At 39.4% G+C, this 72089-nt stretch overlaps 1 protein-coding gene across 1 annotated transcript; it reads left to right on the top strand.

Moving 5' to 3' along the window:
* The first annotated feature begins 17170 nt into the window (after window positions 1-17170).
* TRIM36 (tripartite motif containing 36) lies at window positions 17171-51471 on the top strand. The gene is made up of 10 exons (XM_068534137.1): window positions 17171-17263; window positions 19359-19593; window positions 26997-27322; window positions 28869-29015; window positions 32970-33065; window positions 42101-42354; window positions 42589-42713; window positions 46064-46354; window positions 49272-49569; window positions 51022-51471. The coding sequence occupies exons 1-10, from the start codon at window positions 17237-17239 to the stop codon at window positions 51374-51376; spliced, it is 2154 nt and encodes a 717-aa protein (XP_068390238.1). The 5' UTR covers window positions 17171-17236; the 3' UTR covers window positions 51377-51471.
* Window positions 51472-72089: the final 20618 nt, after the last annotated feature.

The following is a 72089-nucleotide window of genomic DNA, read 5'->3' as shown; positions in this document are numbered from 1 at the left end:
GTTGGGTCTTTGTGTCTGTGCGAGGGCTTTCTCCAGTTGCGGCAAGCGGGGGCCACTCTTCATCGCGGTGCGCGGGCCTCTCACCATCGCGGCCTCTCTTGTTGCGGAGCACAGGCTCCAGACGCGCAGGCTCAGCAGTTGTGGCTCACGGGCCTAGTTGCTCCGCGGCGTGTGGGATCCTCCCAGACCAGGGCTCGAACCCGTGTCCCCCGCATTGGCAGGCAGACTCTCAACCGCTGCGCCACCAGGGAAGCCCTCATTTCTTGTTTTTTTCCCAGGGGTTTTCTCTTGCTCTTTCAATTGGGACAAACTCCTTTGTCTTCTCATTTTGTTTGACTTTCTTTGTCACTCTGAAATTGGGTGAAACAGTCACCTGTTGTGGTCTTGAAGTAGTGTCCTTATGTGGGAGCATCCTCACTCAGTCTGTGTGTGCCCAGTGGCTTTGGTGGGGGGAGCTGAATCTCACGTGATCACGAGTCACATCTTTCTCCAGGGTGTGCCGGTAGCTATCACCGTGGTAGGAGGTGGGGCTTGAGATGGAGAGGCTAGGGCTGGAGCCAGGTGTGAGCTAGGTCTTCCCGACTTTTCTGTGACCATCATCACCCTATCAGGGTTGGGGTTGGTCCCAAGTTACTGGAGCAGAAGTCTTGAGGATTGGGTCTGAGCCGGTTCTGTTCCCTTTAAGTGTGTGCTCTCGCCCCTCCCAGCACCAGTACCCTCACCCCAGAGGGAAGCAGTGCTGGAGCAAGAAGGGCTAGTGTGGGCACTTGGCATGAGTCTGTGGCCTGTCGCAGTCCAGCTGGGGTCAGAGACCCAGACTGCTTCTGATGTGCTGCCTATGTAAGCACCAGTAATGGCTGCCCCTGCCCTGCTCAGACGTCACATCAGCCACATTTTTGTCTCACTGCTGAGCTCTCTCCTCGGGCCTTGGCACACCTTGCCCTAGTGTAGATCTGTGTCATGATGCAAGTGGCTGGAGCTATCACTCATCTCAGGCTGGGGTACATGCAGGGGCAGTGGTATGCCGTCTCAATCCACTGTCTCTGCCCTGCTTCAAGAGCAAGCAAGTGTTTGCGCACTCCTCACAAGTGGAGTCCAGGCTTCCCACAGCCCTCCTGTTAGTGCTACCGGCCCTCCAACCAGGCAAGGGGGCTTGTCTTCCCTGTGTTGGACCCCAGGGCCAAGGTGCCCAATATGTGGCTTGAACCACTCACTCCCAGGGCAGTTCTCCACCTGTGTAATCCCCTTTTTCCTCTGAGACCTCTCCCAGGAGCACAGGTCCCAATCTGACTCTTTCTCTTCCCTTTCTGCCTGATACTGTGTGTAGCTTTCTTACAGGCTTGGTTGTACAGCAGTCCTTCTGCCAGTCTCCAGTTAGTTTTCAGTGAGAATTGTTCCACATGTAGTTGTATTTTTGATGTGTTTGTGGGGGAAGGTGAGTTCCACATCCTCCTACTCTGCCATCTCAGTCTCCTCCCTTTCATCACTGATTTGAAATATCACCTTTATTACTTAGTAAGTAAACAGAAATCATGTAAAATCTAATCATAACTTTTAATCTAGATTTTCTATTCTGTGTTATTGATCTACTTGTCTATTCTTATACCAGTCGTTCTAATTATGATGGCTTCATTTTTGTATTTGCTACAGCATTGTACTTTTATAAATTGTCTTGGCCAATCTTGTGCATTTCTCTCTTTAAAAAAAAAATTTTTTTATTTATTTATTTTGGCTGCACCGGGTCTTAGTTGTGGCATGTTTAGTTGTGGCATGCGGACTTCTTTGTTGCGGCATGCAAACTCTTAGTTGCAGCATGCATGTGGGATCTAGTTCCCTGACCACAGATCAAACCCGGGCCCCCTACATTGGGAGTACAGAGTCTTACCCACTGGTCTTTTGAATTAATTTTAGAATTAACTTGACATGTTCCTAGAAAATCCTGAAAGTAATTTTATTGTGATTATTTTGGATTTACAGATTAATTAAAAGACTGAAGAAACATTGCTAACACATTGTCTTACAAATATACTAAAGGAGGTCTTCAGAATGAAAGGAAATGGCTACAGATAGCAGGAAATGATAGGTACCAGAAATGATAAACTGTGAATAAATAAATTGTGTACATATATTTTTTTCCTCTTCTCTTAATTTCTTTAAAAACACAGCAATCTTGTGTTAGATTGTGTAAAGCAGTAATTATAAGAATGTATTCTTGGGTTTATAACATACATAGGTGTTATACATACATAATATGTATGGCAGTGGAGGGAGGAGGATTGGAACTGTATTGTTAAGTTGCTGTATTTTACTGGTATTAAGTCAGTATTAACCTAAAGTAGATTGTGCTCAGTTAATATTTATATCATAATTCCTAGAGTAACTATTAAGAAGTAGTAATTTTGTTAAAATCAACAGAAGAATGAAATAGGTTCACTAAAAAAAATTTAACACCAAAGAATACAGTAGAGGAGGAACAAAGGAAGAACAAAGACCTAAGACATGGAAAACCAGCTTTACCTAGCTGATTCATGGAATGCTCCACCCAACAGAAGAATACACATGCCTTTTAAGCATACATGGAATATTACCCAAAACAGATAATATTTTAGGAAACAATCAGTAAACTACAACTCAAGAGCCAGACACCTAATTTTTTAAAACCATTTTTAAGTGTGCAGTTCAGTGGCATTATTTACATTCGTAATGTTGTGCAGCCATCACCATTAACTATACCCCAAATTTTTCATCATCCACAACATAGTCTCTGTACCCATTAAACAGTAACTCCCCATTCCCCTCTCCCTCCGGTCTGTCTAATCTACTTTCTGTCCCTATGAATTTGCCTATCCTAGACATTTTATATAAGGAAAATTACATAGTATTTGTCCTTCTGTGTCTAGCTTATTTCACTTAGCCTAATGTTTTCAAGGTCTATCCATATTGTACCATATATCAGAAGTTCATTCCATATTATAGACAAAAAATATTCCATTATATGTATATACTACATTTTGTTTATCCAATCATGTGTTGATCAACACTTGGGTTGTTTATATCTTTTGTTGATTGTGAAAAATGCAGCAATGAACACTTGTGTACAAACAAGTATCTCTTTGAGTCCCTGCTTTCAGTTCTTTTGAGTATCTACCTAGAAGTGGAATTGCTGGTAGTTTTATGTTTAACTTCTTGAGGTACCACTAAACTGTTTCCCACTGCATCATTTTATATTCCCATCAGCTATGTACAAGGCTTCCAATTTCTCCACATCAACACGAACACTTATTTTCCATTTCTTTTCAATTATAAGCATCCCAGTAGGTATGAAGTGGTATTGGGTTGCATTTCCCTAATGACTAATGATGGTTGAGCACCTTTTCATGTGCTTATTCAGTTGCCTATTTTTGTAAATAAATGTTTATTGGAACATAGCCTCACCCACTTGTTTATCTGTTGTTGACTGTGCTTTCATCAGAAAGACTGTATTGCTGCAAGTGTTAAATGTTTAACTAATATCTCACCCAGTAAGAGAAGGTTTGCTAACTCCCATGTTAGCCCATAAAAAAGCCTCAATATATTTTAAAAACATTGAAATACTTTTTTAAAATGGTCTTTGTTTAAAACTGAATTAGATTAGAAATCAACAGGAAAAAATATGGGAAATCTAAATTATTTAGAAATTTGGAATAATTTGGAAATTAAACAACATATTTCTAGATAGCCTGTCACAAGGAAAATTAGAAAATATTTCTCAATGAATAAAAACAAACCCACAATGTATCAACATTTATGGAATGTAGCTAAACCAATATTTAATGGTTAAAGATGGACTGTTTCTCTGCTACTATTGGGAATGAGGCAAGGATGTCAACTCCTGTCACTTTTATTCAGTATTATAATGGAGGTTCTAACTAGAGCTATAAGGCAAGAAAAATAAAGACATACAGACTGGAAAGGAAAAAGTAAAACTTTCTTTAATTACGGATTAATGAATTTTACAACACTGCAAGATACAGTTTATTATGCAATTATTAGTTGCATTTCTGTGTACAAGCAATAAACAGCTCAAAAATGAAATTAAGAAATCAAGTTCATTCACAACAATAAGATACTTAGCAATGCATTTAACAAAAGCAGTGCAATATATCTGAACACTATAGAGCACAGCTAAGAGAAATTAGAGAAAATCTCAATAAATGGAGAGATATTCCAATGTTTTAGAACTGGATTATGAGATGATTGCATAGCTCCATAATTTAATAAAAATTACTAAACTGTACACTTACAGTTGGTGAATTTTACGGTATGTAAATCATACCTCAATAAAGCTGTTAAAAAATTCGGTTTGTTAAATGACCTTTCTAGGTATAGGTGCTAGGATGCATTTGTGTCAGAAAGCTACATTTTATGTTTCCACTTTTGAAATAAAGACTGTTGAAGTAAATATGAGGGTCTATTAAAACCAGGATATTTTTATATTACTAATTCCAGTCTCTAACTCTTAAACTGCTAAACATTCATCATCATAGATTTCAACTTCTAAATTTGTACAATTATTTATTTGTGTCCACAGCTAAGAAAAACTTGGAATGTGTATTTTTTGTGTTATTTGTTAAAACTATTGTGTTGTTTACTATAAGGAAGGGAAAATAGGGTGTCACGGATGAAAATGAAGCCAAAAGCTGTGGCTCTCTATAGGTTAGAGTTATTTCAGTTATCCGCATGGCAATTAAGCAGTTATATTGAAAAGTTTTCTCCATTAGATGGAAACTGACAATTAGATTTCCCACAGCGAGGGACTCTTTAATATTGCTAGACTTCTCAGTGTGAAAAATTCACACATCACGTAATCCCTCTATTAAATATCTTTCTTTTAGGTGGGGAAGTTCCCTGTGAAGCAGCATCTGTCATGCTACTTTTATTATTTTTGAGAAATGTGAATTAACTTTTTTCTTAATTTTGGTTCCTATGGGGAATGAAGTTAGATATTAATCTGTATGATATTAATCTTATTTTGTTCTTAGAAGTAAGAGAAATAATAAAGCAAATTTTGTTTGGCGCCTACTGACTGATCCTGTGTCTTTGAAGTCTGTACAGAGAATTTCAAGGGAAATGTTAATGCAGTCTTCATTTTGTATGCCTGTCATCTTTGAAAGGTTCTTAATGCTCCTTAGTGCTGTTCACTCAGTGACTAAATAAAGAGTGGTAAGTACCACCAGGCATCTGAGTAAATGCTCAGTGTCCAACTTGTGGGCACCTATCTGGACTCTCATGGGCAGTTCCACTTCTTGCCACTACAGCAGCTGATTCTAAGACCCTTGCCCCCAGCCCCATCTTGGCCTTGGGTGGGAATCCAGGCAACTGTTAAGCATATTTTGCCTGGAGTATTTCCTAATAGCAAGTGATCGGGTGGACAGATCTTTTGTAACAGCAACTTATTCAGGGAAAAGAGGAACAGCTAGTGCTGCCAGATGGTAAAGGGATCCTTAGATTGGAGACATTAGCATTAAGAGCAGGAAGAGGTTAGACCATTTAGTTCAAAACCAGAAGAGGAACACCATTTAGTTCAAAACCAGTCATTTTACAGAAGAGAAAATTGAAACTCAGCAAACTGGGACTTCCCTGGCAGTCTAGTGGTTAAGACTCCACGCTTCCACTGCAGGGGGCACGGGTTCAATCCCTGGTCAGGGAACTAAGATCCCACGTGCCGCGTGGTGCAGCCAAAAGTGTGAAAAAAAAAGAAGAAAGAAACTCAGGAAACTGAATGGACTTACCCCAGGGGTAGCAGAAACCGACAGTTTCCTGCTCAATATCTCTTTCTTCTTCTTCCTCACTAATAAATCCTTGATTTTGTTTAGAGTGGCAATGTTCCCAGAGTAAAATAATCACCTTCCCAGCCTTCCTTGTAACTATGGGTGGACATATGTCCTTGTTCTCACACGGGAGATGTAAGTGGAGGTCACTGGATGGGGTTTTGGGGGAAAGCTTTTTAAGGGGAAACATTTGGCTTTTTTTGTTCCTTTGTCTCTCCCTTCTTCCTGCTTGTCATGCCTGACATAAGACTAGTTTGGTTCTAACATCGTGATTTTTATTATGTGCCCAAATTCTTTCTGGGTGTGAAAAACTTTCTCTTTTAAAGCAATACCTCTTTCTGGCAATCTGTCAAGTATTGCTAATATTGGGGAGGAATGCATTCATGGATGCTACAGACCTTACTTGAATTCTGTTTAGTTTTCCTTATGGAAGCAAAGGGCATACACAGGGTTCTGCAGAACTTGAGAAGGACAAGAAGCTTCTAAACAAGAAGCATTATGATTTTGTCTTATCTCCTACTGAGCCCAACTGTGAACACCCAACACATTAACTTTTGCTGCTTGCTCTAAGAGGCGATCGGCACCAACTCAGAGAGAAAAGTTAACACACTGAAGAAGGAGCAAAGTTCTAGTGGAAGAAGAGTCAAGGAGCAACATTATTGGAGCTTTATGTGCAGGAAAAAAAAGAAAGAAATCATTATATACTTTTGGATTTCTGGACCAGAGAAGAGAAATCAGAAAATGACCAAAAGAAAAGGCAAACAAGAAAAACCCCTAAGGAAAATGGTTTCATTCTTGCAGTAAATCTTATAGTTGTGTCTAATCTAATCATAGCTGGCATTTCTTTTCTTTTCTTCTTTCTTTCTTTCTTTTTTTTTTTTTTTTCAAGAAAAGCTCATGCCCTTATCACTTTCCTCCTTTTCAAGAAAGATAAGAGGCTGCCTATAGTGGAGGAATAGAGTAGTCCTGACTTTGTTCCGCCAAGTTTTCTTCTCAAGAGAAGCAAAGATAGTCAGGTATGAGTGAAGCAGGGAGAAGACTAAGAGGCCGTTTCAGCTGCAGGCTCCTAGGGGAGCTGCTATTTTAAAAAAAAGTATAAAACGTGAGAAACATGCACTGAATGTTTAACTCAATCAATGAAATAAATAATTGGAAAGTGAGTTAGTCAGTAACTAGGGGTGAGAATGTCCAGGAATCTTGCTGGCAGGAATCCTTTTTTTTTTTTTTCAAATTAAAGGAAAGTTGAGTATCAAGAGGATATAGAGATACAATCGACCTTACACACTTAGAGTGTTTAAAATACAATCCTGGTGTTTGTTCTCGTCTCAGAAGCGCTGGCTTGGTCTTTGTTACCTATTGGATTTCAGGAAGGCTGACTTGAGATGCGGCGTTGCCGCTTCCTGGGCCCTCACTTATTTTTTTTTCCGGCGCTGTCAGCCAGATCCTTTGTTGTGCCTGCTCTGCATTCATTCTTTCTGCCCTCGCACCTCCAGACAGTGGGATGAGGATTTTTCCTGGTCCTTTTTGCGCTGAGAGCTCCAGACAGCCACCGTCTCAGCCATCGCATAAAGGACGGCTTTAACTATCCAGTGGGTGTCCGGGCTGGGGCGGCGCCACGCCGGGAGCAGACAAGCTTTTGTGTAGGTGTTTGTCTCCGCAGCCGTCCGACCCCCGGCAGGAGGCGCGGGCCGCGACCCCCGAGGAGGCGGGGCCTCCGCGCCCTGCTCCGCCCGGTGAGGATTTCACGGTCGTCACCGCCTCCGCCGCCCTCGTTTGTTCCGTTACGTCGCCCTGCCCGGAGCTAAGAACGCCAGACGTGGCTGCCCAGGAGCCCTCTATGGCCTTCATCCCACCCAACCCCTTTTTTGCTTTTCCCCCCCGCTTTCTCATTTTTCCTCGTTAACAGCATACAGGCGGGGCGCTTGGCAAAACTCAGACTAAAAACAGCAAGAGAGAGAAAAAGAACGTATTCGATGCACCTGCCTGGTTACTCCCGAGTTTGCGAAGGGTCGTAACCATGTCTGAGTCGGGGGAGATAAGTGAATTTGGCTACATCATGGAATTGCTAGCCAGAGGCAAGGTAAGTGCCAGGGCGCGCGGAGCCGCGGCCTGGGCCCCCACTCCAGGCACTACACGGCCTGTGGCTGTAGGCGTCCCGGGCCCTTGAAGCCTCCGGGGAGGGCGGGGCTGCAGTCCCAGGTCCGCGCTCTCAGCCAGGGCGCCCCAGCAGCTGCAGAACGCAAAGTAGACGCCTTCTTTTTTTTTTTTTTTTTTTAATTGCGCGGCATTTCTGAAATGAGCCAAAAGGCACTTGGCCCGCTGGGCGACCGCGGGGGCTCTCGGGACGGCGAGGGTCAAGATCTCAGCCTTCGAAGATGGGGAGGAGGGCCGGGCATTGGCCAGGGGGCTCTCCTTGACGCCCCCAGGGCTCCTAAGCGTGGTGACATCGAGCGGTTGACCTCGCCCGTCCAGGCGCGGAGCGCGGAGGGAGGGTCGGTGAATAGGCGAGGAGGGTGGGATCGGGTTCAGCAAGCAGTCCGACCTTGTGGCGGATAAATAGGAGCAGAACCCCCGTTCGCCAAGCCTTGGCATTATCAGCACTCCTTCCAGGTCCTTGGCCGTTGTCCCAGGTCGGGAACATTTCAAACATCCTTCCTTTGGTGGGGAGGAGATGCTAAGGCACCGGATTTCAGCCAGGCACCTGTCCCGGAGCCCTTTAGAAACCCAGGCTGGCGCTGTCGGTGGCGCGTGGTGACCGCGCCCTCGGCCGGGCCAGGTGGCGCCGCGCCTAAGCTGAAAGCCTTGCGGGGAGGCGGGCCTCCGCGCTGCATCAGAGAAAGTGCCTGGAGAGGCACCTAATTGGTTTACAGGCGGGAAGTGTCGGGAAATGCGAAGACTGCGCGGTGCGCGGCCTGCCGGGATTCGCCTGTGGCTAGAAGGCGAGAAACGGCGTCCGCGTTTGTTTTCTGCACCTGGAGTTTCGAGAAAAGGTTGTGGCACAGACGAGAAAAGGAGGCCCTGCGCAAGGTCATCAGAAAGGAGAAGGATGATCTGTAGCTCTGGTGCGAGCACCTGAAACACCAGTCTCATACCTCACTAACCCCAACTCCGTGGATGCTTCAGGCCAGACAGTCCCGCGGCTCCCGGGGCTGGGGAGCCGGTTAACGCCCTCCCAGACGGAAGCGTCCCGGGCGAACTGTGAGCCTCCCTGAATTCTCTCTCCTGTTCTGCAAACACGGAATACACTCATCCGAAACAGAATACTTATGAACATTTCGAAGGTAGAGGCTGTGCTTCGGGCCATCCCTATCATTTACACCCCGGACCAGAAGTACAAATGGAGGACTCTGGTTCTACTTTTCTTCGAATCCTGGGGCTCCATCCTAAAATTCGAGGGGCCTCCTGCACATGCATAGGGACATCCTGACCAGTATCTCCAAGCTCCTTGTCGCCCCAAACAGCTTCCCCTCGGCCACGAGCACCTTCCCCCTCCCCGCCCCGTCTGGGATGCGTACTACAGCCCTCTCTACCCTCTGGAGGACCGACCCTGGGGAAAGAAGTCCAGAAGGAAGTGCTGGCTCTGAGCGAGGAGGCTTGCCGCCAGAGGGCCAGAAACTGGCCCTCTAAAGCACACAGCCAGGACCCTGGTTGCCTAGGAACTCGGGGGGGGGGGGGCGGGGAGAAGGAAAGAGGATGCCTTTTGTTGATTGCAAAATAAATGTACCACTCTTGATGGGATCGGGAATAGGATGATGGAGAGGTGAGTTTAGGCCCGTGGTGCTCAGACATTCTTCAGAGAAAGCCAGAATTGTATTAGTTGCCTAATACTTTCCTTCAATAGCAGGCAACACTTGATATACGGAGAGAATAGTTTTGAGGTGGGACCCAGGGATCTGCAAGTTGACATCCCACGTGATTATGAAGCAGGCAGGTGAACTTCTCATGAATACTAAATGGGCGAGTAGGGCAGAATCACTAGTGAACCCTTAAAACTTCTTATAATAAAGTCAGGTGAACAAAAACCTCTCAGAATTAGCATTGTGTTTCACAATATGCTCACTGTAATGAAAAAACAAAACCCAAGTAACCTTCTGGCTTCATCCACTGAGTTTCTCTGCCTCGCTCTCCATTAGGTGGACCCTCTTCACTAGGTTTCAGTAATGGGCCTGCAGCAAAAGCAGGAGCAGGAGCTCAGCTGACTTCCAAAGTTAGAGAGGCAGGTATCCCTGTGAAATGTCTTGAGTTGGAAAGTAGGCTCTCACAGTGAGATCTTAGGATAGTTCCTCCCTCTGCCTTTTATTTGGCGGGGTGGGGCGTGAGGGGTCAGGAGTAGCCTCCTAACCATTACAACTCAAGCTTATTCTCTGCCCACTTTCCTCACAGCTCCGCCTCCTAACTCTATTTAAAACCCTGCTTATATATGTGATCATACAGGATTTGAACACAGAATACCTCGCTGAGTATTAGCCATGGACTAGCGGACCTTTGACTTGCTTTATTTTCCTCTGAGAAGTTAGGTTCCACTTTGTAGCTCAAGTTGGTAAGGTAAAGAATAATGTGAAACTGATCTAATTGCACCAAGCTCATGGAGTTAAAAAAAAAAAAGAGCAGAGGCTCTTGTCTTCCTAACCCCCTGCCCTTTCCTTCCCTTCCTTCAAAGTTGAGGGGTTGACCATCATCATAATTTCCTTCACTTGTCTCTGACGGCTTTAAAATTTTACAATGTTTAATACATGCTCATTGCAAAATATTCAAACTTTACAGAAAATTTTACAGAGTAAAAGGTGGAACTTCACTTCCACCTCCAATCTACTGCATTTCCCAGTGGCAGCAGTTTGCTGTGTGTCTATTTCAGATTAAATTAGCTTACTGCTGTGTTCTTGAATGTGGGAGGTGAGCCTTTCATCTTAGAGTAATATAAAACCCACATGACAAAGTTGATCATCTAGTTTTACTCTACTGTGATGATTACTTTAATATTTAAAGTACACAGTGATCTCTACCATTGTGGTCTTTCTGTTCATCAAACAATACCCTATGAGTATGGTTAATACCTATGATAATTCTCAAGAGGTTTAAAAATCAATGTAAATGGACTTGCTTATATTTCACTATCACAGAAATACAGAAATTTGTACCATTTCTGGAAGCTGCTTTCTGAGGTTTTGTTTTTTGTTTTGTTTTGTTTTGGTTTGTTTTGGTTTTTCTTTTGTAACTCATCTCTTTGGGCTAAAAGAGAGCTTTCCAACTCTGTGATCAATATCTAGGATTACACAAAGCAGTATTTTCAAACTGTTTTGGTCTCTAGAAAGATTTATCTTATTAATTTTTTATCATCTTCATACACTTCTTTTCTTCACACTGTCACACACTTTTCTAGAATCATATAATGAAGATTTGATGACAAGGAACATAGAAGAATTTAAATTCAGTATGCTTCCTTATTTAGCATTTAAACATACTTATTTTTATATATTCACAGCCAGAAAGCACTTCTTGTTTCCCACAGTTCAATAGTTACTGTTCAGGCACATCCAAGGAGTACAATAGTTTGAGCAAAATAAAGAGGCTTTGGAAAGCTTACATTTAATTTTAATAGAGAAACAGGCGATGATTCCATTACTTGGTGAATTATTACTTTTACCTTTGAATGTCTTTGAGGCACAAAAGATTCAAGAACTTTTATAAACACAAAATTTGCTTTCAAGAAGATGCTTATACTCTGAAAGAATTACGTTTAGAAAATCCTCACATCTCGACTAACGTAAAGTCTTAAACATCTCCTGGAACCAAAACAAAAATACCACCAAATGATCTGTTTCAGAAGGCTCAATAGATAGTTGCTCACACAACTGGATCTAAACTGGGTGATAATACTAATGTTGTGCCCACTGCAAAGTATCCTTTAAAATATTTTTTTATATCTTGGGATTGGGTAAAGTGTGTGTGTTGTGGGGAGGAGGAAAGGCGAAGAGAAGATTTAGATGATAGCAGGATCACTTGAATGTAGCTAATTTTATAAATATCAGAATTTTCCTCTGATGTTTTTACTACATTACTCGAAAGATAATTTTGGGGGAAAAAACTGTCTCTGAAACTCCTTTGTCAAAGAATGTTTAAATCATATTTTCTATGAAATTGAAATTGCATGTTAGACACTCCTGTGGGCCTGAGTAGGGATGCTGGAGTGAGACCCAGGTTTGAATCTTGGCTCTTGGTATCTAGCCATGTGACCTTGAGGGTATTACTTGATCTCCGGATAGAGGTGGAGAGGACTTGTGACTGTTACATGTCCCCTCTGAAGGGAATTATACCTATTTCACAGGGTTATTGCAAAGATTAAATGAATATTTTGTGCGAAGTTCCTAATACAGTTATTGGCACATAGTAGGCCTTCAATAAGTAAAGCTATTACATCTAGCTACTTTGACAACAGGGTTGGGTCTTGAGACATCTTATATGCAAACTCTGATCATTAACAATGGGAGGTAGAGATGCCAGATAAAATACAGGATGTAGAGTTAAATTTGAATTTCAGTTAAACAACAGATTTTTTAATGTAAATATATCCCATTCAATATTTGGGACATATACTAAAAAAGTTCATTATGTATCTGAAATTCAAATTTAACAGGGTGTCCTGTGTTTTTATTTGCTAAACCTAGCAACCCTAAGTGTAGGAATAAGATGCGGTCAAAGGGGACCTGCTAACAACCTCTGAATATTATCGATATTGTTCACACCCCAAGTTGGCTAAGGGACCCCTTTGCCCACCAGTTATGCAGCCAATACACTCCTGCCTTTAATGGGGAAGTGTCTGCCAGAGCAGCACTGTATCTCTCATCAACTCTCAAATTGTTGGTCTGGTGTTACCAGTTAGCAGATAAATGCCTCCTGGATTTTCTCTTAAACAAACAAAAGCTTGAAATGGATGGGAAGATAAGGCTTACAAAACATCAAAAATGAGTGTACGAAATGAGAGCATGTAATGGTGTTAAACTGAGCGGTAAGACTCTAAGTGCTAGAGGAACTCAGAGTAAAGGGAGCTGATCAATGAGAACTAGACTAGTGAGGATGGAGGCTCTAGATTTGCACCTTGAAAGATGAGCTGGAGTTGGCTCGGCAAGGGAAATCCGAACTTCCTGGCTTGCTGGACTCCTCTCCCCTGAGGTTGTTCCCACAGAAACACTTTATGACAGGTAAGCTTGGCTTGTCAGATGCTTGGGTCAATAATTGGTAAATGTCATTTGTTGTCCCTTCACCTGTAACCTCCTGATACCCAGCAGCTTAGACAGTGCATGTGCCAGTCTACTGTGAAACCCTGTGATTGACTTCATCGATTGACTTCATTGCCACCTTCTTTACTTCCCCTAAGTCCAGGGGCTCTCTTAATTGAAAACTCAGGTTGTTTCCACCAGGGGGCAAGGTTTAGAAGTATGCTGGCCATGGGACCTTGTTGCTTGTTCTGTTCAAGCTATACTAACAGAACAGTACCCTGGCTGTTTGACCTCAGACCAAACAGATTAAGAGCCAGTGGTGCCTCACGGCACTGATGCAAATATGCACCAGGGTCATTAGGACCTGACTTGGCCAGGAATTTAAGCTCTTGTTGGGTATTAGGAGTCAGTGTGGAAAAAGAGCAGGTCAGTTCAGTGAATAGTGTAGAAACTAAAGGGTATCAGGTTTATATTTTAAGTGTGAGGTAATGAACATTTATTGAACGTCTATTTTACCAGACCTGAATAGTGTGTGTGTGTGTGTGTGTGTGTGTGTGTGTGTGTGTGTGTGTTTCGGGAGTGGTGGTTGATGGCAGGTGAAGGAGGAGAAATTGACCTTTTGGACTTCATGAAGCAGATAGATTTGAGACAGCTCACACCCCTGTGATAGAAGAGCAATTACACAACACCACCAAGCACAAGATATCATAATATAGGCAGGAGTATTGAAGGTCTGTGGACTGGAGGGGGTGATAGATGTGGAAGAGGCTTCCTTGTGTTGAATTTTGACCCATGTTTTAAAAGAAACTACTGGAAAAGAAGGTGCTAGGATACTCCAAACTGGGGAGGGGCAGGCACCAAGGGATGGTATATGCAATACAAATTGGGGGAATAATGATTTAAAAAACAAAACAAAACACATCTTTCATGTCATTCCTACATAAACGCCTTCAAATGTCTACAGAGAAGAAGCATAGTAATTCTAGGCCCTCCATACTATACTAGATTCATTTTGAGTTGTTGTAAGAGGATTTGAAGGCTGTCAGAGAGAGGTACGGGGAAAGGAAAGAGAAGAATTAAAAAAACAAAAACCCAAACCACACAAGATTTTAAGTTGAGGAACTGGGAAGGCTCTTGGTATCTTTGATACCTGGGAGGCTGAGATGGATGGATGTTGAGAGAAAGTGATGAGATGCCCCAAAGCATGGCAGCCAAGGGGGGAGAAATGACTAGGCAAATGGGAGAGTGGTCATTTAGACTGGTGGTTTTCATATTTGCTATCTTCTTACCAATATTCCCCCTCCACCGTTTTGCTTTTAAAAGTATATGGGTTAAATAGTTTAAATAAATATGGATTTAAAAGTTTATGGATTAAGTTACATTAAAAAGTTTCTAGAAGTAAAACATACACATATTTTAAAGAGCAAATAATACAATACAATGTGGGTGGAAAGTGTCTTCTGCACCTGACTCCATCCCCTTACTTCTCCACAACACTGTTACCAATTTTTGTGCTCCATTTCAGACTTACTTTTATTTACTTATTTGCCTATGTAAGCAATATGCCTGCCTGTCTCACCTTTTTTTTTTCCCAAAGTGGCAACATACAGAATCCATATGGTTTTGTATTTGTTTTACACTATTTTAGAAATCCTTTCTCATCAGTGCATTCATTTTAACTGCTGCAATGCTGAAATACTTTTCATGGCATGGATGTACATTATGGATGGTTGATATTTAATTTCTATGAAGTCCCCCTGAGATCTTTGTACACGTTTTAGTGTACAATGCAAGTCTTTCAGTGGGAAAGTTATTAGAAGTGGAATTGTTTAGTTAAAGGTAGAAACACTGAAATCTTTTGATAGGTTTTACAAAATTTCCCTTCAAATAAGCTGGACCAATCTACACTGTTACAAAAAAGTTTGAAAGTGTCTACTTTCCCACATTCTTACCAAGTGTATTAACATATTTTTTGAACTTTGAGAATCAGGTGGAAAATAACTCATTGTCATTTGATTTGCATAATGGAAGGGCTTTCAAATTTATTTTCAGCCAAGTATTGTCTATACAGTTTTTTTCTTTAGTTCATGTTTATGAAACCTTCTAATCTCTTTTACTCTGTAGTTTCGTTAGTTTCGGACCAAAAGCACTATTCAAGTGTGCTGATGTGAGATTACAGCCAAAGGGGTATTGTTGAACCCAAAGACCAGAATTAAAAACAGAAACCGACTTATAATGCTTTTTAATGTTCGAGCCTTTTAAAATCTATATGGGAACATGGTGTAGGACATCATATAGGTAACTAAATTACACACGCATTTGTTATCTTCCTCAGTTCCCTTCTGATTAGGACGCTTCAGAACCCGTGGGGAGGAAGCAGCCTCAACTCCAGCATGTTCGGCCACGCAGCGGGCATTAATCTGGATCAGAACAGTCCAGTCATTATTTGGCAAGGTGTTCATCCTCTCTGCACCTCATCTGTAAATTGAGGGTATTCCATTAAAGACAATTGCTACGGTCCCTTGCTGTTCTTAATTCTACACTGCCACAGCGTTATTTAATTGTCGGCTGGAGAAGAGGCTATTACTGCTGACAGAGCTGTGGGAAGACGGCGGAACTTGCCACAGACAGAGACTTGTCCCAAATGGGAAATAAAAGTGGGAAGCGTGTCAAAACCTAAACGGGATGCCGCGCTACAGCTCTGTGGTCCCTTCGACCAGCTGCTTAGAGCTTCTGTTTTCTCAGTCTATACATAAGAGATGGAATTATTTAGCCAGCTGGGAGGGCGGTGGCGTGATCTAACAATACGGCTTCCAACAACCCCACGTTAATGTGTTTTCGGTTTGCCTTGAAATCTGGAAGAAACGCGCTTGAACCGCAGCAGGTGAATTTGACGCGGCTAGTCTCCGAGCTGGAAAAGCGGTGCCTGAACACAGGGCGGGCGCCCACCGCCTGGGTGCGTGGGTGCCGGAGCCATTAAAGACCAACCAGCTGTCCCGATTTCCCCGCACCCTCTGTGCCCGGGGGTGGGAACCGCGCGGCGCCGGCGGCGGCGGCGGCGGCGGCGGGACGCAACACCAGGCGGGGCAGGGGGCTGCCGCCTCTAATTCCCGGCCAGTACCCGGAAGAGGGACCCCTACGCTGCGGCTTGTCCCCGCGCCACTTGGCAAGAACGTGCCGTGCGTGGCAGCGCGGCGCCCTGGTGTGTAAAAGCAGAAGCAGACAACGAGTGGCTGGTGACCAGTCAGGGAATGTGAAGTTCACGCTACGAATCGGGCCGGAAGAGAAGGAGGAGAGCGGGGCGGGGACAGGGACCCTCTAGGGGAAACCCCCGGCCACGGTTGGGGTGGGGTGAGCCGGGTCTCGCCCTGGTCGCCTCCCCCGCGCGCGACTCTGTGTGCCGGGTGCGACGGCACGGGAAGGCGGCCTGGGCCAGCCCTCGCCCCGCCGCCCCGGCTAGAGTCAGGAAATGGAGCTTGTCTCTGAATGGTTAGTCCGCGCTTTAGCAAAGCGCACGGAAAGCAAAATGAAGAGCAGAGGGTCGGCGCGGAGCAGTGGCCAGGGCAGTAGTCAGGGGCAGCACCGCCGGACCGCTCCACCGCGGCCCCGCCCCGGCTCGGCCCTCGGCCTCCACCGCCCCTTCCCCGCCCTCACTTCCGACCCTCCGAGGCTTCCTACCCGGCAGGGGGCGAAGGTGGCGGCTCGGGCGGCAGTATGGAGCGGCGGGGAAGGGTCAAAGGCGGTGGCGGAGCTAGCTGGAACCCCGCCGACTGCCACACCCCCTCCCGCTGCTCCGTCGCTGGGTCTCCCACCCGCCCGCAGCCCCTCCTCCTTTGTGCGGTGGGCGCTGTTGCCCGGGCGACGGCGCCGCCCCGCCCAGGCCCCGCCCTCCGCGGCTCCCTGGCCTTGGTCTCCGCGTGGCTGCCCGCCCAGCCGCAGGCCGCAGGAGCTGCCGCTGCAGCCGGATGCGGGGCGGGATTCACGGGGCCATCGCAGGGAGCAAAGCTCGGCTCTCCGCGTCTTTGCTTTCGCCCGCCCTGGCCTCCTCGCCGCGTCGGTCCGCTGGTCGGGTCCGGCTGACCAGTTCGCCCTCCGGCTCCGAACCGAGGTTCCACGGCAGCCACAGGGACCCGCCCACCAGACCCAGCCAGGGGCCGCCCGTCTGCCTGTTTGGATCCTGCGGTTGATGACACCTGGCAGAAGGCTACCATGGAGGGGGATGGTTCAGACTCGCTGGTGAGTGTGGGAGAGGGACGGCCGCCTAACGCCTCGGTGGCGGCGCGCCGGGTCCCCTGGGTTTCTCTTTCCCCTCTGCCCTGAGCCGTGAGGGACCCTCTCCCCTCGGAGGAGCTAGGGCGGACGTGTGGTGGCCCCGCTTTCTCTTCGCCTTTCCCGCCCCGGGCAGGGTTCCGCAGCCCGGGGCACCCCCTTTCTGCCCCTCAGTGGGGACGGTCGGACTCGGGGTCACCGGGACCCGGAAGAGTGCGCCACTTCTGTGCGGTGATGGCTCACCTGAGAACCTCGGGGAGTTTGGGCGGGGCTCTTTAATGGTATTCAGATTGTAGAATTAATTCGCTTTAGGGAGTCGGGTGCCCGTCAAGGCCCGGGGCGCGTGTCCCGCGCGTGTCCCGCCTTCCTTTGTCTGGGAGCGCGGTGGCGCCGGCTCTCCAGTCCCCCTCGGACCCTCGCGGGCCTGGCCCGCAGTCGCCTCGAGCAATGGCTCCTCCCCGCTTTTGCCTGCTCTCGGGAGGCGGGCTTACTCCAGAAGCTGTCGGGGTACAAGTGTTTTTGTTTCAAGGGGTCGGATATGCAATTCTTTACAACTTGCTAGTTTCCCGTCGAACCTCATTTATTTTGAAATAGCTTAATTGGGGGAGCCAGCACATCACATTTCTCTTAATCAGATTGTTTCCTCTCAGTGAATGTAAAATGAGCACTAAATTTTTCTTTTGCGTAAGAATTGCTTTATATCCATTGTGATTAGAAAGCTTATGCACTGCTCTGTGTACAAGAAAAGTGGAAATGATTTTAGATCTTTCAGTGGGAAGTAAACCTCTCATAAAATGGGGCGTGAGAGCCTGTTTTGAACATTCAGGACAATAATTTCCTTTTGAATCAGATGTCAAATTCTTTACGAAATGAGAGAGGATATGAATATTCTGTATTCTTTGATGTGAATTGTGAGGTGTGGATATCCTCCAAATTTACTAAAACTATGACGTGATGTGGGCTTTTTTTAAACATTTGTGTGATGCATCAAGAAACGCTGCATCACAAGACCCATTGACAGTGATAAAGCCAGTTGGCTGAAGTGCTATTGTCAGGGATTATTAAAGCACTTGGTGTCGTTTTAAGGGGAATACTCGCATGCATTTTTATTTAACTAAAACAAGTGAATTAATTCAGTTTTAATTTTCTGTGTGTTTCCAGTAGTTGAAATGATTGTACGGGGTTATGAGTACTTTAAAATTATACCATCATTAAAATTGCAGGAATGCTAAATATAGATTCATAGCACCTAAAGTTTGGGATCCGTGGGGAAAAACTACACAGGCAAAGGATGGGAAAACTGGTATGAGGTCATCAGACCTTTTTAGTTGTGATGAGTCTAAATGTTTCTCACTGAAAATGTTGCAAGCCTGTAGTATCGAGAGAGCGCTTATAATGGTTCCTTCTAATCCCCTATACCCTTTTAGTATTCATAAAGTGCTTTTAAGATAACTGCTTTGATATGCAGCCTGAGAACCTCTTACCTACATTACAGTTGCAGCACATGGAAAATGGTCACATTTAATGTAGAAAGTTGCTGATAATTCAGCTTGTAAATAGATTTCAAGTAGAGTTCCATGAACATAATGGCTAACCCAGTTTTTACCAGCTCTTGTTACTTGCCAGTTACAGAGCTAATGTGCTAAATAGGAATAATCCTATTCTTAGTGCTATATACTTAATTTTTATTGCAGTAATCTACTTTCAGGATTTCATTGAATTCCTAAATCAGTTAATTAATAATGATTTGAATAACTTAATAATTATTGATGAAATATTATGGTCCCCTAATACTTTATGCTAATTTTTCTCATACTTCAGGTTTTCTCTTTTTTTTTTTCTTTAACCATTTCATGTCCCTTCACCACTAGGCATTGGATGATGAGGGGGACATAATTAATGGTATAGACTTTCATAGCCAAAACGAAACTTCAGACTTTAAAAAAATCTGTTTAATTCTTTTTTGAAAGGTAAACACATGTACTTATACAAGAGGTATAAGCATGTTAATGTATTTACACACTAAAAGGCTTTGATTCTGATTTCTTTTTCTCAACTTAAGGTTACCATTAAGAATATCGAAAGAGAGCTCATTTGCCCGGCATGCAAGGAGCTGTTTACCCACCCATTGATTCTCCCTTGTCAACATAGTATCTGTCATAAATGTGTAAAAGAACTCTTACTGATGCTTGATGATTCATTCAATGACGTGGGATCAGACAACTCCAATCAGAGCAGTCCTCGACTTCGGCTTCCTTCCCCTAGCATGGATAAAATTGACAGAATTAGCAGACCAGGTATGTGGTAGAACCTGGGGTGGTGGAGTTTGGTTATATGTTCAGTGATAATTGTGGAAGGGAAAGTATTTTCGTTGTTTTGGGGGTTAATCATTCCAGGTGAATAAGTTAAAACTATAGTTAGAAAAGAATCCCTCTCTCTTTTAAAATGAACTTTTAAAACGTCAAAATGAACTTTTATTGTCTTTTGGTATGCATTTAAAATGGATATTGGATATTGAACACGAATTTTGTATTAAACCCATTATTAACTGTGCCTGTATTTTAGGGGGTGTTCTGACCCTGTGAAGTCCTTTATATGAGGAATGAAATAATGGACTACTGAAGTACTTACTAGGGAACCATCTATGTATGGTAATAGGTAAATAAATATGCAGAATTAAGGGATGAGACTACGTAATGCCCAGTTCTAGAAGACTTTTTAGAGGAATGTTATTTGGTATCATTTTATTCCATTTTATTCTTCAACCATTTTTTAATCCAAATTTTAAAATAAGGATTTTGAACATCAGCTAAACAGTAGTGGAATTCTGTAGTAGTATGTAGAAGTAGATCTAATTAGATGTATAGCACATGTACTATACCATTATTTATTTTTTTAAAAATAAATTTGTTTATTTTTAAAAATAAATTTATTTATTTTTTAAAATAAATTTATTTATTTTTAGAAATAAATTTATTTTTTTAAAAATAAATTTATTTATTTTTTTAAAAATAAATTTATTTATTTTTGGCTGCGTCGGGTCTTCATTGCTGCGCGCAGGCTTTCTCTATTTGCAGTGAGCAGGGGCTACTCTTCATTGCAGTGCGTGGGCTTCTCATTGCGGTGGCTTCTCGTTGTGGAGCTTGGGCTCTAGGCACACGGACTTCAGTAGTTATGGTGCGCAAGCTCAGTAGTTGTGGCTCACGGGCTCTAGAGCGCTGGCTCAGTAGTTGTGGCACACAGGCTTAGTTGCTTCTGTGGCATGTGAGATCTTCCCAGACCAGGGCTCGAACCCGTGTCCCCTGCATTGGCAGGCGGATTCTTAACCACTGCGGCACCAGGGAAGTCCTATACTATTATTATATAGCCGGTGTTTAAATTTTTTCCTCTTGGGATGATGTTTCTTTCTTCTGAACATCTATTGCAGAATTAATGTAGATCAAAATTAATTTAAAATCATTGGGAACAGGGCCACTGGGAAGTTAAGGGCCAAAATCAGCAGTAAGGGTCAAGGGGAGGCAGAGGTTTGGGTAGAAATACCACAGCATCATGTTCAGCACTTCCTTCCTATGGAGGAGAGTCCTCGAGTGGCCATGAGCACCAGACTTCAGGGCTTCAGCTCTGCCCAGTTTGGGCTTTGAGGTTTTCAGTTTAATCCTTTTGTCCACTCTGTCCATTTCTCCCTCCTTAGTATAGGAGTAACTTTTTAATACTGTAGAAAAAACCCTTTTTTTTTAAGTCAGAGAAGGATCTTTTTCTCCTCATTTGCATTTTAGAGAATGTCATCTTTTTTGGTCCATGCTGGGATATGGAGTCTCCTTGAGCAATATTTGTGTCTATGTGCTCCATCAGAGACTGGATAAGAGGAGATTTATTCTAAGAGTGGTATTATGGTATTTTAAAAACATGATTTTTTAAAAAATGGTAATCACCAATTCCTTGGAGGATATTTTACACACATAAAAATTATATGTATATACAAAAAAGGGAGCATTAGGTAACTGCGGGAGTGCAGGATGTATGAGGTTGGAGAGGGTCATGCTCTTTGTGAAGTCATCACTTTTATGTTTTCATCCCTGTTAGGAAACTGGCATACTGAGGAGGGGAGGAAAGACAGTGATAGCTTGAAATCATTCTACCAGATAAAAATTCATATTCTGTTGGTAGATCCTCATTGGATAATTAGGGACCCTGGCTTGATTGACCAACAAGATTCAGTTTTTGTATATTAATATTCAGCACAGACCATTAAATAAAATTCTAGTTAAATACTAGTATTTCTACTGATCATTAGATTGAGGTCACATGTGTATTTCATGAAATTCTGTGTTTTATATAGGCTTTGAATCTTAAGATTTGGTTAGTTTTTTTGTGATCGATATAAAGTATGAATGAAATATAGATGAAAAATAGTTAACTGTTTCTGTTTTCAGGAACTTACCTAGCACAGTAGTTGGTAGATGTTTAATAAATATGTGTTGAGTGGATGTTGAATGACAAACGTTTGCTATAAGATTTGTACAGAGCATGCCATGATGGCTTATATTTATCGATGATGGCATTTTTTCCAGAACAAAAGATCAGAAATAGATTTACCGAGATGTTCCTCCCTCTTCTTTAGGAAGAACCCTGTTAAGCTGTATTATGTCCTCATGGGGGGCAAGTTAGAAAGCTTCTCTGTGGAGATCAATTATAGGAAATAAGAATATTTAACTTGGTGAAGGGATGACTGCAGAATATGATGGCTGCCTTGTGGAAGAGTAGTAGTACTCTGGGTATCTTCACAGCAAAAATTCCAGATCTGTCCAGTACACTAGCCACATATGGCTGTTGAGTGCTTGAAACACATTAGTCTGAATTGAGATGTGCACTTGTACCTCTTAGAGTGAAAAAGTGAATATAAAATATCTCTAATAATTTTATATTATATTTTAAAATGATAGTTTTTGGATATATTGTGTTAAATATGTATTACTAAAATTAATTTCACTTATTTTTACTTTTTTGTGGCTACTGGAAAATGTAAAATGACGTATGTGGCTTACACTTACACACATATTCCTTTCAAATAGCATTGCATGGGTCATTTGACAGATCTTAAAATAGAAGGATGCCTTGAAAGGAGAGTAAGATTTGTGTGTATAACACTAGCATGTTAAATTGTGTAGAAATAAAAGAGCTATATAACTGTTCACTTTTGGTCATATATATGCAAGCTTTTCTCCCATTCTGTATTACCTGTTGTCATTAAGATACAATCATTGTTAGTAATGTTTACTTACTGTGTTGATTTAGATCACTTAAGAAAACCAAAAAAAAGATGCTTGATTTTTACCTTATATATTCAACAGTTTCCAGAAGTATGATTGTTTAAAAATACAAATCTATAGGATAAAGTATAGGTCTCTTAAGTGATGCACCAACAGTGATTAATTCTGAACTGTGATAGGATAAGCTTGATGACTGTTTTACATTGGTGGCTTTATATAAATACCATGTGTACCAGGAAAAACCTTTTTTTTTACTGTTAATTCAATAATTGTATTATGTGTAGGACACAGTTACTGCTTTATCTTTTGTTAACAGGTTGTGAATCTTCTCTTTGAAATTAAATTCTAAATCCAGCTTTCTGTTCATTGTTCACAGCATCACAACGGAGATCTTTGGGGTGGAGAGGTAGAAAATGCTTTATTGCTTGTGTGGCCGCAGGCAGTATAGTGTTAGATTTAAATCAAATAACTTTATATAGATAAAGTTTTTTTTAAAAATAAACATCAGTGGTCAAGTCTTCAAAATCATGTAGAAAGTGAACAAATTTGGCTGGCATGACTTAAAGGTCAACAGGACTAAATTTCCAAGCAATTTCTGATGTTTTATAATGGAGCTCTGATTATTAGTGCTTGCATTTTGCCATGTACACACACACACACACACACACACACATATCCATCATGATGGGATATTTTTAAAGAAAATGACATCCCCTTGTTTTTTTTTAATGTTACCTTAAAAATGCTTTACATTTACTTAGTGGAACAAAGCTTACGTTAACAGCCATATTACCCTTTGGGAGGTTAAATAAGCCAGTACTTTCTTCTGTATTTAAAAATTTACTTAAAGGTATTGATAATTTTTGTAGTTAATACCATAATCTTTGCTTGTTTGTGCATATGGTGTATTTTTTGTTTTTATTTTAAGGTATTTGGGATCAGAGTTTTAACAGTCAGGTCTCACTTGTGGGTAAATAATGTACATTGCTTTTGTGTGAAAGGTGGGCCAACCCATTTTATTAAAATAATTTTTTTTTTTTTTACTCCAGTTGACCTTTAAAGTAAAATTGGCTACTTTTTTTCAGGAATGCTGGTGATACCTTAAATTTTAGTGGAGAAAATAAATACCTGAAATGTATCCCTTTTCTGGTTTCCTCACCTTCTTCTACATGCCTCGATTTTAAAATCTTACAGCCACTTCTAGAAGCCACATGTAATCCATTCTCTTACAGGCTTTAGTGAGTCCCTGAGAATTTTAAGTGTTGAAATTTAATAATTAGGAGGAAAGATAGGAACAGTTTGCTTAAAAAATTACCTTGTTACCTACTTTTGATTCAGAGGGTAGTCGAGAAAAAGTTTTTGCAGTTTGAAAATGCTAATACTCAAAGGGTAAATGTAACTCATAGGCATCAGATGGTCAGAATGTGGAAGCATTAAGGTGGAAGCATAAGGCATCAGCCCAATGCACAACACCAGGAAGCCCAACATGAGGGTCCAGCATGAGGAAAAATAGTCTACTTAACGTGTCCAGGTGGTAACAGTGGGGAAGTTGTTTGCAGCCAGGATATGGGAGAAGTTGCAGCTGGCACAGGTTTGGAACCTGTTAGGAATTGACTCTCTTTGTTTTGAAATACTTTATTATTCTCTTTGATCATTTAAACGGTAAAACATATGATGGAAAGCTGACTTTTTGGGGGGGATTTGCTATAAACGAGTTTGAAATTTTTTTGGCGTCTTCATTTTATAATTGTGTCATGGTTTATGCTTAACTAGTTTAATCTGTCTTTGAAGTTAAAGGTATGGGGGAAAGAATTGATTCTGTGAGGTGGCAGTGTTCAGATAATTAGCAACTATTATTGACCCCGCAAATGGAGTTTGACATAGAAAACTGCATTGCTTGGCCTATGTTGCTTCTTTACCTTTCTAAGACATCATTACTTTTTTCCCCCATTATATCATGCTACTGGGTAGTACTGTCCCATAGACCTTTCTATAATCATAGAAATGTTTGACCCTGCACCATACAAGATGGTAGCCACTAGCCATATGTGGCTCTTGAGAATTTTAAATGTGGGTACTACAACTAAGGAAATGAATTTTAAATTAAATTTTAATTCAATTTAAATAGCCACATTTGGCTAATGTTTACTATATTAGCAGAGTTATAGAGAAATATTGATTCTGTTATGTTTTATTCTTAGTTCTACCTTCTTGATTTTTTTCCATCCAGCTTACTTCCCAGAGTAGCCTTAGATCTGTCCTGTTTTCTCTATTGCCCTGAATATATATTCTGTTGATTGTTTTTATGAAAACAATGGTAGAAGTTAAGGCAGATGAAACAAAAGCTCTTTAGCAGATATAGTGATTTAATATTTTGTCTGATATAAGAAGTTCAGTGTGATGCTTTACACTTGTTTTTATTATAAAAACAAGTTAAAAGAGGTTTACAGAAAAGGGATAAAACTTTTTTTCTGAAATTTCTGAACATGAGGCCAAAATCTGGGTGTCACCAGTGTATAGTGTTAAAGTGTGATTTTACTGGCATAATTTACTTTTGTTTTTCCCCGTTACTTAATTGATCACAATCTTCTATTCATAAAACCAATAATTCATTTGTTTAAAAACATTGACTGTTGAGATTAGTTATCCATTTTAATTTCTATCACCTAGTTCATGTGTGGAAGCATGCAATTAAATATGAATTTCCATTTGTTTAAACTTGACCACTGTACTATATCACTTCCAGAATTATTTGGCTTGTTTTTTCACTAAACAAAATTTTCATTGGCATGTGTTTTAAAAGTAGCTCTGCTGCTTATTTTATTATGTGCCTGCTGTGCTGTGAAATATCTTGTACTGTATTGCATGTTTTTAGAATTATTACAAGAGTATATTTTATGTAGGATTTTCAAGTTTTTATGGGGCAGCTTTTTTTGTATGCTTTTTTGGGTATATTTTAAAATGTGAAGGTTAAAAATATCTTTAAATATTTTGAAAATATTTAAAATTTAAAATAGTGCAGCTGCATGTTTGTTGCATAAGTAGCTTTGGGGGCCTAATGCCACTTTGCATGGTGTAAAGTCTCTTCAAATGAATAATATCGTGGGCTGATCACTAAATTTTACCTGTAGTGATTTATGTAGTGATATGCCAGACATCTTTTAAGACAGTCTTCAGGGATGATAGTAGTGTTGCCAAGGCAATATTAATATAGCTGTTTAGAGACCTTTTCTAAATGTTGTATACTAAGTTTAACCATTCACTTTTGGTACTGGATACATAGTAGTATGAAAGAAGGCTGTAGGTTAAAAAGTTTGTGTTTATATTTAGGAAGTTATTTTGTGGGCAACCAAGGCTACATACTCAAATTTATACAGAAGAGGAGGGAACATGATAGGCATACACCTGTGTTAAACAGACCACCCCAGATTCTTGTGAACCTGTGGGTAAGGACTGTCATGCCTTGGTTTCTTGATTTGTTAAAATCAGGATAATACTGAAGAAGAGTGTGATGTTTAAGGTCATTCATTGTATTATTTTTATATTGTAAAGTTATCTGTAATTTTTTTGGTGTATCTTCTGGCTTACTGAATTAAATAATCTTAATGATTCTTTTTTTCAGGTCGTAAGAAGATATTAAATGGTTGGTTCCTCTTAAAGTCACTAGATTCTAGATCTATGAATGAGCTTTTTACTCTTTTATAGATTGCACTCAATTAACTAATGATTTTGCCTACTGAATTTTCTAGATAAAACAATACTACAGTGGGATACCCTCTCTTGCGGTGGTTCTTAACAGTTTTGTGGTCACGTATTCTTTTGAGAACCTGATAAAAGCTATGGGTTGTTTAACCAGAAAATATGTATGGATACATACATGCAAAATTTTGCATATAATTTCAAATAGTTTACCAAACTATTTGAATCTTCCTGGAGTCAGTCGATGGACCCTGGCTGGGTTAAGGACTCTTGCTCTTTTATGTATAAACTCAGTTCCTATCAATGAGCCAAGGCTGTGTTCATTTAAATGCAAGCCAAATTCCTTTGGGAATGATATATGAAATTATCTATAAATGTTAATTGTATAATTTCAAAAGATCTTGACCCTGTGTAGTATTGTATTATATGTTTTGTCCACATATCTGTTTGATTTAATGTGGTTTTTATATGGGATTTATTATAGAATAATTTCATTCCTTTTTAATTTGATCACTGTTTAATAACTTGGGCTTATCTTTTGTATGCCAAGGAAAAGCCATTTTAAAAAAAGCATTTTCAGTACATAAATTGATTTATATGGAGCCACTTTGAGTATTATGTTTCTGCAATATATTTGTAGATATGTATCTTTCCAAAACATGACTCCTTAGTTTTCATTCTATCCATTTTCCTACTGATGTAACTAAACAAGGACTTAACTAATTACACAGGCTGGAAGCGCAATTCATTGACCCCTAGGACAACTACTTTTCCTTGTCCTGGCTGTGAACATGATGTGGATCTTGGAGAACGGGGAATCAACGGTCTGTTTCGAAATTTCACTTTGGAAACTATTGTTGAAAGGTATCGTCAGGCAGCCAGGGCAGCCACAGCCATTATGTGTGACCTTTGTAAACCACCACCTCAAGAATCCACAAAAAGTTGCATGGACTGTAGTGCAAGCTACTGCAATGAATGCTTCAAAATTTATCATCCTTGGGGTACTGTAAAAGCGCAGCATGAGTATGTGGGCCCAACTACGAATTTTAGACCCAAGGTAAGTGAAGTTTCTATTAAGTTAGAGTATTAAACTTAATATGATAAGATAAATTGTAACAAGTCTAGAACCTGACAGTAAGAAGGGAAATAACTTTACAAGCTGGAACAAGGAATTAAGGCCTAGTAGTTGGAGTTATTTAGTATGTTGCTAAACATCCCCAGAGCTTAGAAGGCAATATTATGGTTCACTCTATTACAATACATTGTGATACAATACAATATATGAATGTTTGTAATGATAACTGCGTAAGAGAGGAAAGGTGATGTCAGATATACTCTCTAAGATTGAAATGGTTAAAGTTAAAAAGCTTTTGTGCTTTAATATGATAAATCCATAATTGTCTAAAAGATGTGATTGGGAAACATTCTGACATTTTTGGTTACCTAAAATTGTATTATGAATAAATAAGAGTAACTTCAGCCTAATAGTTTGAAGCTTATGATATAATGGTTATATAGTATTTGAAGTGGAATTTGCATTTCTTAAATATTCTGGGTAATTTCTATAGTAACGTACAGAAGAACTTTATGAATGAATGAAGTTATAGATGAAACAAAATAGTGAATAGTGTAATTCACTATAGTCAAATTCTAAAGCGGTGTCTCATCCTATAGAATATTTGCCTTATAATTTTGAGTTCTTGCATTCCTTGCAGAAAGCCTGACTTTATATTCTATTTTAAATGTAATGGCTTTGAGAATGTAGGAACCTGGACATGCTTAGAAATTTGAAATCTTTTCCAGTTTTTCTCCTGGAGCTACACATTGGTATTAGGACTTTTTATAATGGAATTAAAAAAAAATTTCTCTAAGTTATCAGACCAGTTGTAGTTGCTTAAAATCTAATCTTTTGGAATAATGGGCAGCTTTTTGATTTCCATTAACACACTAGTTTAAAAGAATCCTCCTTCTTTTCCAAATGAAAACAGCTATATTATGTAAAAATTCAGTGTAACTATGATGATAGTTTACAGAGTAAACAAAAAGGTAGAAACTTAAATCAGGAGAACACAGTTCTAAATTTGGTCAATGTGTGTGCAATCAATATGTAAAAGCAAACATCTGGAAGCTTATAAAGTGTTCCAAGACTCTCTTAGTAACAGATTTCTTGTGAGGATAATGAGGCTATGGGTCCTCATAAGTTATTTGTTATGATACCTTAAAAAATATTGATCATGATCATTAAGAATTTACCTAGTCATTATGATCAGTGGACCTTTCTAGCTTGTTTAAGCATTTCACTTAAGTCTTATAGGAAGTAAATTTTTCCCTTCTTATCACCAAGTTTAGAGGAAATAACACATAATTAATTGACCATTTGAACCCTCAAACTGAAAAACAGTAATTCTAATGTAGAGAATTCTCATGTAATGTACCAAATGCTTTTATTTCTTTTTACACTTTCGTTACTTTAAATGGCTTTATTTAGTGATATCATAAAGCAAATCTTTGTGTTTTGGGACTTTATCCAATTACTTGAAATCTTTTGAGTGCCATGTAAGCTATGAAGACCCTTAATCCCACTTTTATTCTTTATTCAATAGATTTTAATGTGCCCAGAACATGAAACGGAGAGAATAAATATGTACTGTGAATTATGTAGGAGGCCAGTTTGTCATCTCTGTAAGTTGGGTGGTAATCATTCCAACCACCGTGTAACCACTATGAGCAGTGCCTACAAAACCTTAAAGGTAGAACTTATTTTTAGAACTAAATTTTGATCCTTTATAACTTTAGAACTTTAACTTTTTCTGTATAAAATCATATTGTGCATATTGTGTGGTCTGTTTTACTGAAATGAGTTAATAATCTAAAGTGTTACTTAATGATCTATTAATATTAGGTTGTTAGTATTTCTGACCAGGGAACTCTTTGTCCTACTGATATCTAGTTCTGAGGAAAGAGAGGGATGAAGGACACTTCATTATGATCCATCCCTACATGAGCCCAATGCCACGACATTGAGTGTGGTTATGGGAGTGACACACTTTGAAGGGTAGTAGCTGTTTTAAGACACTTGATTCTTATTGCTGCCAATAGAATTAGTATAAACATTTTTGTTTATTCTGGTGGGTTCCAGCTAAAACTATTTACTGTCTGTTAACCTTATACATGGCCCTTTTAAAACTTTCAAATTTGATAATCTACAGCCAAGTAGGCAGTGGTATAATGCTATTTTTTTTGTTTCATTCTTTTTTCCTTTTTAAAAGGGAATCAATTCATTTATAAATCTACTACCCATTTAAATTTTTGATTCCTTTAACAATATGTGTATGCATTTTTTGACCTGTATCTATTTTGCATCTATACATACAGTTTCATATTTTGTATTTTGTATGTCTGACATGCTCAGTCCTCCCTCTACATTGAACACATGGGTTACAAGTATTGTTGTTTTATTGTCTGTCCTCATTTACTAATTCTGTTATCTGTGTCATTACTAGGTCAATTTTGACTGATTTTTCTTATCATTATGAGTTGTATTCCCCTCCTCCTTTGCAAGCCTGCCAACTTTTGATTGGCTGCCAGGTATTGTAAAGCTTACCTTGTTGGGCAGTGGATATTTTTATATTCCTAAAGATATTCTTGAGTTTTCTTCTGTTGTGTGATTAAGTTAGAACAATTTGTTCCTTTTTGGTCTTGCTGTTAAGCTTTGTTAGGACAGAGCAGCATTTTGTTCTAGGACTAATTTTATGTGATTATTGAAGTAAAGCCATTTGTTTACTCTTCCCAATGCCCTATGAATTTTGAGGGTTTTTTTTTTTTTTTTTTTTCAGTCTGGCTGGTGGGGAACAGGCACTATTTCCGGCATGTGTGAGCTCTGAAATTGTTCCTTCTAATTCTTCTGGGTGATACTTGCCCTGGCCTGTGGCAATTTCCTCACACATAAAAATTGATCAAAGCTCATATGAATAAGCAAGGAGGCTGCTTGGTAAATCTCTGGAGTTCTTTCTCTTTATGGCCACCTGTTCTTAGGTGTCATGTTTTATAAACTCTGGCCTCCCCAGACTCCCAGCTTCATCGCCTCATCTCACGGGAGATCCTGGGCCCCATTTGAGTTCTCTGCACCAGGCCTGGGAAGCCTTCTCCTGACAATAAGCTGAGAGCAATCATAGGCTCATCTTGTTTCCCATCCCTCAGGGGCACTGTTTTTTGTTTCTTGATGTCCAGTGTCTTGAGAGCTGTTTCATTTATTCTGTTAGGTTTTTTTAGTTATTTCAAGTGGGTGAGTAAATCCAGTCTCTGTTTCTCTGTTGTGCCTCACAGTGGCAATAACACTGTTTGCTAATTTTAACTTTGACACCTTTTTTGTTTGTTTCTTATTGGTTGGATATTATATAAGTTGTCCAAAATTTTTTTTTCTGTTACTTGGAATCAATATTTGACAATAGCATACACTTAAGTTATCCTTTGCCTTGTTGTTAATTTCTCCCATTTATGTTTCACACTTTTAAAAATGAGACTCCATAATGGATTTTTCGGTTTATTCACTTTTTAGTAAGAGTAAAATTATTCAGTTTTGCTGAAAGTAGCAAACAGATCTCCTTAGATCTTCCTTTTTACTTGTTTTAGATTTTAAGCCAGAGGCCTTCATGATCTAGGTGACATAATAATATCATTTTCATTTTTACTCACTTGAGTGTTGCAGGGAGAGAGCTCAAACTCTGCTGGGTGTTAGAATCACCTGGAACACTTGGTAAAACTATGGAAGCCAGGCCTGTACTACTTTAATGACCTTGGGCCTCTGTGTTCTTTATGGACACTCAGGAGACTGATGCACACCAGCATTTGAGAACCACTGCTCTAGAGGAAGCTTTGAGCAACTTTGGGGTCCTTGAGAATTTAGCCTCTGATCAGTTCCTAGAGAACTGGGGTCCTAATAGGACTAAAGGATTTAAACCTGCTTCTCACGTTAGATGAACTTCCTGGATAAAATGCCTAGTATCAGTGTCTGGTGCATATACTTTTTGGAGGATTATGAATAAATGGACCACTGATTCTTGGTTAAGACAAATCTAGTCTTAACACAGACTGCCTAAGTTTAAGGGGACTGAGAAGACTGGAGCCATCTCAGATAAAGGCTGTGGTTGGCCAGAGACTTGGTTTAAGCATCACAGCTCACTGGAACCACTTAGACCTTGGACGGTGTTTCTGAATTCTGTCCTCTATTCTTCTCTAGCCTATTTAGCACTCTTAACTTAAGCTGTTTCAGAACTAAGCCCTACTTCAGTTTAAATGGCCAAATTCCTTTCTTTGCTACTATAGCTAAAAAGAGTGCCAGCACTCATACCCCATAGGTCTGGTCCTAACATGGGCCTGACAGCGGTGGTATCGGAGGAACTATCATCTTCCTTGCAGCTTGGTGCTGAGGAAGCACCTCTCAGCCTGTGACATCATGGTTAATGTGTGGTGAGGAGGTTTCTAGTTCAGCTATTGACTATGTGATATTTGTACTCAGTGAGCTTTGGTTTCCTCATCTGTAAAATGCTGGATTAAAATGCAGGATTTTAATGTCTCTTCCTGTCCTTAACATCCTATGATTTCCTTCTTGGTCCCGTCGTGCTTTGAGTTCTCAGAAATCTTGTTCCTCTGCCTAACAGGTCTTTCCTCTGTCCCTCCAGTGAGCCATCAAGGAAACTCACTGGGTCTGATTGCTGGGTGTCCCAAAGAGTTAAAGATGGGCCATGCTGGAGACCTGTCACTTTGATTTCTGCATACGTTCTCTTACCCTGTAACATGGTCTAAGTAAAAAAAGAGGACGATGATATAAGAAGGAGACTCACTTCTTTAATTCCTAAGAGCTTTGCCCCTCTTCTTCCTAACTCTTTTCAACCCTTAGTCACCAGTTGTGAGCAAGAAATGTTCAGATCCTCCTGTCAGGGCTACAGCATGGGAAGTGTTTTCTGGATGTTCTTGTTCTTAGTCTCAGGATACATTGTCTCTTACTACTTTGTACCCCGTGGTGCGTCAGGGTATTATTGTTTGTTTTTAAATGTATTTCAGGTATATTAATGTTTTCTGGGCTACACTAGTGATCTCACCAAAATCTATGACATTATCTCTATGATAAACTATACCAGTTTCAAAATGACTACTTTATGAACAAACTATTCAATAAGCTCTTGAAGTTACCTATTTTTATAAATCTGTGTTTTCATTATTGTGTATTGTGTAATTGTTTAATGAACATCTAGGCTGGGGTGGACTATGAAGATTATTTTGGAAGGGTCTTTGTTGTTTTTCCTGTTGTGTGTGGGGTGTGTGTGTGTGAGAGTGAATTATAAAATCTGGTGGAAGACAACACTATTTGGATTGCTGCCCTTCCATTTACTTAGAAGCCTTGGGAGGAAGCATTCTGGGAGTGATGATGAGACAACAAAAATATGCCATTTGTGTATTCAGGAGTTTTTACTAATCTGAGCATCACTACCTTGTTCTTTTTTCTAACTGCTTCTAATCCCTCATGTATCTTTAGGCCTGTGTGCTCAAGGCCAGTGACTGTTTACCCTGGGTTAATAATGATAATCACCATTGTTGATTTTGCTGTCTGTTCATCATAGGCTAGAGAAGAGGGTACTGTGTTAAAAGAAATTCTGGAAGGCCTTTGTTACACTTCTATTTCTGTTTCTAATATATTCCAATAGGAAAAGCTTTCAAAAGATATTGATTACCTTATTGGCAAGGAGAGCCAGGTGAAGAGTCAGATTTCTGAACTAAACTTGTTAATGAAAGAAACGGAGGTAAGTGATAAGCTGGTTTGCATATTTTTCATTTATTCATTTAGACATTCATTTATTCATTCATAAAATCCAGAGGGTATTATTTGAGCTGGGAGTACAAAGTTGTGTTAGATTTCGCTCCTGCTTTTCTGGGACTAAGAAAACAAATGTAAAAAATAATGCTATGTGATCCGTGCTGATAGACGTTGTGAGTAAATGATATTGGAACACAGAGGAAAGAATGACATTCTTTATGTGGCAGTTAACGAGTTCTCCAAAGTAGCAATATACGGAAAATAATAGCTTTTATGATTATCTGTATCTTATAAAACTAACAGATTGCATTTGAAAAATGTACTATGTGTCGGTAGGACCAGGTTTATTTAAGTTTCCGGATACTCTGAAGTATATTCCTGTCACATATGTTCACCAAAAGACATGTATTAAGATGTTCTTAGCTGAATTATTTGTGATAGCCACAAAATGGAAAGTACTCAAATGTTCATCAACAGTGGAATATAAATAGCAGTGAAGGATGAATATCTACAACTATGTGCAACAATGTAGATAAGTCTGGCACTAATATTGAAAGGAAGATGCGAAATACAAAGGAGTACATGCTGGGTGTTTCCAAGACAGGTGAAACTAGACTGTGTTGTTCAGGATAGGAGAGGAGTTATTGAAGAGAGGGAGGATTAGTGCCTGGAAAGGTTATAAGGGTGGCTTCTGGGATACTGGTAATATTGTTCAATCTAGATGCTGGTTACATGGGTGTGGTTGCAAAGCCTCATTGATCCTTACACTTACATGTACATTTTCCTCTTTGCATATTATACTTCAGTAAAAAATTTTAAAAACTGATAGCACTTTAAAAATATAGTAAGAGAGGATAGAACTGGGTTATTTTAAAATTCCTAATAGTCTTCACTGATTTTGATCCCTATTTCTTTTCTCTATTTGAAATAAACTGAAGAGCCATTACCCTTGATCACTTTATGTTTTGTAATTAAATGTAAAAATATTCTGGCTAGTATGAGACTGTCATTTCTTACAAATTTTTTTCAAAAATGGGTTAAAATCATTGACAAATTATGTGAATTAGCACCATGTTACCAGTATTTTTGTTTTGAATTTTATTTCATTTATTTTTTTATACAGCAGATTCTTATTAGTCATCCATTTTATACACATCAGTGTATACATGTCAATCCAAATCTCCCAATTCATCACACCCCCACCCCCACCCACGGCTGCTTTCCCCCCTTTGTGTCCATACGTTTGTTCTCTACATGTGTCTCAACTTCTGCCCTACAAACAGGATCATCTGTACCATTTTTCTAGGTTAATGCATATATATATATGCGTTAATATATGATATTTGTTTTTCTCTTTCTGACTTACTTCACTCTGTATGACAGTCTCTAGATTCATCCACGTGTCTACAAATGACCCAATTTCGTTCCATTTCATGGCTGAGTAATATTCCACTGTATATATATGTACCACATCTTCTTTATCCATTCGTCTGTCGATGGGCATTTAGGTTGCTTCCATGACCTGGCTATTGTACATAGTGCTGCAGTGAACATTGGGGTGCATGTGTCTTTTTGAATTATGGTTTCCTCTGGGTATATGCCCAGTAGTGGGATTGCTGGGTCATATGGTAATTCTATTTTTAGTTTTTTAAGGAACCTCCATACCGTTCTCCATAGTGGCTGTATCAATTTACATTCCCACCAACAGTGCAAGAGGGTTCCCTTTTCTCCACACCCTCTCCAGCATTTGTTGTTTGTAGATTTTCTGATGATGCCCATTCTAACTGGTGTGAGGTGATACCTCATTGTAGTTTTGATTTGCATTTCTCTAATAATTAGTGATGTTGAGCAGCTCTTCATGTGCTTCTTGGCCATCTGTCTGTCCTCTTTGGAGAAATGTCTATTGAGGTCTTCTGCCCATTTTTTGATTGGGTTGTTTGTTTTTTTAATATTGAGCTGCATGAGCTGTTTATATACTTTGGAGATTAATCCTTTGTCTGTAGATTCGTTTGCAAATATTTTCTCCCATTCTGAGGGTTGTCTTTTCGTCTTGTTTGTAGTTTCCTTTCTTTTGCAAAAGCTTTTAAGTTTCATTAGGTCCCATTTGTTTATTTTTGTTTTTATTTCCATTACTCTAGGAGGTGGATCAAAAAAGATCTTGCTGTGATTGATGTCAAAGAGTGTTCTTCCTATGCTTTCCTCTAAGAGTTTTATAGTGTCCAGTCTTACATTTAGGTCTCTAATCCATTTTGAGTTTATTTTTCTGTATGGTGTTAGGGAGTGTTCTAATTTCATTCTTTCACATGTAGCTGTCCAGTTTTCCCAGCACCACTTATTGAAGAGACTGTCTTTTCTCCATTGTATATCCTTGCCTCCTTTGTCATAGATTAGTTGACCATAGGTGTGTGGGTTTATCTCTGGGCTTTCTATCCTGTTCCATTGATCTATATTTCTGTTTTTGTGCCAGTACCATATTGTCTTGATTACTGTAGCTTTGTGGTGTAGTCTGAAGTCAGGGAGTCTGATTCCTCTAGCTCCGTTTTTTTCCTCAAAATTGCTTTGGCTATTTGGGGTCTTCTGTGTATCCATACAAATTTTAAGATTTTTTGTTCTTGTTCTGTAAAAAATGCCATTGGTAATTTGATAGGGATTGCATTGAATCTGTAGATTGCTGTGGGTAGTATAGTCATTTTCACAATATTGATTCTTCCAATCCAAGAAAATAGTATATCTCTCCATCTGTTGGTATCTTCTTTAATTTCTTTCAACAGTGTCTTATAGTTTTCTGCATACAGATCTTATTTCTCCCTAGGTAGGTTTATTCCTAGGTATTTTATTCTTTTTGTGGCAATGGTGAATGGGAGTGTTTCCTTAATTTCTCTGTCAGATTTTTCATCATTAGTGTATAGGAATGCAAGAGATTTCTGTGCATTAATTTTGTATCCTGCACCTTTACCAAATTCATTGATTAGCTCTAGCAGTTTTCTGGTGGCATCTTTAGGATTCTCTATGTATAGTATCATGTCATCTGCTAACAGTGACAGTTTTACTTCTTCTTTTCCAATTTGTATTCCTTTTATTTCTTTTTCTTCTGATTGCCGTGACTAGGACTTCCAAAACTATGTTGAATAATAGTGGTGAGAGTGGACATCCTTGTCTCGTTCCTGATCTTAGAGGAAATGCTTTCAGTTTTTCACCATTGAGAATGATGTTTGCTGTGGGTTTGTCATATATGGCCTTTATTATGTTGAGGTGGGTTCCCTCTATGCCCACTTTCTGGAGAGTTTTTATCAGAAATGGGTGTTGAATTTTGTCAAAAGCTTTTTCTGCATCTATTGAGATGATCATATGGTTTTTCTTCTTCAATTTGTTAATATGGTGTATCACATTGATTGATTTGCATATATTGAAGAATCTTTGCATCCCTGGGATAAATCCCACTTGATCACGGTGTATGATCCTTTTAATGTGTTGTTGGATTCTGTTTGCTAGTATTTTGTTGAGGATTTTTGCATCTATATTCATCAGTGATATTTGCCTGTAATTTTCTTCTTTTGTAGTATCTTTGTCTGGTTTTGGTATCAGGGTGATGGTGGCCTCATAGAATGAGTTTGGGAGTGTTCCTTCCTCTGCAATTTTTTGGAAGAGTTTGAGAAGGATGGGTGTTAGCTCTTCTCTAAATGGTTGATAGAATTCACCTGTGAAGCCATCTGGTCCTGGACTTTTGTTTGTTGGAAGATTTTTTTTTAAATTAATTAATTTTATTTTATTATTTATTTTTGGCTGCGTTGGGTCTTCGTTACTGCATGCAGTCTTTCTCTAGTTGCGGCGAGCGGGGGCTACTCTTCGTTGCGGTGTGCAGGTTTCTCATTGCGGTGGCTTCTCTTTTTGCGGATCACGGGCTCTAGGTGTGCGTGCTTCAGTAGTTGTGGCACATGGACTCAGTAGTTGTGGCTCTCGGGCTCTGGAGTGTAGGCTCAGTAGTTGTGGCACATGGGCTTAGTTGCTCCGCGGCATGTGGGATCTTACCGGACCAGGGCTCGAACCTGTGTCCCCTGCATTGGCAGGCGGATTCTTAACCACTCTGCTGCCAAGGAAGCCCTGTTGGAAGATTTTTAATCACAGTTTCAATTTCATTGCTTGTGATTGGTCTGTTCATATTTTCTGTTTCTTCCTGGGTCAGTCTTAGAAGGTTATACCTCTCTAAGAATTTGTCCGTTTCTTCCAGGTTGTCCATTTTAATGGCGTAGAGTTGCTTGTAGTGGTCTCTTAGGATGCTTTGTATTTCTGCAGTGTCTGTTGTAACTTCTCTTTTTTCATTTCTAATTTTATTGATTTGAGTCCTCTCCCTCTTTTTCTTGATGAGTCTGGCTAATCGTTTATCAATTTTGTTTATCTTCTCAAAGAACCAGCTTTTAGTTTTATTGATCTTTGCTGTTGTTTTCTATTTCATTTATTTCTGCTCTGATCTTTATGACTTCTTCCCTTCTGCTAACTTTGGGTTTTGTTTGTTCTTCTTTCTCTAGTTCCTTTAGGTGTAAGGTTAGATTGTTTACTTGAGATTTTTCTTGTTTCTTGAGGTAGGCTTGTATAGCTATAAACTTCCCTCTTAGAACTGCTTTTGCTGCATCCCATTGGTTTTGTATCGTTGTCTTTTCATTATCATTTTTCTCTAGGTATTTTTTGATTTCCTCTTTGATTTCTCCAGTGATCTCTTGGTTATTTAGTAACATATTGTTTAGCCTCCATGTGTTTGTGTTTTTTATGTTTTTTTCCCTGTAATTGATTTCTAATCTCATAGCATTGTGGTCAGAAAAGATGCTTGATATGATTTCAGTTTTCTTAAATTTACTGAGGCTTGATTTGTGACCCAAGATGTGATCCATCCTGGAGAATGTTCCATGTGCACTTGAGAAGAAAGTGTAATCTGCTGTTTTTGGATGGAATGTCTATAAATGTCAATTAAATCTATCTAGTCTATTGTGTCATTTAAAGCTTGTGTTTCCTTATTAATTTTCTGTCTGGATGATCTGTCCATTGGTATAAGTGAGGTGTTAACGTCCCCCACTGTTACTGTGTTACTGTCGACTTCTTCTTTTATAGCTGTTAGCAGTTGCCTTATGTATTGAGGTGCTCCTGTGATGGGTTCATATATATTTATAATTGTTATATCTTCTTCTTGGATTGATCCCTTGATCATTATGTAGTATCCTTCTTTGTCTCTTGTAATAGTCTTTATTTTAAAGTCTATTTTATCTGAGATGAGTATTGCTACTCCAGCTTTCTTTTGATTTCCATTTGCATGGAATATCTTTTTCCATCCCCTCACTTTCAGTCTGAATGTGTCCCTAGGTCTGAAGTGGGTCTCTTGTAGACAGCATATGTATGGGTCTTGTTTTTGTATCCATTCAGCAAGCCTGTGTCTTTTGGTTGGAGCATTTAATCCATTCACTTTTAAGGTAATTATTGCTATGTATGTTCCTATTACCATTTTCTTAATTGTTTTGGGTTTGTTTTTTAGGTTCTTTTCTTCTCTTGTGTTTCCCACTTAGGGAAGTTCCTTTAGCATTTGTTGTAGAACTGGTTTGGTGGTGCTGAATTCTCTTAGCTTTTGCTTGTCTGTAGAGTTTTTGATTTCTCCATCGAATCTGAATGAGATCCTTGGCGGGTAGAGTAATCTTGGTTGTCGGTTCTTCCCTTTCATCACTTTAAGTATGTCATGCCGCTCCCTTCTGGCTTGTAGAGTTTCTGCTGAGAAATCAGCTGTTAACCTTATGGGAGTTCCCTTGTATGTTATTTCTTGTTTTCCCCTTGCTGCTGTCAATAATTTTCCTTTGTCTTTAATTTTTGCCACTTTGATTACTGTGTGTCTCGGCATGTTTCTCCTTGGGTTTATCCTGTATGGGACTCTCTGCACTTCCTGGACTTGGGCGGCTATTTCCTTTCCCATGTTAGGGAAGTTTTAGATTATAATCTCTTCAAATATTTTCTCAGGTCCTTTCTCTTTCTCTTCTCCTTCTGGGACCCCTATAATGCGAATGCTGTTGTGTTTTATATTGTCCCAGAGGTCTCTTATGCTGTCTTCATTTCTTTTCATTCTTTTTTCTTTATTCTATTCTGCAGCAGTGAATTCCACCATTCTGTCTTCCAGGTCACTTATCCGTTCTCCTGCCTCAGTTATTCTGCTATTGATTCCTTTCAGTGTATTTTTCATTTCAGTTATTGTATTGTTCATCTCTGTTTGTTTGTTCTGTAATTCTTCTAGATGTTTGTTAAACATTTCTTGCATCTTCTTGATGTTTGCCTCCACTCTTTTTCTGAGGTCCTGGACATCTTCACTATCATTATTCTGAAATCTTTTTCTGGAAGGTTGCCTATCTCCACTTCATTTAGTTGTTTTTCTGGAGTTTTATCTTGTTCCTTCATCTGGTACATAGCCCTCTGCCTTTTCATCTTGTCTATCTTTCTGTGAATGTGGTTTTTGTTCCAGAGGCTGTCGGATTGTAGTTCTTGCTTTTGCTGTCTGCCCTCTGGTGGATGAGGCTATCTAAGAGGCTTGTGCAAGTTTCCTGATGGGAGGGACTGGTGGTGGGTAGAGCTGGCTGTTGCTTTGGTGGGCAGAGCTCAGTAAATCTTTAATCCGATTTTCTGCTGATGGGTGGGGCTGGGTTCCCTCCCTGTTGGTTGTTTGGCCTGAGGCGACCCAACACTGGAGCCTGCCTACCCAGGCTCTTTGGTGGGGCTAATGGCGGACCCCGGGGGGGCTCACGCCAAGGAGTACTTCCCAAAGCTTCTGCTGCCAGTGTCCTTGTCCTCATGGTGAGACATAGCCACACCCCACCTCTGCAGGAGATCCTCCAACACTAGCAGGTAGGTCTGGTTTAGTCTCCTATGGGTCACTGCTCCTTCTCCCTGGGTACTGATATGAACACTACTTTGTGTGTGCCCTCCAAGAGTGGAGTCTCTGTTTCCTCCAGTCCTGTCGAAGTCCTGCAATCAAATCCCACTAACCTTCAAAGTCTGATTCTCTAGGAATTCCTCCTCCTGTTGCCCAACCCCCCAGATTGGGAAGCCTGATGTGGGGCTCAGAACCTTCACTCCAGTGGGTGGACTTCTGTGGTATAAGTGTTCTCCAGTTTGTGAGTCACCCACCCAGCAGTTATGGGATTTGCTTTTATTGTGATTGCACCCCTCCTACCATCTCATTGTGGCTTCTCCTTTTGTCTTTGGATGTGGGGTATCTTTTTTGGTGAGTTCCAGTGTCTTCCTGTCGATGATTGTTCAGCAGTTAGTTGTGATTCTGTTGTTCTTGCAAGAGGGAGTGAGAGTACATCCTTCTACTCCGCCATCTTGAACCAATCTCCATATTACCAGTATTGCTTTAATATTTTAAATATTATTTTTCTGATAGTCACTGATTGCATTTTCATGTAATTTAAAAGTAGGATTCTGTTTCTCGCATTTGTATCTGATTGACAAACTCTCAGTTTACTATAATCCCTGAACACATAACACATTATCATCTAGATAGTAGGTTGCTTCAGGGATTGTGTCTGTGGTTATTTTAGATTTGTCTTTATTGGTTTTCTCAGTCAGGCTGCCTTTACTTCTGAGATAAGGAAACCCAGTGCTTGTTTTTGAGTTTGTCATTCAGTAGGTTGAAAACTGAGGAACTCAGGCATCAAGTATTCATGTAGGCATTGATGCCTTGGGATTCTGGAGAAATTATTTAACTCCTTCTTGTACCTTTGACCTAAGCTGCGTTTGTAGGCTTATCAGTAAGAATCTTCTGCACTAGAGAATTTGTCTCCATTCTTGAATTTTACTCAGTGAAGACTGTGACACTGTCTTTTTATCTATAATTATACTTAGCTGGAAAAAGTCTTCTCTTGATCTATGTATAATGATATTTCTGAACTTAATGTGATATGTCACTGAAATACTACCAGAATGTCACCACCCTCTGTTCTCTCCTCCTATCCTCCTTTTAAACAATTGGCTGTTGAGGTTAGGAATCAGAGAAGGAAATCTGGAAAAAATTTCCTTTTATTTTAAATGTTGGCCAGAAGCCATTGGAAAATGCGCAATGCACTTCTACCGTATATTGTCAGTTTTTAAGAATGTTCTTGAAGACTCTTTTCTGTTGGCTGCTGCTATGAGTCTATTATGATAAATGCCTGTAAGTGCTTTGCTGGTCTTATTTTCAAAATCAGGTCAAGGTGTGATTTTGTGGACATGCAAAATGTTTAATAAGCACTATAGAGAGGATCATTTTTTGGCAAAGTACAGGAATAGCTATGTGTGCAGTGAAAATAATGTTTATTGAGAGTATGTGACATTGTGGTGGGCATTTTATGTAAATAATCTTTTTCAATCTTCAGAAAAACCTAAATGGTCTCTCTTACCCCTAGTTTTCAGAAAAGAAAAACTCAAGCATAAAAAGTTAATTTGCATAACTTATAATTAAATCAATATTAATTAAATTACAGCTTAATTATAATTATATATAACTAAATATTAATTTGAAGAGAAGAGTTACATTTTTATTACTTATTATAGGATGTAATTTTTTTGAGTTTCATAGCTGTGGTTTAACTTTTTAAAAAATTGGTATATGGTAGAAAGGATAAAATTTCCTGAATTAGAAATGAATAAAAATAAATAAGTGCAAGATTGTATTTTCCTGTGTCTTTGGTTAAATCAGTTCATTTCTGCCTCAAGTTCCTTTGTATACAAATTGAATGTTGCTTTCTTATTTCATTGAATAAGTTTATTGCTGGACTTTGGAGATTGAAAGCTTAAGGAAATATAGTATTATAAAATTACAAAGTGTGTCTCAAAGTTGCTGATCATTCCTTAGTAAGCATATTTGATGCCAAATTATTGTTCTGAAAACATCAAGGAGTCAGACAAAATCTTTTTCTTTCCAGTATTTGGGTTAGTTTTGTTGAATTGCGACTCTTTCTTGAAAAGACATTTGGATTTAGCAGATGAGGTAACGCTTTGCTTGTTTTATAATAGTGTAATGGAGAGCGGGCTAAAGAAGAAGCAATTACACATTTTGAAAAGCTCTTTGAAATCCTAGGAGAGAGGAAATCATCTGTTTTGAAGGCAATTGATGCTTCTAAGAAACTAAGATTAGACAAATTTCAGACTCAAATGGAAGAGTATCAGGGGCTGCTAGAGAACAACGGACTCGTGGGATACGCTCAAGAAGTGCTGAAAGAGACAGATCAGTCTTGCTTTGTTCAGACCGCAAAACAGCTCCACCTCAGGTATTTAACTTTGAACTGACAGTCTCTCTCTAGCAGTGTCATTAAATGCTGCTTTATGTTTCAGCTGTAGCTCTGAGTGGTTCAGAGTGCTGTGTTATGTGCAGTATCTCTTGCTTCACTCTTAGCTTGAATGTTGAGTGAAGTTTTCTTTTGTTAATCTCATTGAAAATATTTAGTCTGATTTGCCTGTTTAAAGAATCATTTTTGTATAAAATATTTTATATCTGTCTGTAGAATACAGAAAGCTACAGAATCTTTGAAGAGCTTTAGACCTGCGGCTCAGACTTCTTTTGAAGACTATGTTGTTAATACATCTAAACAAACAGAACTTCTTGGAGAATTGTCCTTTTTCTCTAGTGGTGAGTTTTAGTAACAGCATACCTTCATGTTTTTAGTTTGAATTCACATTGTGTAGGAGAAACACAAATTCTCTTCAGTTTGACATTATAATGCAGCATCTCAGTTGCCCAGACCAGCATACGCTAAAATCATATGCCATTTATGTTTTTATAACCGTGTTTTTATGCACAGAAGCTAGATTCTTTTGGTTTGTATGTTTTTAAACTTTGTGTGAATGGCACCACATTGTATGTATCTTTTTTTTGTAAATTATTTTTTTGAGAAATTAAGTTTAAGATAAATATTTGTTAATACATGAAGTTCTGGTTTACAGCTATATGTTAACTTTACAGTATTCCATTATGTAAGTAAGTTTCCCACTAAGAGACAGTCTGTTCCTGTTTTTTTATCTGTTGTAAGCAATGCTCTATTGAACATCTTTGTCAGTGTTTCTTTGTGCGTGTGTATGAGTTTCCCTAGGGCAGAAACCTAGAAATGATATCTCCAGGCTAAAAATGACTCTAAGATGTTTAAGTGTTTACATTGCTGTATGAGTTTGCCAGGGCTGCTAAAACTAAATACCACAGACTGGGTGACATAGCAACAGATATTTAATTTCATAGGATTCTGGCAGTAAAAGGTTTTGTTTATTTATTTATCTATCTATCTATCTATCAGTCACACCTTGGGGCTTGCAGGATATTAGTTCCCCGACCAGGGATCAAACCCAGGTCCTTGGCAGTAAAAGCCCACATCTTAACCACTGGACCGCCAGGGAATTCCCGTTGGATTCTGGAGGCTAGAAGTCTGAGATGAAGCTGTCATCAGGGTTGGTTTCTTCTGAGGTCTCTCTCCTAGGTGTGCACATGGCTGTCTTCTTGTGTCTTCACGTGGTCTTCCCTCTATACATATCTGAGTCCAAATTTCCTCTTATAAGGACTCCAGTCCTATTAGTCATAGTGGACTAGGCTCCACCTTAACGACCTGTTTTTAACTGTGTTACTTCTTTAAAGACCCTCTCTCCAAATAAAGGCCCATTCTGAGGTACTAGGGCCTAGAACTTCAACATATGAGTTTTAGGGCGGGCAGCTCGGCCCCTAACATTTGGTTGTGTTTGTGTTCTGCTGCTCTGCAGCAGGGAGGTCTTCCTTTCCTTTTTTCTTCTCACCTTGTTCATCTCCCTCAGATTTCTCTTCTAATAATGGTGAACAATTACAGTCCTTGGAAAAGTACACTTACAGTTTAATTACTGTACAGGTACAGATGCATAGATTTGTATTCAGTCAAAGGAAATTTGTCTTGTTTAAAAGTTAAACACACTGAAGGGTTATTACTATGACCACCTTTCTCTTCCAATCAATACCTGAATCTCTGTCAGGTACATACTTTTTTGTCTATTATGATGATCTTGTTTTTCCAAATATGTGGTGATATTTGAAATGCTGATTCTATTTCATGTACTGTACTTTCCTCTTTTTCCAAAATGTATACTTGAATTGTTCTTTATATACACGCTAGTTTACTTAGGAGTACAAGGCCCTCCCTTCCCTGGGGGTCCCAAAACAGTCTTTGGAAAAAGGAAGTTGAGTGTGGGTAATCTCGGGTTATACCAGTGTGTAACGAAGGACCAGTAAAACGGGTGGGTCAGAATGGAAAGCTGCTGGTCACCCAGCTTCCTACTGGTGGATGCTCTCCTTATTTTTTCCTGCACGCACGTAGAGCATTCCAGTCATGTTATTCTTTAACTAGCTTTTTTTTTTTTTTTTAACTTTAAAATGTAGTTTGGATGGCTTTTCAGATCCCATGGCTGCATAACATTCAGTTGCACAAATGCACACATAGACATACCTATGCTGTACATTGCTTGTACATAGCTGGAGGATAAGGAGAAGAGGGAGACTTCTGCTTTTCATTTCGTGTATTTCTCTGTGATTTGATATAAATATGTGTTTATTTATGTGTGCATGTGCATGTGTAACTCCTATAGCTTATTTTTACCATATGACCAAAGCAGTTAAGCTGTTTGGAATTTATTCTAAGGAAAAGATTATGAATATGCACAAAGATTTAGCTGTGATATTTTAATCATTGTATTTTTAATGAGAAATTAGAAACATGTTTTCTGAAAATAGTTAAATGTTGCTACAGTGGAATGCCACTGGGAGAAAAATACTGGCAGGAGCTACACAAAATTATTGTAGTGATAATCTTTGAGTTACTTAATTTGTGTGTGTTTTATGTAGTTTCTGATTTTCTTAAAAAAATATGTATCTTGTTTATACCAAGAAAAAGTCATTTAAATTGCTTTGCCAGACTTCCCTGGTGGTCCAGTGGTTAAGACTCCATGCTCCCAATGCAGGGGGCCTGGGCTCGATCCCTGGTCAGGGAACTGAATCCCACATGACGCAACTAAGAGTCCGCATGCTGCAACTAAAGATCCTGCACACTGCAACGAAGATCCCGCATGCCCAACTAAGACCTGGTGCAGCCAAATAAATAAATAAATAAATAAATTTAAAAATAAATAAATAAATTGCTTTGCAACTCTGTGGAAGATAATATGAAAGAAAGCTATATAATGTTTTATTGAAGTTTGTTTATTATTATACTGACCAAACTTAGATTTAAAAGTATTTATTAAAATAATTTATAGGAGGACACATATTATAAATTTCAAGTCTAGGGTTGTTATTCAGTAGATGGAAATTGAAGAGTATGTGGTTAAAAATTTTAATTTATGGTGTTTCAGAATTAACATGTAAAGCTAAAATTGAGTTTTACTTATTTTGTCTGTCTTATTTTTCATTCTTCTTTCCCCTTTCAGTTATAAACATAAATATACCTTTTAAAATCTCAATTTACTTTCCTTTTTAAATTTTATTATGATAAAACTTACCCTGAGATCTAGCCTCTTAAATTTCTGGTATACAATACAGTATTGTTGTCTGTAGACACAAGTTGTACAGCACATCTCTAGAGCTTATTCATCTTGCTTAACTGAAACTTTATGCCTGTTGATTAATAAGCGCCCATTTCTCCCTGCTCCTCAGCCCCTGGTAACCACCATTCCAGTCTTTGATTTTATGAATTTGGCTACTTTAGATACCTCACGAAAGTGGAATCACGCAGTCAGCATTTGTTTTTCTATGTCTCACTTATTTCACTTAGCATGTCCTCAAAGTCCAACATCCTGTTGTATTTGCAGGATTTATTCTTTTTCTTATACACAGTATTATAAATGTAGAAAGTTCTTGAACAGCAGAGAAATCCTTTAAGTATTTTCAATAAATCATTTTTACTGAAATAAAAGGAAAAATAAAGGTTCTGAAATAATATTTTAACATTGTTTTCTATTTCATAATTCTTTCAGGCATAGATGTGCCAGAGATCAATGAGGAACAGAGCAAAGTTTATAACAATGCTTTGATAAATTGGCACCATCCAGAAAAGGATAAAGCTGATAGCTATGTCCTCGAATATCGGAAGATTAATAGAGATGAGGAAATGTTGTCTTGGAATGAGATAGAAGTGTGTGGCACAAGTAAAGTCATTTCCGATCTTGAAAGTAATTGTAACTATGCTTTCAGAGTAAGAGCCTACAAGGGTTCAATCTGCAGTCCTTGCAGCAGGGAATTGATTCTTCATACTCCTCCAGCTCCAGGTATTGTGAATAGTGGGAATAAGAAAAGCATAGAGTTGGAAGAGACCATGATAAAAAATAAACCAGTTAATGTGTCCATGCAGACCTACGTTAAAACCACCTCTCATCTGTAAAATACTCTAGAAAAGTAGATTCCATACCCAGCTAGGATTTAGAAATAGACTGAATACTTGAATTTCACCATCTAGGCTGAGAACAGGATTAGATTTCTGACTGACATCAGATACAGAAAAACATGACATTTGAGTGAGCAGGGCTATTAATTTGGGATTAAAATAGCATAAATGCTACCTTACAAGTATTAAATAGTATAATTCTGTATTTTTGATCAGTTTATAGAAATCTCTATTAACATAGGATCTAGGCAGATATTTTAAAAATTTATTGGTACAATAACGTGAAGAATAATTTTAATTTACCTAATTCTGACTTGTCTGGCTTTTCTAACTCAGTAATTACAAGCACATGGGGATGGAAGGCAGGTATTAGAACCACATGGATAGCTTTTTCCTACACTAAAAACTCCTCCTGCCCAGCAATCCTCCCTCCCCCTTCCAAGTTAATAACCACTGATACTACTTAAACAGCACCTGTAAATTTTTATAGAATGAGAATGACTTACAGGTTAGTTGATGTTCACTACAGTGGCTCCATGGATAAGGGACATTTAGAACCAAAGTTGTGCTCATCCTGGTGAGCAGGAAATCATTCTGCCCAGTTGGTCACGGCCTCAGAGGTTCCTTCATTTGGCTTTTAGACCTCATTGTTCCTGCCCATTTTTAGTGGCTTATGTACCCATATTTTGTGCACTCTGCCCATCCTTCCCTTTTTGTCCAGAGTGTACTATTCACTCTGTTTTTCATGTACATTGTGACTAATTAAAAAGAAATACAAATAAATAGGGTTGGCTCAAATTATTTTTCTTGAATTTTAATAAAATCCAAAAGAGAGTTTTAGGATCCATTTGCAAGTATTAAGTAAATATTTTACTGTTTATGCAGTTTCCGCTTTCTTTTCTAGTCTCTGACTGAAATTGGAAGAAAAAGGAAACCTGAAAGTAGCTACTGTTTTCAGTGATAAAGTGAAGGGGGATGGAGGAAAGGAAACATTAAAAGCTGTCTTTCTTTTCTCCAAGAGAAACCCCATGAATAGGGTGACCATTTAAATTTATTTTGCAAACTGGGAGACTTTTGAGATTGAGAGAAAGTGTGAATTGCCATGCCAGGGTAATAGGCATTCCCAGGAAGACTGGTCAAATCACATATGGAGAATAGTTTTAGCTTGTTAGCCGACAGTTTTTTACAATTGTGGTATTATATAGTTAAAATTTGCCATTTTAACAGATCAGTGGCATTAAGTACATTCAACAGTGTTGTGCAGCCATCACCACTCACAATCTCTGGAACTTTTTCATTTTTCCAAACTGACACTCTGTGCCCATTAAACAGAAACTCCCCATCCACCCTTCCCCCAGAGCTTGGTAACCTTTGTTCTACCTCTGCCTCTATGAATTTGCCTATTCTAAGTACCTCATGTGAATGGATTCACATAATCCTTTTGTGACTGGCTTATTTCAAGGTTCATGCATGTTGTAGCATGTATCAGAATTTCCTTACTTTTTTAGGCTGAATAGTATTCCATTGTATGTATATACCACATTTTCTTTATCTATTCATCTATTGATGGGTGTTTGGAATGTTTCCACTTTTTGGGCTAGCAGCCACTAAATGTTAGGCTGAATGGGTTTAAGTTGATAGAAGAGTAGTGTTATTGAAACAGGAGGGAAGGGGCAGGGCACAACCTTTAAAAGAAAGACATAGCCATAGTACATGATTAAAACTAGTGAGAACCAACTAGGTCCAAGATGGCGGAAGATTCGACTTCCAGTAGACCTTGAGCCTCATACGCTCATTGTAATACATTAGCATGTTAATGACACATCTGCCAGCATCATGACAGTTTTGAGGCCAACCATAAAAGGTCAAAAAGTGGGTGGTAACACTTTGCTTTACACACCACTGTAAAGCAATTATACTCCAATAAAGATGTTAAAAAAAAAAAAAAGTGGGTGGTAGCCCAATTCCTGGCTATCCCCGCCCCTTCCCCAAAATAATTGGAACAATCCTCCTACTCATTAGCCTATGAAATTATCCAGCCCGTAAAAACTAACCACGCCCTATTTCGAGGCCTCTTGCTTCTTGTCTTCCAAGATGGCCCGCACTCTGTCTGTGGAGTGTGTTTCTCTCTAAATAAATCCACTTCTTGAATTTGGAATTCTCCAAATTCTTTCGCAACGAAGAAAGAATGTTAAATTCACCGGCAACATTATCTCCATTCTGTAGTTGAGGAAATCAAAGTTTAGGTTAAACTCTAGTTAAATGCTTGCGCCAGGCATCAAACCCAGGTCTCTCTGAACCCAAAGCCTGTGTGTGTTTTTTTTTTTTTACAATGTACACTGTTTCTCATGTCTGCCATCTTGATTGATAAGGAAAAGACCTTACTAAAATTGCTAATAGTTTCCATATTTATAAAATTTGGAATAAAGTTTTAATAAAATACATAGATATTTTTGAAAATGTACAGCCCCTTATTTTAGGGATAAAAGGACAGATTCAAGACTGTAAAATACTTAGGATAGATTTGCTATATCTATTCCAAGGAACTACATTCATAAATTTCTCATGCATTTAAAATGTTTCTTCTGCTTTGAAATTTCTGAAGATTTTCAGGTACAGAGAATTTACTGGAAATTATTTCTAAGTTGGGGTTTTGTTTTGTCATAGTTTGTGTAGGGTAGAATGATATATTCCTCTTCCTATATCTTTTTAGTAATTTCTGTTTGAAAAACCTGTTAAATGTAACCATAGATTGTAGAAATGCTAATAATTTGCAGCCTAATTTTCTGCTCTATTTACAGTTTTCAGTTTCCTTTTTGATGAAAAATGTGGCTATAATAATGAACACCTCTTGCTGAACTTGAAGAGAGACCGTGTAGAGAGCAGAGCTGGATTTAATCTTCTCCTTGCTGCGGAGCGGATCCAAGTGGGTTACTTCACAAGCTTAGACTACATCATTGGAGATGTTGGAATTACAAAAGGGAAACACTTTTGGGCCTTCCGTGTAGAACCATATTCATACCTGGTAAAAGTGGGAGTTGCTTCCAGTGATAAACTACAAGAATGGCTCCGGTCTCCCCGGGATGCAGTCAGTCCAAGGTAGATTCTCCTACTGATAATTCTTTAGTTCTTTAGGAAGTAAACATCCTGGTTTAGCAAGGTGAGACTGAAAATAGACTTGGATTTACTTGTTGCATTTAGAGTATTTAGTATTTAGAGTATACATTTCTTAGACTCAGGTGTTTTGGCTGTGCTTATGTGGCTGGCTAAGAAAAGGAGTCAGGTTGTCTTGTATTCACACAGTGAATAATGAGATTCAGCAGTTAATTTCTGATGCTGTGAGGAAATAAGTCTGTTTTGGGTACACCTCTTGATTATGGTATAGCTTCGCAATTTAGAATTTTCAAAGTCTTTCATATCAGTTACCTTAATGATGTGATAAAATTGCATAAATAGTGAAATGCCTCTCAATGCCATATTTCACAATTGATATTAAGTTGTTCTTTTGTTAAGGTATACAATTCTTTAAACTGTCCCGTAAGTACTTACAAAATTGGGTCATGGTAAACGTGTTTCCATGGCAGAGAATTCCAGTTTCTTGAGTTTGACTATTTAGTGGAGACTGTACAGTTTATTTTTGTTAGATGGTATAGTGTGCACTAGTCCAGGCAAGTAATTTTTGACCATTTATGTCTACAGAAATCCCAGATTAACAATCTGAGTGATAGGAAAAACTTTTTGCACTAAGATGAGAAATTGAAATAAGAGTGAAAATTGAAATAGGGAAATAGTCACTTAAACATAGTGGCATGTCTACTTGGTAGATTATTATTAATAATGCTAAAAAAGTTTACAACATGAGAAATATTAGAAGTGAAAAGACCTGATTAAAGTTGTTGATGTAGTATTATCACAAATATATAAGAAGCAATCTATGCATAGGGAAAAAATGGAAGGAACTTTGTATCAAAATTTTCTTCAAGGTGTTACTGTTTTATAATCAAGGGGGGGAAAAAACAACCTTTATAATACTTGCTTGCATCATAGATCCATGTAGAACTCCCAACCAGGAAATATAGTTCTTAGCAGGAGAATGAAACATGGTTTTTTGTCCTGCATTATTTTGCAGTGCCCGTTTATTTTACTTAGTCTGAAAATTCCTTGGATTAGGGGGCCTGTCTTGGTTTTTAATTTTTTTATATATGATTTTTGTGCTAGAAATATTTAATCTTTGTCAAGTCCCTTCAGTTCCCTTCCCCCTGCTTTATTTTTGATAGGCCAAAATTATTATTTTTAGGTTCTCAGGTATATAGGTAAAAATGGATGCTACTTAATGACAGAATTTGGGGCTGAGTTTGTGGCGTAATTCTAAGTGGCAATGTGAAGTCCTTATGTTTTCAATTGATTATGGTTTACCAGAAAGGTTTTGATGTACAATTGATTTTAATTTTAACTCAATGTATATTATCTTGTGAAAATGTCTCGAAACTACTTGAAAGCCTATGCTGATACAGATAAGATTCTGCTTTGTCTGTTTGTGTTGTATTTTAGATACGAGCAAGACAGTGGGCATGACAGCGGAAGTGAGGATACCTGTTTTGATTCTTCACAACCCTTTACGTTAGTTACTATAGGCATGAAGAAATTTTTTATTCCCAGGTCACCTACTTCTTCTAATGAACCTGAAAATCGAGTTCTCCCCATGCCAACAAGTATAGGGGTTTTCCTCGACTACGATAAAGGCAAAGTGGGTTTCTATGATATGGATCACATGAAATGCCTTTATGAGCGCCAAGTGGACTGTTCGCATACTATGTATCCAGCATTTGCATTAATGGGCAGTGGAGGAATTCAGCTTGAAGAACCCATCACAGCAACATATCTAGAATACCAAGAGACCATGTAGTTTAAGCATCTGATGTGACTTAGGATAAAAAATGTGAGCAAAGTAATGCCTTGGTGTTAACCTTTGTAACTAATTACATATCATCTAAGTGTCTGGTCGCTACACTTGTTTTTTGTGTATGTTTCTTCTTAAAACAGAAAGCCTCAACAGGCTTCCTGACTTTTACAAACACCGGGAAAAAGATACTTTTTCATAGTTAACACTGAAATGGTTAACTGGATTATCTTCTTACCCACGGGAAATCTAATTTATTTATGTCAGCTTGTGTTGCTGATACTTACATTCCTTGTTTCGGGGTTGGGGGAAGGGATACAAAAGTATTTATTATGCTTCTTTTGTGTTTGGTTTTTCATTTTTATATCATGTTTATGTCCTAAGAGAAGATATTTTTTAAATGCCTTCTGGATAGAAATTAGTACTAAGCATTGTGTTGTGCATTCGTTTTTAATCGGAAAACAAAGGTATAGATAGGTAAAAAAAAGGCCATAGAAACGGTAGTATATTTAAATGGAAAATTATGTATTTAATATTCAGAATATATTGCCTGGAAAATGAATACTGCTGGGTTTTTTTTAAGACCACAAACTGTATTCTTAAGGACATTTTTAAGAGTTCTCTTAGCTGTAATGCCCATACTTGCATGTGTAGGAAACATGGTTTCTTGCAGGAAACACAAAATTCTTGGCTAACACACAAAGCTTTTCACTTCATATGATTTTTGGGGAAATTTTGTTTCTTCAATTTTTTTTTTAGTTTCTCTATGAAAATATTTGCGCTTATATCAAATCATTATTTTTCATAAATATTAGTGAAGATACACTGATAATTGTCATATTCTTTTGCTTTCTTTTTGTGTCTTGTAATTTTCATTCTTTGGCACAAATATTATATATCAGATTGTCCTGGTTTATGTTTACATGTTTGAAAAGTTCTTGATACATTTTTAGTGTCATTAAACATATAAAATGTGAAGTAACTATCCGGTCAGTTGTATGGCATTTTCTATGGCTCATTGGTAATAAGCATTTGTCATATAAGCAAGTAAAAATACAAATTTAATTGTTTAGGAATAATAATTAAAATCATAATGACTGTGTGTACCCTTTTTTAAAGTTAAAAGTTCTTTGACTTTGAAGAATCTCATATCTAAATTTTATCTTCATTTTTGAAAGATTCTTTCTTGGGTGGTTTTATTTAAACTGGTTAGTTTTTTTAAAGTTAGAGTATTCAGAAACTAGACTGTTAGGCATTTAGCATTAATCATCTTGAAATTCTTTTGACATATTTTAATTGACTAAACAAAACTCTTAGATCTGGTTTTTTTTTTTTTTCTTTCTGGTTATATATGTATGTAAATGGAAATCTGCTATTCAGGTTGGTAACACTAAATTAGCTTTCTTTTCCCTGACTGAGGTAGGAAATATCATGGAGAATTTCAGTGTTTAGTAAGCTTTGTTCCTTTCCCACCTATGAATAGCACTTTATGACATAGGGTGAACTAAGCAAATATGCAGTGTTAACGTGGATCATTGTGCAATAAAGCTGCTAAAGTCACATGTGTGGTAAAGTTTGATAGTGTTAAGCCTGTGAAGCACATATTATGTAGACATTTTAAATATAAAGCTTTAATAGGAATAGGAAAGCCACTTAAAACATTGTATAGTTGCATATAAATTGTTCTCTTGGACTTCTTTCATTTTTAATAAAAACTTAAAGTAAGTTAAGTATAATTATTGAAATCTGCATTCCAGGAATTCTCTGTGTTTATATGGAAAATAGGAACAGTTTATGAAAAGCTGTTTGACTGAATATATTAACTTAGAGCTAAAGTTCTATATAAAATTATTTTGGGCATTTACTAGCTTTAATTCTTGTGGAGATGATCATTAGAAAAGCGTAACATGAAACTAATTTACAGTTGACCCTTGCATAATGCAGGGGTTAGGGGTGTCCACCCTGCATGCGGTTGAAAGGCCGAGTATAAATTTATGGTTGGCCCTCTGCATCCTCGGTTCTACATCTGAAGATCCGACCAACCGGAGGTTGTGTAGTACTGTAGAACATGTTTACTGAAAATAAATCCACGTATAAGTGGACCTATGCAGTTTAAACCTGCGTTGTAGAAGGATCAACTGTCTAAACTGATCTGTTTGTCTAATATTTCTTTTCTGATCCATAATAGGTCAGATTTTGGTTTAGATGAGTGGCCCTTTGGTTCACATTCATACTCTTGGGTTATGGGGCTCTGGTAGTTAAGTCTGAATTGCAGTGAATTGTTACAAATGCTTGATGGGTCTTAATTTTAAAATAAATAAGAGTTGACTCATGCATATCCCTATGATACTGTATAATAACTTAATTTTCATATTCACAATTGCTTTCTTGAAAGTAGTAGGAATTAGAGCTACCTTTGGGGGATTGAACACCATCTGAGCCTGTTAAATCTTTGGACTAGCCCCCGTTATCTGATAGGCCTTGACAGTGTATCCCATGTGGGAATATAATCAATCATTGGATTGCTACAGAAAACAATCTAGTACCTAGTGTTATAGGCGGGAATAGTCTTAAGAAATGCTGTTCTACCAAACATTTGTATTCATTTTAAATGAGTTTTACCTGCTTATGGGAATAACATCCCATAAGAGTTGGAGATTGTCTTGGGACTCTTTTGCTTTAAAAATTAAACTTGAAGGAATTTTTTTTTAAAGTTTGGTTTGAAACCACGTCATTTCACAAGAAGTCTTTAACTCCTGCTCTTATTAGACTCCATGCTGTGCACTGGGTAAAAGGTGAACAAGACAGCCTAGTTAAGTTCCTACTTTTAGGAGCTTAATTTCTAGGAAAGAGAGATGATAAAAATGGAAGGGACTAAGAGAGTGCTTGAGGTGGGAGCTAATACTAGATTTGGTGGTCAGGGAAGCCCCTCTGAGGAGGGTGATAGGAGTTTGACACCTGATCTCTAAGGAGCCAGTATACAAAAGGGCTAAGTGAAGAACATGTTAGGTATAGTGAACATGAAGTGCAAAAAGGCTTTGAGATAATGAATTGGTCAGAGTTCTGGCTGGTAATAGAATTACCCTAGCTGGTTCAATTGAAAAGAAGTTAATGGAAGAGTTGCTTAGAGATATGGGCAGCCTGAAAGGAAGAAACGAGCAGTGGTGAAAGGCTGGGATAGACTAGCCACAGCCTGAAGCCATTACCGCCTCTAGAGCAAGGGGGACAAGGGGAAATAGTGTTACTAGATCTCAGGGAGAGAGAACAGGAAGGAAGGGTTGCCGTGGGATGCAGCGGCTGCCAAAGATGTGGTGCCCAAGACAGGGAGGGAGTCAGAAAGAAAGATCCTCCACTGGATCTGCTGGGGCTGCCTGTTGACCAAACCCAACTGGCAGCCAGCCAGCAAGCGCTCTCTAGAGATGCACACAGCAGGGATCATCTTCCTGGGGGCAGAGATGGGAAGGCAGGGATCTGGTGGTGGTTGTGCGGGTGGCGTAAAGGGAGAATAACAGGCACAATTGGGGAGGAGTTTGGTGTATTTGAGGGAAAAGAAGGGAGGCTATGGGCCATTGTGCTGGCTGGCTGCTTAAATGAGGGTATTTATAATGTTCTGAAATGCTAAAACACATAAAAATGAAGCATTTTGATTCCTAAAGATTAAGAAAGCTAATGCACTTTTTCCTTTTAGCTTTTTTTTTTTTTTTTTTTTTAAGTATGTCTCTTCCCCGTTGGCCATTCTCTGCTGAGATCATTCATCTTTGAGACTAATGGAGTTGCTTCTTTTCTGAGTTTGCCATCTCTTGTCTGAAATATCTTCGGATAGAGAAGAATAAGTGTTATGGTTAAGAAAAACGTGCCCTTAAAGTTCTGGCTAGACTGATGCCGGCATGTAGAAGTAAGTTTGTAACATACTGTCAAAATAAAATTGAAATGTGCCATGAGTGAATTATAGACTATAGTCTGACTGCCTGTGGATAATAAAAAATACTTTTTTTTTCCCCTAGATTCCTTTGTTTATCTTATCTGAATGCAGTGGTTTGTTAGTTTTTCAAATGCCATACTGCATGCTTTTAGAAGACCTAAAAAAGTTCCTTAGTTTTGTTTATGTTGGAATGTGGTTCAGATGAGTTTGAATCTACGCTCACTGGCCAGATTATATGACTGCTTCTGAAGATCTGTTTTCTTTTTTTCTAAGTCTTGGTCTCCTTAAAAGACCTTAAGTCTTTTAAGTGCAGAGCTAACGTCCTTTGGAATAGTACACCTGTCACGTGTTATTAAGACTATTGGAGCAACATTGATTTTCTAACTTTCTTTCCTTGGTAGAGTGGTGAGTACTGTTAGCTGCTGTAAAAGTATTTTATCTCTTCTAAGTAATATGTATATAGTATATCTATATATCTCCAAAATAATAAATGCAGGGTTTATAAAGTCCAATAACGGTAAAAGATGCATACCAAAAAACAGAGGGCTCCCAATCCCCCACCTCTACCCCTTCCAGCTCCCTAGAGTCTGTGACATTAACTCTTACTTGTTTTTTCTGCATTTATAGTAATGTTCATTTTCTCCTAATAATTTTAGACATTACTTACCAACATCCTATAATATTAAATGAGGATTTTAACTCTCTAAGTAAATATTGTTCAATATTCAGCTAAGTAGGTCTGTTATGTCTACCTTTCTTGTACAACTTCTTTTTTCCCTTGGAGTTAATAAGTGCCTATTTTGTTTACGTAATTTTCTTTGGCTCTCTAGCTAAATTGTCCTACATCTTCCATAAGCTCTATAAAATGCCTCTAATATGGCATTTTCACAGATCAAACATATTTCTATGTTTTTATTTTTCCTGGGGAATCTTTCTTAGAGCTCTTTGTCATCCTGTTCCAATATGGGCTAGTTGGTTCCTCAGCTTGTTACATAGCTCTCTTGGGGCTTCCCTTTGCCCTTATGCCAGGAATAACCCGTCCTTCTCTTCTGAGTTGAACCCCATTTCCTGGATCCTATGTTTTTCTTTGACTTGGTTTATGCCCTAGTTTTAGTGAGCATATTCTCCAGTAAGTATCTTGAGAAAGGGTTTGGAGAAGGTAGAATTTTTGGAAATCTTGCGTTCTAAAATTTCTTTATTCTAACCTCCCACTTAACCATTTGAAATCATTTTCCTATTTTTCAAGGCATTGTTCTGTTGTGTCCTAGCACTCAGTCTTGCTATTAAAGTCTGATGCCATTTTGATTATTGATTTTTTTTGTTTGTGACCTGTTTTTCCTCTTTGGAAGCTTTTAGCTTCTGTTTTTCTCTCTGTTGTTTTGAAAATTTATAATGTTTCTTAGTGTGTGTTATTTTCCCCTGTTCCATGTTTTGGAAATTTGGTTATTTCCTTCAGTTCTGGGAAGCATTCTTGTATTATTTCTTTGGTGATTTCATCCCCTTAATTTCATATCACTACCTTTTTGCAACTGTCTTACTAGTGACTATTAGACTACTTCATATTCTTATTCTTTTTGATAGCATCCTGTTCTTGTTTCACTGACACAGTATTTTTTACTACTCTTAGACTTTAAATTATTTTTTTGAAAAAATTTTTCCTCCCTTTGTTATTTTATTCCTTTGAGTTTTCCACTCTTTTTTCCTGACTTCCCTGTTAGAGCATTTTCTCAATTGTTTACATGTTTTTGGCTATTTCTATTAAAGATTGAAGCACTAAAGGCTGATTATTGGACTTCACTATCACTTAATCAAGTGATGAGGTGGCTTTTGTTGGATTCCACCCCCCAGATCCCCCAAATCACTCTGCAGGTCTTTCTTCTGGGGATATTCATTTTTCTCCAAAGAAGAGTTCTTCAATCTTCTGTCGGAATAGTGGTCCTTAGGAACTGAGGACTTACTGTCCCTGAATAAGGAACTCTTCCAATTTTCTTCAGAGACTTTCTCTTCTATCTTCTTTTGAAGTGATTGGTGGTGGTGGTGGTAGAGGCTCAGGTGGAGAGGAGAGAGGTGGGAGGGAGGGTCATCATCTGATAATATAGGGTGGAGCTGGGAAACTGGAAGGTGGGGTTTAACTGTTCCTTATGTATACTAATTTTCCAACAGTCCCTGTTGGCTCGACTTTCAGAATACCCAGAATCCAGCTTCTCCCACCTCCACCGTTACCAACATTCTAACCTGATTATTATAATATTTTCCTAACAGGTCTTCTTTCTTTAGCCAAGAATTAGTTGGATAGCTAAGTTCTACTACTAATAAACCCTGAAACCTCTGGATTTAACCAAAATTTATTTCTTGCTCTCACAAAATCTATTGTAGATCAGTAAAGCTCTCCTCCACTGATGATACAGGGATCAGGATCCTTACATTCTGTGACACCACCTTCCGAGCTCACAGTTTCTAAAGTTACTACAGCAGGAAAAGAGCATGGAGGAGTCCCAGCAGATAATAATGCCTCAGCACATGCTTTCCATTCATGTTTTATTGGCTAGAGCTAATTGCATGGTGCTAACTAATAGGCATGGGCGTGTTATCTTCTGAGTGCTCAGGAAGAAGACAACCAGATATGAGTGAGGACTAACAATGTTATACCTCAAGCCCTCACACCGTTACTTTTTCTCGATTAAAAAATCAGAATAAGCCTTTTGAAAAAAAGTGAAACATTTCATACTACTCCTGCTGTTCCAGGTATCCACACGTTCTTCCCTACCTTTGTCTTTTTTTAGATGTCACTTTCTCAATGAGAACCAGGTACCATTCTATTTAAATTGTGCCCACACCGTCCTCCCCCCCAATACTTTTCATTCCCTGCTTTGTTTTCCAAAGCACTTATAAGTTTAACTTTCGCCTGCATCCTCTAACGCAGCTTCACGAGGGCAGGAATTTTACCCAGTTTTTATCACTGCTGGATCCCAGCACCTTGAGTCTCCCTTGGTTTTCAGCCCTGTGACTCACCTCTGCCTTTGTGGTACATGGTCCCTGCAATTCCTGAGCCCGTCTGGGGTCTGTGTGAGTTAATCAGCCTGCTTCTCATGGGCTGCTCCCTCTGCAAGCATTTAGATTTGACCTTCCTTCACTAAGGCATTTGCCATTCCTCCATCTGTTCTCTTTTCATTATAGTTTGCAGTTATAATGTCTCCTAGTTGCACTGTGGTTGAGTTTGCTTTTCAGTTTCTTGTTCATTTTGGGGGTGATTTTCAAGAGGAGGCGGTGGATAGGACTTTGCCATCTTGAAACTAGATAAAGTATTATTTTGGGAATGGTGGATCCATATAATTAGTATCTTTTTCAGATCTTCATTTTATAATGCTCTAGAAAATAACTCCTTGACTCATTTTTTTAAAGTTTTTTTTTTTTAATGTTATTTATTTTTGGCTGCGTTTGTTCTTCGTTGCTGCGTGTGGGTTTTCTCTAGTTGCAGCGAGCAGGGGCTACTCTTTGTTGCAGTGCGCGGGCTTCTCCTTGCGGTGGCTTCTCTTGTTGCGGAGCACGGGCTCTAGGGCGCGTGGGCTTCAGTAGTTGTGGCACACGGGCTTCAGTAGGTGTGGCTTGCAGGCTCTAGAGTGCAGGCTCAGTAGTTGTAGCACAGGGGCTTAGTTGCTCCGCAACATGTGGGATCTTCCTGGACCAGGGCTCAAACCCATGTCCCCTGCATTGGCAGGCGGATTCTTAACCACTGTGCCACGAGAGAAGTCCCTCCTTGACTCTTAAGGTTTTATTTGTTTATTTTAATGATGGCGCTATGGTATAGTGTATAGATGTACTTTGTTTGGTAGAAGATATTTTTTGGAAAATCAGTGGTAAATTGAACATGTATTTGGTGAGTAGATTCAGTATTTTATAAAATCTGAGTGTTTCAAGGTGCTGTATGACACCTTAATTTGTTTTACCATTTGGATTCTTTGTGCCCTAGATGGTCCCTCCATTTTTTAAACAAAGCACATCTGACTAAGTGGAAATATTTGTATTCCAGAAGTTATTTTCCTGGTAAAATTTCTTGGGTTACCAGTTCTGCCCATATCTTTGACATGTAAGCCTTTGAATTCCTTCTTGGAGCGTCCCTAATATGCCTTAAAACTGTTGAGTGATAGTTCTAAAAACATTTAAAAATGTTGTAAAGGTTAGTACATTGTGGTACATGTCTAAAGGGTGATCTAACAGTAATTTATAGGTTTGGGGGAAAGGAGGGGACTCCATGAGCAAATAGGTTTGGGTGATACTCCATTAAGCAAAATTAGATATTTGTTGTGTTTTTGACTGCAGGAATCCTCACAGCATTTACTGCCTATATGGCTCAGTCTCACAGAGAATTTTGTGGATCACATGAACAGAGCAGTAGTGTTTAGTATGAAGTTTTGGTTTGGACTTATATCTGAGGTTTGTCATTTAACAGTTGTGTAATCTTAGACAAGTTCATAACCTGTGAGCTTCATCTTATCTGTAAAGTAGTTCTAGCACTGTGTACTTAGGTAAATAAGATAATGTATACAAAATAGTTAGCACAGTGTCTTGTATATAGTAAGTACTCACTATATGGTGACTTCACATATACATTCTGCTTTTAAATAGCATTTCTGAAAATAGTATTTAACCTCATAAGATATCTTTTACAAATGATGGGAATATATTTGAATACAAAATTGTACTAGGGGACTCAGAGTTTTCAACTGATGTATTTGCTTTTAAAGTCCAAAACCAAACTGGAGAGGTACAGTAGTCCCCCCTTGTCCCCCCTTATCCACATGGGATATGTTCCAAGACCCTCTGGGGATGCCTGAAGCTGCAAACAGTACTGAACCCTATGTATACTATGTTTTTTTCCTATACATACGTACCTATGATAAAGTTTAACTTACAAATTAGGCACGGTAAGAGATTAACAACAACAATAATAAAACAAAACATTTGTAACACTATCCTGTAATAAAAGTTACCTGAATGTGGTCTCCCAAAATATCTTATTTACCTGTACTCATCCTTCTTGTGATGATGTGAGATGTTAAAATGCCTACATGATGAGATGAAGTGATGTGAGTGACGCAGGCGTTGTGAATATCATTAGGCTACTATTGATCTTCTGACCATACGAGAGAAGGAGGGTCATCTGCTTTGGGTGATCCTGGATCATCAAGCCATGATCATATCATGCTTGATCTTAGATGTCAGGAGTGGACAATGTCAATGGTTGAGGGTCCTGGGCAGGATGCAGCAGGACAGCGTGAGATATCATGTTACTCAGAACGGCGCGCAATTTAAAACTCATGAATTGTTTCTCTCTGGAATTTTCCATTTAATATTTTTGGACTCTGGTTGACTGTGGGTAACTGAAACCAGAAAGTGAAACTGTGGATAAGGGGGGAACTACTGTATACAAATAATTAACTTGAGGTATAATTCAGCCAGTCAGACAATTCAGTTTTCTGTGAGGTCACGATAATGTGGTCCAGGTGTGTTTCTTTGCTGTTACATAAAAATGAGCAAGAGAACATAAAACACAAAGGAAAAGGACATGTAGTCTGTGTCACCTATTCAGGGTCTCATAAACTCAGTTCACTGTGTATCTCTCAGTGGCTCCTGGAACCTGCTGATGATCTTGTTAATTAAAAAGCAGCAGGCACTGTGGGGCAGTGCTTCTCCAGTGTTAACATGCATATGGGTCACCTGGGGATCTAGTTAAAATGCAGATTTTTATTCAGGAGGGCTGAGAGGGAGCTTCAGACTCTGCATTGCTAATTAGCTCCAGGTGAAGCCAACTGTGCTCATCCATAGATCACAGTGTGAGTAGCCGGGCTGCAGAGAGCAGGACGGTTCCTCTGTGCGTGTATGGCTGGGGAGCCGGGGTAGGAGGTATGACAGCATAAAGTTTGCAGTGAAAACTTAGCAGTCTCAGCTCGAGTGGAATGGGAACTGTCATCTGAGGTTGGCCTCATGAGATTTACAGGTAAGACCAAAATTATCTTTTAAAAAAGCTTTGAATCAGCTCGGGCACTTGGGTAAACATTCAATTGAAATTTCCAAGCTACTGGGTCATACAGTATAATAGAGTGAGTTTGGACGTCCCAAATTAAGTGTAGGGGTTATAGAACACATCTATTTAAAACAATCTCAACATATATATGCCAGAATGTGTCTTGTATAGAATTTGCTTGATCCTAACCCTTGGTCCTTGGTAATTCTTGGTAATACCAGAATGAGGTAATTGCGAAATATAACCACGATTAGCTAAAAGATTCGTTAGAATTTATTATTTATTATCATTTGTTGACTGCTGTATTATAGGAACTTATGCATATTGCTTTATGTAGATCTTATTTTAATTCTCATAACATTCACAAGAGTGTATCATTTTACCTATTTTACAGGTGAGGAAACTTAGAGATTAAATAACCTCCCTAGGGTCTCAAAGCTAATTGGTGGCAGAGGGGGGATTTGAATTCAAAACTTATCCCCAAATCTAACTATTGAAACAGTATCCAACTTTCCTGTTAAACCCATTTAAATACTGAGGAATGTTTGCAAGTAAAATGATGACAAAAATTGAAAAAATAGGTTCTATCATTAACTCTTAGAAAACAAGTTTTAAATGACTGCATAGAATTTAATTGTTGGGTCATTAGATTTTCTAGTCTCTTGTACATAATGCTTTGGAGAATGTCCTTGTTACATGGGTTTGAAAGTGGCCACTCCAGGAGGAGTGTACCTGTATGTGTTTTGTTTCCTCAACTGTAAATGGGAAAAATACCTATCTTGTAAACAAAACAAAACTTGAATTTGAACGCCTTTCTGCTTTGGGGCAGGGCATGTACCCTTCCATTTCAGGATCACTTCTCACCTTTGTAACTTGCCCTGCCTCTGAAAGCCTTTGAGTTTTTCAAGGCTCACATAGAGTTTTGAAGAGATGTATTGTCAGTTGGGAAGATGAGAAGTTCTCTATCTTTTCAGTATCTTTAGTAGACTCAGGTTTTAAGTATTTTCAAGAGAAACCATACCCGTGAAGTTTGTAATGCAGATGGTTTGGCAAGGATTCTGGTGGTAAGAAATCTTTTTCATAGACAATTTTCAGATTTATATAATCAATTCTAAAATGGATGGAGTTATTAGATTCCAGTTAAGGAAAATCTCGTTATCTACAAAGTTTAGATTTATTCTAGGTAGCACCTTGCCTTGCCATTATTAGAGATGTGTGTACCTTGGTGAGAGTCCCCAGATCTGTCTTTATTATTTGCTTAGTCTACAGTACCCTTTGCCTTTTCCCTAAAATGTAAGTTGCTTCAGAAAAGATTTTAATTTAATCTGTGAATAGTCTCAGTTGAGTTCTTTGAGATCATTTCCCTAACTCCTCCAAAGACTTTTTTGTTTCATCAGTTTTAATTCAACCAAGAGCCACAACCACTTCTCTCCAGTTTTCCAACCTGTTCACAGTTCATTTGTATGTAGTTAGTAAAATTACTTTATACTTTAAAAGGTTATTTGTGAAACTAGAAAGGTTTCCAGTCTATATTAACTTCCTTCTCTCTATATGTTGGCATTCCACTGATGTATAGTTTAATATAGGGGCAACTGAAGTGAAAAAAGTATTGATTTAAACAAAATAATCACATCGAAGATAGTCCAAATATTTTGATGAGGGAGGTAAATGAAATAAAGAGCAATTATTTGAATCATTTGCATCAGTTCCTAATTTATCTAGGAATGTAATTGACTCACCTGGACTTAAATTATGGCTTTTAATATTCTTGGATTATGTTGGCCCATGAGTTTGACATTTTTTGCCCAAATGATCATTTTTCTAACGATATTTCCAACGATATTTACCTAGATTCCCCGTGAATAGGGACATGAAACAGCCTTTGGCAGTTAGATGACTTTAGGTTTGGATCTAGACATCTGAGGAATCTACACTTGTATTAATAGAAGACATGGGTGCAGCATGACAAAGAAATGCAGACTGAAGGATTAGGTTCTTACTGTAAAAAGATAACTGAAATTAGGCTGCCTATCCTGGTCTCCTGTACTAAGAGATTGGATTGCAAATGAGTTAAATTTGAAGAGATCAGATCTCTTAGAAACAGTTAAGTCTTTAGAGGAAAAATAGAGACTCCAGATCATTGAATTTTTCTCCTACTGACATTCTGGGAGAGGATCTTGAGTCATTTTCGACCATCTGTGTTTGCTTTTGGTGTTTTAGGATTTTCCAATTCCAGACTATTAATTGATTAACACTAGGAACATAGTGGAGCCCTGGGGATTATCCTAATCCCTTAGGTGCTCTCATCTTTGCACGTGACTTCAGTCATGGTTCCACAGTTTATTTTCTCCAGCCTGTACCTCTCTTCTGTGTCCCAAATCCATTTATATAACCGCCTACTTGCCATGGACACTGGAGGTCTCAAGAGTTTCTCAAAACTAAGCTGCAGTTTCCCAGGGCTCTTGACCCTCGCTCTCCCCAACTAGGCAATTCATTTTAAAAGGAGAGCTATTAATTTTTTTTTAAAAAAAGATAGAATAGTGGGTTAGAGAGGTAATTTAGAGAGAGGGTCCTTTTGGTATCGTCAACTGCTCATCAAAGTGCACCAGAAAATCATGTCAGGAATTCGCCATCCCACTTCTGAAAGCCTAATAAATTGTAAAGAATAATGGCTTCTGTGGTAAATTCTCCCCACCTCCCCGCCTCCTGTCAGTGTTGCTTAAGTTCTGACTCAGTTGGTCTCCTGGACTTTGGCAACAATGTCCTCATTTGGCATGCTTTCTGGACCCACTGCCTAGGGATTGTGGTGACATGTAAAGAACTCTGGAGCGAGGTAGACAATTTCAATTCGCAGATCCACTACTTTTTAGGGAGTAACCGCCGCAAAGTGTCATAACCCCTCAAACTACCGTTTCCTCACCTATAAGATGAAAAAATACCTATCTTGTAGTGTTTGTGAAGATTAGATGAAGTAATGTATGCCTGGTGTATACACAATATTAATTCCCTCCTACTTTCACAAACTGGGAGCAAATGTCACAAAGTCCCAGTTTCTCTAGAAGCCCCTGGGTTTCTCTGTAATTCTCTCACATAGTGGAATATACTCGTTGGCTCTCTTCAATAACATGAGATTCTCTTTTGATCTTGGTAGATTGAGGAAGTAAGATTTTTTTCTTCTGTTTTCCATTTTTTTGTTGTTGCTGTTGTTCTCCTGTAGTCAAGTGTCCTATCAATAGAGTATGTTCAAAGAAAAATGAATTTTTTTCATTGTAATTTAACAATTTTATTTTTCTAGCGAGACCAATATCTTGAATTAGATGATAAAAAGTTGTCTTTACATTGTTGTTTTGCTTCTATTTACAATTACCTTGGAATTACCTTTTGAGGTGAGTTTCCGCTGTAGCTTCCTTGGCATAGTGTCTGGCATATAGTAGGTGCTCAGCAAATTCTAGACCCCATCAGCCTGTGGTACAACTGTCATCATGTCAACAGTAATATCTAGGGACTTCCCTGGTGGTCCAGTGGTTAAGACTCCTCACTTCCACTGCAGGGGATAAGGGTTTGTTCCCTGGTTGGGGAACTAAGAGCCCGTGTGCCACATGGCGTGGCCAAAAAAAAAAAAAATACCATCTAAATTATAATGGCAGCCTGTAGGCTGACAGTATCAGACGTATACTCAAGATGAGGTTTGCTTCTGTATTTCACTGTCAGTGAGCAAAAGACTAGAAGAGACACTTCTCAAAAGAGGAAATCCAACAATACATGTTTGGAGATATGCAAAACAAGATCACACTGAGATATCACTAACACATCAGATTAGCAAACATTTTAAAGTCTGACAATAACAAGTACTTGCAAAATTGTGGATTACTAGGAACTCATACATGGTTGGTGAGATGGTAGATAGGTACAAGCATTTTTGGACAGTAGTTTTCTTATGTCATAAATTTGAAGATTTGCATATCTAATGGTCTAGCAATTCTACTCATAGGTCTATGTACTAGAGATTTCATTCTCATGTCCATCTGGATACATGTACGAGAAAGCTCATAGTCCCAAACTGGAAACAACCCAGGTGTCCATCAACAACAGAATGAAGAAATAAATTATGAAACATTTGTATGTGGGATACTATAGAGAGCAATGAAAGATAACTACAACTAACATATAACAAAGTGAGTGAATATCACAATGTTGTGCAGAAGATATACGGTGCTATATGTCTGCATGATATTTGTATCAAGTTCAAAAACAGACACAAATTTGCTAGAACATAAGGCCCATGAGGGGAAGGATCTTATTTCAAATGCCTAGAGCAGAGACTCTGGCCCAAGTGACCTTAACCATATTCTTCAGGTATGTATATGTGGATATCAAAAAAGATAAACCCTTAACATAAAAGTCAGGGGAAGGTTACCTCTAGGGATGTGGGCAGAAGTTATGACTGGGAAGGAACTAATAGGAAGGTGTGTCCGGAAGTGCTGGTAATTTCTTGACTTAGGTGGTGATTATAGGAGTGTTCACCTTATTATTTAAACTATACATTTGTTTGTTTCTTCTTTTTTTTACTGAAGTATAGTTGATTTACAATGCTGTGCCAATCTCTTCTGTACAGCAAAGTGACTCAGTTATACACAGATGTACGTTCTCTTTTTATATTCTTTTCCATTATGGTTTATCATAGGATATTGAATATAGTTCCCTGTGCTATACAGTAGGACCTTGTTGTTTATCCATCTTAAGTGTAATAGTTTGCATCTACCAACCCCAGCCTCCCAGTCCATCCCTCTCCCTCCCCCCACCCCCCTTGGCAACCACAGGTCTGATCTCTATGTCTGTGAGTCTGCTTCTGTTTTGTAGATAGGTTCATTTGTGCCATATTTTAGATTCCACAGATAAGTGATATCATATGGTATTTGTCTTTCTCTTTCTGACTTCGTTCACTTAGTATGATCATCTCTAGTGGCATATACATTTGTTTTATGTGCTTTCTTATATGTGATGTTTCACAATGAAATAGCTAATGCAACAGCCTTCCAATTTATTTGGTTTCATTTTTACATGCTTATTTTGGCGCATAGTTGAGAGGAAGGGGCATACGGGGACTTGGGGAAGATCCCATGGCGACTATTCTCCCTGGGACTGTATGTAAATGTTGTGAGGTCAGATTGACACCGGTAACCATACAGCTTTTCATCGTCTGCACCAGAACGTCTTTGTAGATGCTTAGGCACTGCAGACCTGGGTTCGATTCCTGCTTTACCACCTACTGGCTGTGTAATGTGGGAAACCTAGAGCGAGGCGGGTTCCTCAGCTGTGAAGTGTGCATGGTAAGAGCCACCTCATGAGGTTGCAGTAATTAAATGAGGGTTAAGATAAACCGTGTAAGCCATTTCCACTGCGAGGCCCTCTGCCAGTCCATGGGGTGCTTTTGTGTGAGTTAGAAGAGGCACCCTCCTCCTCACAGACACTGCCTTGCGGGGTACACAGCTTGGTGAGCAGATGACACCATTGTGTCGGTTATCAAAAGAGGCAGTGCTGAGTGTGGGCCCCTGAGCTGAGTACTGCTGTGCGGTAAATAAACTGCAGAACTCTCTGCATTCGCCTTGGCGTTTGGCAAAGAGTAAATGTTTAGTGTAACTGCCGTGATATAGATGCAAATTGCTATCCCCTCCAAACATGATCCGTGTACCAGCGATCAGCTGAATTACCATGGTGGAAATAGAGCCTCAATTCTTTCTGTTGGAGAAGTTTTTTACACCACCTGGAGGAATCGTTTTCTGTCAACTCTATTATGATGTTTTTAAATACAACTTCACTGGAACGAGCAGTGTTTGGGGATTCTCCAGACCATTGGCTCTGGTCTCAGAGCTGGATCTGGAAGCTCTGAAGAGTAACTGATTTTCAGTTTCCTCATCGTCACAGTGGGAGTTGAACTGAAACTGTGGTCCATGTACCTGCTAGGTGGGAGCCAGGGGTGCCTTGGGGTTAGCAGAACAAGTTATGATGAGGGCGGGGGCAGTGCTGAATGGGTAAGACCAGGAGTCATTCACACCGGAAATCACACGTTCTAACTGCTCAGGTAAAAATCAGAATTCAGTGACCACTCTTGGGAGTTTTGAAACTAGTTGGAGAGCAAGTCTTTCACAGTCCCCAAGTGAACTCTGAACGGCCTTTTATTTTCTTTTACTCTTGGGATTCTTCCCTTTAACTGGACAAATGCCCTAACTGGGAGGAATAAAGCCACAACAAAGATGTATTAGGTGTGTTTAAGGGGAGAGCAGATTCTAAATGAGGATAGTGCCCCCTAGTGCTGAAATGTAGCCCAGCCAGGAGTGCCCCCTCCTCAAACCACAGCTGAACACTTTTGAGTTTTTCATGTTTGCCCAAGGACCCAGACTATTGCCCTGATTTTGACTTATTAGTGGATGCTCAAAAGAACTAATGATAATTATGCGGTGTAAGGGAAACCTGTAACTAACAGTAACTATTGCCCATTGGGGTACTGGTTGGAACCCAAGCGTGGACATTTCCAGGGACTGAGATCTCCTGTGAGTATAAGAGATGGCGGCACCTTTGGGAGGAGCAGCTCATTTCAGAGACGAGTTTCGGCTCACAACGTTTTCTTTCACATTTGTGATAAGTGTTTGCTTACTTTGTGGCATGAATTTTGCCACTAGGATATGGAACCTATTGTCCTTCATGGAAGAAAATCTTTTTATACCTTTTATGTACCTTGTGTTAAATATCGCTGGTGTCAGATTCTATACACAGCGTCAGGATATTGGATTCAGTTTTTTTAATTTGGAAAACTGGCCAGGCTGAAGGCTTCTCTGGGTTTTGTTATCAGGGAGAGCGAGTGTATTAGAATGGCTCCTCCCTCTGAGCACCTGTATCAGTCAGGGTCCAACCGGGAGACAAAGACCACATAGTATTTTGAAAAGGAAAAGTTAAGCGTAAATATTAACTATTACTGGGGGTTGGAGTAACAGGGAATTGGCTAGTAAGGAGTAAAAAGGACAGAACCTTCATGAATGAGGGTAGTACCCTTACAAAAGTACCCCGAGAACTCCCTCACCCCTTCCACCGTGTGAAGGCACAGCAAGAAGGCAGCTGTTTATGAACCAGGAAGTGGGCCCTCATCAGACACCAAATCTGGCAGCTCCTTGATCTCTGTGTTTTAATCTCTGATATATATTGGGTATGCCCATAAGATTTTGATGGAACAGGCTCTTTTACTTAAACAAAAATCAAATGCCATTTAGCAATGGCTAAAAACCCACTGAAATTGTGTGCCTGAGGTGATTTAGAATACAGCTCCTGCCAAACCTCCCTTTCTCTCCGGTGCCCATACAAGGCCAGAGTGTAAGGCTGGTACCAGGAGAAATTCTGGAGATACAGGCTCTTTGGTGATGCCCAGTTGTGTGTGGTCTATCTTCCAAGCTCCCAACTCCCTTGTTATCCATCACTGAAAACTCCAGAAGATGTGACAACCAAGGATCTCCAATTGATGTGAGACATCTGTGGTGTCATTTCCCAGGCACTCCTCCCATGATTTAACTTTCCTTTTGTAACCCCTCCTCCACGCTCCCCGCCCTCGCCCCCCAGCCTTACTCCTATGCCACTGAAGAGCTTTCATACTTGCTGTCTGTACTTCTTTTCTTCCCACCATTTCTTGAACATATCCCATTCCGGTTTTCGTCCCCTCCATTCAGGGATGGATGCACGTTTTGTGCACCTGAAGCTTATACAATTTTCTGGGTGGGGAAGCCTCTGTAAGAGTATCAAATTATGAATACAAAACTAGGCATGAAAATAAATATGTGGAATGAGAAAATAAGTCACAACGAATTAAGAATTTTAAAAAGCTGGTAGAGATCACAAACATTACAAAATCCAAAAAAAGTCTTTTTTATTACTTAAGTGTCTGACGCACTCTTATATAACTTGTCCCTTACCTTTCTTGGTTCTGCATGTTCTTTGTTTCCTCACATGACAAAATTCTGTAATATAATTTTCTACAGAGAGAATATAAAGACAGTTTAGTCTTTCCTCTAGCATAATTGACCAACATTTGTTTTTATTATTGGTACTTGGGATACATAAAACATACAACTTGACATAAAGGTACCTTCATCGTTTGTATTATTGCTACAGGTTTGTACGCAACAAACATAGGGACTCTGATAAACTCTATCTTACATGATTCACGTTAAAAAAACAAATAAATAGCCTATATTAATAATTGTCTTCACAGCAATATCAAGTATATTCTTGACAGGAGAGAATTTCCATTTTGACAATGTGTTGATGAAAATGAACACCCTGCTTATAAATGGGAACTTTGCACAGACTCATTTCTCTCTCCATATATTTTGAGCCCTGTCTCTCCCACCACCCAACTACTCCATGTGCGGGTTGCTAAGCCCAGCGGCCACTCATCATTCCTCTTCTGTCACCAGGACTGGGTCACTCCCTTCTCAGGGAAACACTTTCTCTCTTGGTTGCCACAACTTTATATTCTCCTGGGTTTTTCCTTTTTATCGGCGGTTCCTTCTCCATCTCCTTTGTGTGCCGCGGGGCTCAGTACTGGCTGTTGCTGGTTTATACTCTCTAGTGATCACATCCAGCCGTGTCATTGCACGTACTGGTTAGAAAATGGTGCCTCCCAAATTTATACCTGTGGTCTGGACCTCTCCCAGAGCTTGAGACATGTAAGTTATTTACCTCCTTGCTATCCTGCTTGGATTCAAATTTTCTGATTCATCTCAGAAAATCAGTATGTTCAAAATGAACCCCAGTCCCAAAGCTGTCTTCCCCAATTTTGCAAATGCCTCCACCGTTACTCAGCAGGTTGCTCTAAAACCAAGGAGTCATCATTTGATTTCTCTCTTTGCTTCTCACACACATCAGTCCATTGGCAAGTGCTGTCAGTCCTACCTTCAAAGTATATTCTGAGTCTGACCATTTCCCCCTCCCCCTCCCACTCCAGCCACCCTAGTTCAAGACCTTCACTATCACTGCCTGAGCTGGTGTCGTTGCTCCCCAGCTGGTTCCCTACTTCCACCCTTGCCCCGTACAGACAGTTTCCCTTCATCGCCTGCTTGGAGTCCTCCAGTGCCTTCCTGACACATTGAGAACATAATTCAAAGCCTTATCATGATGTGCAAGGCTCCACATCAGTGGCTCTCAGAGTGTGGTCCCCAGGCCGGCAGCATTGGCATCACCTGGGAACTTGGTAGAAATGCACATTCTCAGGCCCCGCCTATTGAAGCAGTAGCTCTGAGGGTGGCCAGCAACCTGTGTTTCCAGCCACCCTCTGGGTGGCCCCATGGGTCTGCATGGGCTGGCCCGTGGCCTGTCCTCTGCCCTCAGCTCCGAGCCCTGCCCCTCCCTCCTCCCTCTCCTGCTCCTGGGACATGACAAGTGAAATCCTCCCAGCTTTGGCACTTGTGCTCCCCCAGCCCCTCCCCTCCTCCCCAGCCACGTGGGTGGCTCCCTCCTCACTGTAGGCAGGGCTGTGCTCAAGGCTCATCTCCTCACAGGGCTTGCCCTGGCCACCCTTCCAACATCACTTGTCCTGTCCCCTTGGCCCACCGCTGCATATTTTTCTTCATTGCCCTTGTCTCCACCTGTCATGACTTCCTTGTGTTTATCATCTCTCTCCCTGACTAAAATATAAGTTCTGTGAGGCTAGGGATTTTGTCTGTCCCCATCCAGGCTATCTCCAGCACCTAGAACATCCTCTAGCATTTAAAACACTCAGTAAATACTTGTTGAATGAATGAATGTATCGATGATATTGAATTAGTGCAGGGGCCACTTCTCATCTCTCCCTCTTTTCTTCCCCAGTGAGGATCTTAGGAGTATACCCAGTTCCTCTATTAAGTTGACTTGTGTGGACCTTAACCCCGTTTAGGTGCATTTTTTTTTCATAGCCACAAACCTAAGAGTAGGGTGATGAAGTGGAAAAGGCTTCAGGTTTAGTGTCAATCAGATTGTTTTTTTCGTTGCTTTCTGACTCCACCCCAGTTGCTGACTTTGGGCAGGGATTTGAGCCCTAGGAGCACGGGTTCCTCCCTTGATGAAATAGGGGCAATAACACCCACACTCAAAATGGAGATAAATTGAGGATTAAAGGCATGTAAGTCACCTTTTACAGTGCCTGATATGGGTAGGTGCTAAAGAATGTTAGTTTTCTTTCGAATTTAATGTTCTTGGTTTCTGAACAAGGGAGATATCCCCAGAAGGCAATGGGAATGGCCTGAATATCCCTGGGTTGGTGGGAGGTGGTTTAGAGTGAGGAAAATTCTCAGCTGTTTGGAATGCTCAGTTCAAAGCAGTGCAAAGCAATTCTTCTGAGGTGGTCAGCACCTGGAGGCTTTGCAAACTTTCTCTCTTTCTTTTCTCAGAAAAGCTTTCTTGCCTTTGCTGAGGTGCTAACTGTTCTGCGACCAATTGTCCTCACTGTTAAAACCCAGCAAGGTGTGCAAATACAGAGAAGGGCATGCAGCGGCTGTGGTGAAATTGGAAACCCACTGCTGGGGCAGTTCATTCATCTTGTGAAACGGGTGGGTCTGCGAAACTCCGGAGAGGCCCCAAAGACTGCGGGTGAGTGGGAGGAGTTAAGACCTAGGCTTGTCCATTATGTGTTTTAGGTGGGCCTTATCTAAGCCAGTAAATCACACTTTAGCAATCACCTTACTCTGCAATCCAGAGGCATTTTCTTCTGAGCCATACGCCTTCCAGATGTGCCTGTGAGTATGCCTACC

Source organism: Eschrichtius robustus, chromosome 2 (assembly GCF_028021215.1).
Source record: "Eschrichtius robustus isolate mEscRob2 chromosome 2, mEscRob2.pri, whole genome shotgun sequence".
NCBI classification, from domain to species: domain Eukaryota; kingdom Metazoa; phylum Chordata; class Mammalia; order Artiodactyla; family Eschrichtiidae; genus Eschrichtius; species Eschrichtius robustus.
This window is presented reverse-complemented; position numbering and strand designations above follow the sequence as displayed.

What these genes read in the sequence shown, in the direction of transcription:
- TRIM36 (XM_068534137.1), top strand. Translation starts at nt 17,237, where the DNA reads ATGGAGGGGGATGGTTCAGACTCGCTG. An exon ending in GGGATGGTTCAGACTCGCTG is followed by an intron (nt 17,264 to 19,358) that starts GTGAGTGTGGGA and finishes TCTCAACTTAAG; the next exon opens with GTTACCATTAAGAATATCGA. An exon ending in CGGGATGCAGTCAGTCCAAG is followed by an intron (nt 49,570 to 51,021) that starts GTAGATTCTCCT and finishes GTTGTATTTTAG; the next exon opens with ATACGAGCAAGACAGTGGGC.